Here is a 61,488-nt window from a genome sequence, read left to right on the forward strand (position 1 = left end):
CAATGTTGATAAAAAATCTTTAGGAATAACGTTTTATAGATTAGTACACAAATATGAAAACCTTAGACAAGGAAGGAGAGATGAAAACAAAGTAATGGTCCGTATTTGAGAGAATAAATTAATAGTATTCATAAAAAATCTTGTAAGTAACGTTTCTATATAACGTTTCTTTCTATAAGTTTTTTATAATATTTTTGAGTTTATTATTCATATTCTTTATTTAAAATATAACTTTGTTATTAATGCTTAGTGAGCCGAAAGTTTTATGATCAGAGATTCTTCTGACTCCAGTTTTTAGTGATTTATAATAGTAAATGTTTCCTCTCTGACGATGTAGAATTGATAATATAAGTACGGTGATAAAAAGCCGAAGAACAATTTTATTGTTAATAATATGTACTGTATAAGTATATATGTATTTTTGTCTTATTTATTAGTAACTAGCGGACCCGACAGATTTCGTTCTGTCAAATCGATTTGGAATGTGGCAGTTTATTTCTCTCCTGAACAGAACAGTCTCCATGATGATAGGGCGGTGTATGAGGGTCAGCTCGGGTGACCTAAGTATCTTCGCTTCCACGAACTTTGGCCACCCTTTTGGACCCACTAAAAACCCCGACTGGGATGTCTGCCAGAGGGCTTCAAACTAAGAGGGGAACTTAAGGTTTAAACCTGATTGAAAAATAATCTAAAGGGATAGTGGGAACCTAAAGGTGACAAATATTTATAAAGGCGACAAAACATAGAGATAATTCATTATTTATTATTATTATTAACATAGGGTTAATAACCGATGTAATAAAGAATAATGAAATAAAACGTATATAAGTATTTTCAGTCATCGCTTTATTGTAAATCAAGTGAATTATAATTATTAACAAGAATCTGTTTTATTTTTATTGTAGTGCTTTATGATATACAATGTTTTTTGTTTGATTACCTGGTGAATATACAAACAAATCTGATGGTTTTCCAACACGGGAGGGAACAGGCAACATACAATTGACCATGTGAGAAACATGGGTTTTCTAGATTAATACCACAAACACCTAATGATTGCCCCTGGGACTTATTTATGGTCATAACAAAAGCAAGCCGCACTGGAAACTGTAGTCGTTTAAATTCAGATGGTACATCAGTCGGAATCATTGGGATGTGTGGTATCAAAACGTCTTCTCATTTATACTTTCCTTTCAGTATAGTTGCTTCTATCACGATGTTCAATAATTTTTTATCGCTAACCGTGTGCCGTTGCAAAGACGCGGTTGGTTGATATTTCTCAACATTATAACTACCGATCCAACCTTTCATTGAAGATTGTGAGGTGGCAATCCTGGTAAATCCAGCGAGTTTAAAAATTCATTCGGATAGTTGACGACATCATCTTGGTTAGTAGCCGAATCAACTGATTTATATATCCTCAATTCGCCTCTAATTTGTTCTTGAATTTTGAAATTTAATTCATTTAAATCTGTTTTTTGCAGCCAATATAGGCCGATCGCTAAACCTATCATGGTTTCTATAATTTTGAGCAACATCTGGAAACACCATTTGAATAAGTTCGTCTTTTGATCGAGTTAACTGACAAAAACTGTGAGGAAAGTTAATGCAACCAGTCAAGGTGTCTATAGGAAATTTGCCATTACCAATGTCAATGAGTTGTTTAGATAATATGTCTCCAGATTGGTCATTTTGCAACTCGACACCCATATTCTTGCTTATGTGTAATACCTTGACATGTAATGTCAAGGTATTACACATACCTCCTCAACACAGGAGTCCTCAGACAGAGTTTAAAGTCCTCCACAAATTGGAGGACTTTAAACATGCATTGAGTTCATCAGCTGGCGTTGATCGTGGAATCACTGGCAATATTTAGATCTTCTAAAGATTTTTTATGTGCCATCGTGCATTCATCCCAAACAATCAATTCACATTGCTGCAAAACTTTTGTCATTGCAGAGTTCTTCGAAATGTTGCAGGTTGGAGTTTCGTTGCTTTGCATGTTTAATGGCAATTTTAGTGCTGAATGGGCTGTTCGACCACCGTCAAGCAAAGTTGCTGCGATTCCCGACGAAGCGAGTGCAAGTGCAATTTTATTTTGTGAGCGAATTGTTGCTAATATCAATGAAATCAAAAAAGTTTTTCCTGTACCATCAGGTGCATCTAAGAAGTAAATCTCTCCTGTTTTATCATTTGTTACTTTCATAAGTATATCAAATACATGCTTCTGTTGTTCATTCAATAGTGGAAGATTTGTTTGAATTAATTCTTTCAAAGTGTTGAGATCATACAGTTTTTCTCGGTGCAACTCTTGGATGGACGCCCCAAACGACGTCATTTGAAAGCATTATTTTGTTATATTGTTGGATATTTGACAAAAAGTGTATGGAATCTGGTCCTATTCCTGAAACCAAAGAATACAATGGCTCTGGTGGTGGATCCAATGATATCAATTTCACTTTCTCATCTGCGCAACACAATCCATTGGCTTCATTTTTGTATTTCAATGCCTTACAATGAGAGCAAACCAAGTTCATAGATCCAATAATAACACATTGGTAATTACTGTAGTCAATTGACAAATCGTAATTGAAAGCAGCTCTTGCGATATTATTAGTTGAATCTCTCGATCTCGCTTCTTGCGTTCGTGATATACGAATTCTTTCACGTTCATTATGGTCGTCACGTTCTTGTGCAGTATGATTAGATCGGTAAGTAGTTTGGTTTGTAGCATTTCGGGTTCTTGTACCTAAATTACTTCGTCTTATAGGAGGCATATCGAATATAATTTTAATCACAGGTATTAAAACACTTTGCACAAAACACGATATAAAACAATCAACCAAAAATAAATCGAAGAAAACTGGAGAATTTGTTTCGTTTAGTAAGTTGACAAAAGAAAACTAAGTAGATAAGTTAACAGAAAATTGAAGAAAAATAACACGTGTGTGTACACCAATGTACACCGGCAATGTGACAGGTTGTTGTTGTCTGTGAAATCTCCACTTTGTCCGTGAAAGAGAATATAATCAAAGAGGATATAGCACTACGTTTTAGTTTTTTTTTTTATTTTTTTTTAATTTGATATGACTTGGAGTCAAGTCCTTTAAGCCAAAACAATGTTGTATGTGTATACAGTATATTAAATTAATAATAAATTAATTATTAAAGATAATAAACACTTTTTAACGCGGTTTGTTTGACAGATGCAACGTGACGTGAAAACTGATGCAATTTATGTCGCGTTCCGAAACTAAAACAAAAGAAAGAATAATGCGAGGCCAATCAAATCTATAGCTCTTACATTTTTTGACTTTTCAATTTGGTCGGGTTCACGATATTATCACTTTTGTGTGAACGCATTAGATCCTCCAACGCAAACACGCACACATACATTTGATTGAATTTGAACTTTGTGCAGCAAAAATAAAGCGCAAATTGACTCTTCGACGTTAGGAACACACCTATATTATTATTTAGACAACAGTGAGTGCTTGTAATTTAATATAAACTTTATTGAATAGCAATAAAGTTTAAATTGACTCTACATTTAGTTAGAAAATATTTGTATGGGAAAAAGAAAAGGGCTGTTTTAGGGTTTTCCCAGAAATTATTCGAATTTTTCTCGCCGTAGAAACCATCCTTAGACTCCAAGGAACATTTTAATTTTCGATTGTGATATTCGGCAGATATTCATTGTTGTTTGTTTAATAATAACTTTTTTTAACTTTGTTAATTGAACTAATTTTTGGTCAAGTATGTAATGAACTTTGCACAGCGTTCAGTTAATTTGAAGTTGTCAAATACATAAGTTGTAAAACGAACGTTTTTTTTTATTTCATACCGTACATTTGTGTGTTTTTTATTGGCACTGGTTTTAACAACCAGCTGGCCAGTCGATAAACCGTATATTTAGTTTACCCTTTAAAATATTATTTATATTATTATCTCTTTCAGGTACAATTTGTTATTTGATTATATTAATTATTCTTTATATATTATGTATATATGTCGTATTTTTAGTGTTTACAGCGGGATATAATTACTTTTTCGTATTGTTTTTGTCTTATTTTATTTTCGTCCTCATCACTTTATATCTTTCACGTTATCTCTCTTACCTAATTTTCTATCCATTCTCGTATTTAGTAGGTTTCCCTATATCTTCAAAAATAGGGTGATGCCCAAAAGTTTCTTAGTACCCTTATTTGTGTAACCGTGTTGCCAATGATCGGAGCATTTTCCATCATCCATTAAGTACACTTCTCCACAGCCTAACAGTGGCATTTATTAAGCTACATTTTTAATCAATGTGCATGTTGTATTCCTACGTTTGAGTCAATTTGACTCCTACACTTTTTATACTCGCGCAGTTAGTGAATTTAGTGTACATCAAATGATTTTTTAATAGCTACCCAATGACAACCCCTTTAATTTTGATTGAATAAATCATAGTTTATTAAAAATGTATTGCACTTTTTTAGATTATGTTTAAATCATCCGAATAACTAAGTCATAATTGTATAGTAGTTTTAATATTATTGAGTCCGGCCCTGATCTCACCGCCATATTGGTATGATCGTTAACCACACATTCTGATGCCGTTTTTAATATACACGTTAATATGCTTATAGATTCTCCATAGATTCTAACTCGATGATTTTTTATAAATATCGTTCATCTATAAAAAGGCATGCTTGGAAAAAATTCAATTATAATATTAAATCTTCTCTGGGTAAGCTATAGTATATTTAATATTTAACCAATATCCAGTCTCTTGTTATGATTTCAAATTTGACTTCTTTTATTCATACATAACGTCCATCGCACAAGTTTATTTTAAACTTACAATTCGTCCAATATGCAGTTAGTATATTTAATATAATTGAACTAATTTGTTTAATAATAATTATATTCAGTTTTAAACATTTTAAAGTCTATGAAGTTAATTAATACAAGGTTAATTTGTTCTGGTTTTTTTTGTCCACCTTTTTGGGTGAAGAATTCTGTGCAAATGGTCGACCACAAAGTATTAACTGCAGCTGTTATTTAGAACCTAATAGCCACCTGAAGTTATCTAGAACATGAAAGTATCTAGATTCAACTAAGTACATCTACATCTAACCACTATGTCCTGTCCTGTCCATCTACTTGAAGACATCATCTGAAGCCATACTTTAAGTATCATTTAAAAATCTTTATGTACAACTTATATACAAGATTTGTTTTGTTTAATTTTAATTTAATATGAAAATTTTCAGTTTTATTTATTTATGTACAATAAATATCATTAGTTAATATCTTAGTTTATTTGTCCTAGCCAAACTCATTTTTCATATTTACTTCTAAGACGTTCTCACACCTGACAGACTGAGCTAAACGAGATCTAACAATTGACTTTCAAAGAAAGTTGTGAGTTTTATTGTTCTACATCGGCTCCCAACTTTTGGACGTAGTTATATTGTCACCCACTGTTTCTGATGGGTCGTGCAATGGTTACATAATTTTATTATTCTTTTTATTTACTATTTAAATTTTCGTTTCAAAAATAATATTTAAGAATTACATAAACCCGCTGGTAGTTAATATCCTTGTTATAGATTTTATTAAAATTTAAAAAGTTTATATGTTGTACAACCGATTGCCCTCGTCGCGTAAATGAACTCTTCCAACTGTTTACAGCGCATCTTTCCTATGAAGCTTATTTTGTGTCGCTACTTCCGTGACGTGGCGACTCTTCCCTCAGCATTTTACTATAAAGAAAAAGTAATACAACGCCAATACAGAAGGTTGGTATCTAGCAGTACCATCTATGGGCATTCACTTTAGTCTCTTATTGTTGTATTTTATTAATATTTATGGTATATAACTATGTAGACATTCATAATATTGTGACTAATTCCTACTCGTGAACGTTATGTGTTCGCGAATTAACATTTTTTTACATTAATAATTACTCGTTACGCATAAATATACAGAAAATGCTTTAAGAGTTTTCCACTCTTCTATTGATTGGTCTCTTTTGAAGCTTTAGTATTTTTATATCACATGTATGTGTCCTTCCCTTCGTTGACGACATGTTTTACTTCTTTTGTAAACTAGATTAAAACAGATGACAGCAATAATGCTAAAGAACTTTTGTACATCTTTTAATAATAATTTGAGGTAAAAAAGAAATAAATTAGACTTACAATCAGTTTAATTTTACTACCTAAGACGACCGGTTTCGCTTTCTAAAATTTGCAAAGCATCATCAGGTCAGTGGTACAAAGTAAATTAAATGCTGAAATTATAAAAAGCCCATATTAGGGTCTTATAAGGATATAGATCAAAAAAAGGTTTTAGTAATTATGCCAATATTACATGTCTGTGTTTATTAATATGCATAAATTGCTTTAGCAGACAGAGTAACAACCCACAAATTGGTAAGAGAAAAAAATCTGTTGAATTATAATAAATTAGAAATAAACAAAATACTACTTACATTCCGGTACAAGAGTTTTTATATAGTGATTGGTGATTCATAGTTCAAACTATCCCGTATTACTGATAATGAGTGATCTTCGGTCAATGTTGTAACTGTCTAACAACTTAGGAGGAAGTTTCTTGAGGGGAGGGATGTTAACAGATGATATAGGAGTAAGGTATATGTTATTGTTTGTTGAAAGAAATGTGATGTTTTATATTATTTAAATTATTAAAGTTATTTATATTTATTAAAGAGTAACATTTTGAAATGTGTGTTAAATTATTGAAAATTTTATAAAGAAAGAGGACAGTTATATGACAATGAATGAAAGTACTTGTACTATTTTATGGGTGTGCAATTTCTTTGAGTTGTAATTAGTAAACAGAACACAATTAACAGTACAAAACAAACATAAAACTTTAAAAAAGGGGGCTTATAGGCACTACATTACTTGCTAGGAGAGGAATTGGGTTTTTTTGTTGTCTACTAGTATTTTAAGAGGTAAATTTGACAAGCTAATGTAGGTTAAAGTGTGACAGTTCTTCTTTTATTTCTAAAGTTAACTAGTTTTTGAAGCTAACAGACCTTAGTAGTTAAACAATTAAATGAATGACACATTCATGATTTGAATAATTTATTTATTAAAATAAAACCAAAACAAAATATAAATATCACAGCAATTCCTCTATTGGTTTTATGTTCTTGATTTTAAACTAAATCCTGCTCCACTAAATGCTTTGAACTCGCTGTCCTCTGTATTATCATTAGATTTCTGCTTGATCTAAAAAGAGACAAGATAATGATAGTCGTATGCAATTCGTGGCTACATAAAATAAATAAATTTTCCTTTATTAATATATCTATTAATTACAGAATTTATCAACAAAACGTGTGGAGCTTAGAATATCACTTAAAAAAATTTAATTGTGGGGTGTGGTCAATAATATCATAGCGAGCTTTTTATAAAAAAAAGTTTCAGAGCCCTGAAGGCTTCATCTTTACAAAGAATAGATCCGATAAATATGAAAATTTTCTTTTTTTTAATTAAATATTCCTATACCGGCTGGATTCGAAATTATTTACTTTTTCTTCTTTTTGAATCAAAAAATTATGCGACGGTAGGTTGATTTCAGCTATTATTAACGAATGGTATACTCGGTTCGATGATCCCAGTCCCAACTGTCTAGTAAATTTAGTAATTATTTGTTGCTACGTTCGTTACATTTGACTGACTGGCAGTGGCTGAAAATTAATATACAATCAAGCATGCGTGCTCATAGCAAATATTTAACCACAAAATATTCATATGCAGATTATTAACAAAATAAAACTGCATTAATTAAAACAAAATTTACTTTTCAAATTTTATAGTCGTATAGTACCTATGAAAAATGAGACATAATTGTCCGATTAGAAAAAAAAATTACAATTAAAATACAAAAATTTGATTATTATGTAGATACTCTATTGTAATGTCTTATAGTGAACAATATTTTTAGTTTTTACATATGGAGAGAAAACAAATAGCGCCGATGGTTTGCGAATCTCGAGCACGCTACGTACAACTACCCGTGCGAAAAACACGGTTATTCCTTAAGATTCGCGCACCGGGAACTGGACACACTTAAATAAAAAGCAAAGTCAGTTTGTATTAGTAGGATTATTGGAGCACATCCTCGCCTTTGAACTTTCCTATGATTCTAGTATCTATTATTTATAAATGTTTCTCAGATGTTGTAGAATGATTATCTCAGATCCAACCTTGAGCTGTAAATTGTGTAAATTCAGTTAGATAATTGATTATTTCATTTGGATCAGTGATATGGAATCAATCGATTTAAATGAGTGTATTTGTCCATTAAATTGACTTCCAAAAAGAAAAACTGGAGGATATGTCTTCGGACAGTTGACGTAAAATGACAGGCAAACTTTTATTACAATGTTGCCATACATAAAGGGTAAAATATTAAATTGACTAGTCAGTCATATTAAATATTTCGTTATAAAGGCAAAGAAGAAAAGCAAACTTAAAATTTTTTAAATATTGTAACTATCCTCGAGCACCATTTATAGATTCGGCTCCCGAATTTTCGTCTTCGATAATTTGATTGAAAACTGAAATTAACCCATTCCATTTTGAATTAAGAACGCTTACAATTTTCGACTTTGAAGTCCATCTGTTGCACCGATTAAATCGATTAAGTATCTGAGAGTCTGGTTGTTGGAAGGACTAAGATTGGGAGTACACATCCAAAAGACGGTAGAGAAGGCGAACCAAAATCTGGAGGTGTTGATACGGCTGATGCCAAATATTGGAGGCCCAGGTAGCACCAAAAAAAGGGTGCTAAATGGAGTTTTCCAGTCGGTGGAAACCTACGCTGACCCCGTGTGGTGTAGCGTACTGAACACTGCGAAATACGCTAAGCTGATGGAGACTTCGCAAAGGCGAATGATCCTCAGGGTATCTAGCGCATATAGGACGGTTTCAAATGAGGCTCTATATGTCATTGGAGCGGTGATACCGATCGTTTTGTTGTGCAAAGAGCGAGCGAGGGTGTATGCGAGAAAGATGGATGGAAATGTAGATGAGAATGAGAGAGAACGAACGATAGTAGAGTGACAAAGAGAATGGGCGAATGATAGCGGAAAGGCAAGATGGACGAAGGAGCTTATTCCCGATCTGAGGCCGTGGTGGGAATGTAAGTTCAGGAAACTAGACTACTTCCTGACACAGTTTCTGACCGGACATGGCACTTTTGGCACCTTCACAAATATAGGCAAATCTGCCTCGGCAGACTGTACTGGTTGTGGGGTACCGGACGCTCCCGCCCACATTTTTAACTGCCAGAAACGGGCAGATAAGAGGGGAGATTTCGACAGGCGAATGGGTTTCGGGCTGGTTGAAAGAAACATGGTAAACATAATGTTGAGAGGAAAGAAAGAATGGAGAGAAGTACACTGTCTGATTTCTGAGGTGATCAAGAAATATGAGCAGAAGGACAGAGGAGGAAATTGAACCAGGGATCTGAAATTTATGGTTATTATTTCTGTGGTATAGTCGACACGTAATTTCGTGAGAAAATTTACAGGAACCAGAGGAGTAAAATACTACTAAAATGGCAACACTGTTAGAGTTACCACTACTTTATTGAACAGTAGCGTAGATATCTAATTTTTAATTAAATAAAAGTTTTTATTTTTATTTAAGAAAAAGTTTCATTTTCTATAAAGTTTAAATAAAAAATATTGGTGTTGTTAACTTCTGTGATATATCTAGGAAGTGATAACACTAATCGACTCGGCTAAATAGAACTTATTGTAAAATAACAATACCTATAAAAAATTGTTAATAAAAGTAATTATCACATACAATTAAATAAATTTTTTATGTACAAGTATTTTAGTATACAAACGTTTTAATAACACAACTGCTCATAAGTTTTAAAACTTATGATCACATTTTATCCCTGATAACTTAGTTATTGTAATAAAAAAAAAAAGAATTAATTTTTTAAATTATATACAGCGTATTCTATTAACAACTTTGGTTTGACACCGTGTGAGAGAAGACTTAGTATCTCAATAATTTAAAAATGGGTAATAGGTCTAAAACTTTTATGAACATCTTTTTTATATATCTAGCAGGTATTTTATAATAACCTAACCTGTACTTTGATTATTTTAAATTAAATTATGTTGTATGTTTTTGTTCTATCATGAAGTCTATTTGTACTCTATTTTCAAAGATATATAAGCAAAACGAGGATTTGTACAATTACAATAAAAATAAAGGTTTCAACTAACACCTAGTTGGAAATAAGAACTTAATAATCTACTTATAATCACTGTTATCACTAGTATCAGTTGTATCTTCTATATTTATAGTTCATTTGGTTAATGCTGGTAAATATTTAACATAGTCATTTTCCACTGCGATTACATGTTTGATTACACTTTTCCAGTTGGTTGCTGTGATCTTTGTGACTTCTCTTCTAATTAACTGGAGAGCAGTAGACAAAAATTTAGGAGCCACGTTTCTTCTTCTTCTATTACCTTTAAGTTGTGTCCATATTAACTCTATTGGGTTCAATTTACAATAGTAAGGAGGAAGTAATTGTAATACTGGGCATACCAAGCACGGTATGCCCATTACTGCGAGTACAGTTATCAACAACATATTCCTTCTGGTACTGTCTACTGTCAACAACCTCCAACAATTCCCTTTTACTATATGATGCTTCAAAGTACAAATCTTTCTCAAACAAATTCTTGAATTTGTAATTTGTTTCAAGTAATATTTGGAATTTTCTCATTAATCTTGAATAATATGATACGTTGTCCATGATAATCACACTATATTTAGGTAATCTCGGAAGAAGAGGTTCCTTTAATATTTTTTTGTAGGTATTAATAATACATCATCGATCCATCTATTTTCTCCACCGCAGTGTAAAATTATAATTCTCTGTCCTGTCATGTAGGTAAGATGTTTCTCCTATAGTCTTGTAGCAGATTGCTTTGGACACTCTGATAAACATGTTTCTACAATTGCTTCTGATTTAGACAATTTAGAACACAATTCTTCATAAACATGTTTCAGCATATGTTTGGATGGTATCATCAGAGAGGTATTGAAAATGTCGCTTACATTTTACTACACGGCTTTGTAAAGATATTCCAATTGATTAGAGGGTTCCGCTGGCTCTTCAGCTGCAGAAGTTAGTTTTATAAAAACTAACTTCTGTTTTTTTCTTCAAAAAAAAACATTAAACGTTTACATCTATGGTTCCTGAGTTGAACTTTTTTTATACTTCATTTCCATCATATTGATAGCTGAAAGCATTATAATTGACGCTCGAACTTCTTGTGCGATATATATGTATATATATATATATATATATATATATATATATATATATATATATATATATATATACATATATATATATATATATATATATATATATATATATATATATATATATATACATATATATATATATATATATATATATATATATATATATATATATATATATATATATATATATATATATATATATATCACAAATTGAACCCTCCTATCCTCATGATAATCTAGATTCACGTCTTTATTTTTTTTACAGATATTAATAATAAATCGTCGATGCATCTATTTTCTACACCGCAGTGTAAAATTATAATTCTGTCCTTTATTGGGCGGTAATGAATTAGAACACTTTTTGTTATTATTCGTCCAACTTTTTTCACGGTGTCATGAATACCATACCAGGTTTCATCCAAATAAACAATATTTCGTTTAAAAATAAAGTTTAAAATAATATAAAATATTATACCTGCCTACCCAATTGTAAACCACTGGACGGTAGAAACGAAATTTATTGGGATAAACTACTTTATGGTTTCGGTTGCTCAGGCAAAAATTGTTATCTTACGCAAAGAATGCATTGATGATAACTTTATCTGAGCGACTGTACATATTTTACCAGGCTCATCTAAATGTAAATATCGATGAGAATATTAAAAGTTTGTATTATTATACATCTTAGTCATTGATAATTTTGCAGTTAATAACTACTCCTGGTAGAGTACTTTTATTTTATTTTTTATTGTCGGCTTTTATTACAGATAAATATATTTTTACACAGTCTCACCGAAATACGAGGCGACTATACTAAGGCAGAACCAGATATGTCTAAATAATTAATTATTCAGGAAACCAATTTTAAAGTTTGTAAGGTCATTGTAATTTTGATTTGGTTTATTTTACTATTTTGTTAGGAAGACAATGTGTGTAAGAAATATACTTTTAAGAATTTTGTAATTTTTTATTATTATTTTTACTAGAATTTCAATAATTAGGACATATCGGCCTTTGCCTCCCTAAATTTTGGAGAAAATTTACGACATATCGGTTTATACCTTCGTAGGTTTATTATTACAACCTATCTACTTTGCTTTTATACTGTGAGAAACTGCCTACGATATTGATTGATTGTGTGAAATTAAAAATAAAACATGTTACAATAAATTTTTCAATATTTTATTTATAAAAAAATAATAATAAAGAACAAATTAGTCGTCTTCCTTATGTTACAATACATTTTTCAATATTTTATTTATAAAAAAATAATAATAAAAAAAAACACATTAGTCTTCTTCCTCATTATCAAGAAGCTCTGGCACGTTGATGCTGTCGTTGAGACTCAAATAAAAATTATGACAGTCGGGGTGAATTATCGGCAGAAGACTTAGTATGTCCTTCTTTTTTAGGGGGTTAATGGGTAGTGGGCCGTCGTAACATTTTGTCAAAAAAGGGGTAGGCCGCTTGCCACGTCTTGATCGCCGTAAGTCGAGTGTTCGAAAATTGTCATCATCAAGTAGTGAGGTTTTAAATTGAACAAGGCCGAAAGTTTTCTCGTACCTTAACCATTTAATTTCGAGCCAGTTCACTTTATTTCCATCTGTATCAATATTTCTGCGAATAAAATGCTCCTGAACAATGGTAGAAAAGGACATAAAGTCGTTTTGGGTCATTTCATGAACCTCGAATGGTTTTTTAACTCTCATTGTACGGACAAACTGATACCAGTCCCTAGGCACCATAATCGGGATCTGGGTGGTTTTTTAGCTCTTTCGATACGAGCATGATCCACGTCACATTCAAGATGCGTATGTCCAGGCAACAAGAACTTCTGATCTATGCAGTTGACGTGATTGCTTTTGCTGACAAACATTGAAAACATGCAACACATATTGACGTTTCTATTTTGTCCACCGCATGTATCTGAATAGGTAACAACGTGAGTAACATTATCGGGCAAACTTTCAAGTTTTTTGAGAACACAAGAAGCAATATCCTCGGATCCCCTTTTCCCTACTGCTTCGTGCCACATGTAGCAGTGAGTGGCACCTCCACTTGAGACACAGTCTCTAATGGTTAAATTATATGTTGATAGAAGACGTTTATAAAAGGAGACATTGGCTGTCAATGAAGGCGTGTCCAGGACTTCCTGTAAGTCAAACACTAAAACCCTCATTAATGAATCTTGCTTAGCCTTTTCTTTGTCCATGTCTTTGGATTTGTATGCTACATCAGCCATATCTTTGTGTTTATTATGTTCCATGGTCAATCGATTTTTCTCATCTGGATCCAAGGTACACTTTATTTACATAATATATGCATCGCAGGTTTTGCACGTATCAACATGCGGTTGTTTGAATGCGTACCCTGTTGACTTAACACTTCTCTAAAGAGATCATATGAGGCTGCATTTTGATGTTCTTTTTTAAATTCATTATAGAGTATACGAATATTTAAGTGGCTCTGAAGATACTTCTTCTGGGAATCTCTTCGAGAATAATGACTATCATACTTGGGATATTTTTCTATATGTTCTAGCATACACTTGCGGTCGTCAACTTTTTTGTTTGTTGGCTCATGGCGACCTCTGTGATCGTCAATTGATACAACTGGTACCGTAGAGTGTTTCAATTTTTCAACTAAATAGTCAATTTTAAATTTCGTTACCCCATAAACGGACTGAAACATTTTTTTACAAATTAATTGAGAATGCTCATCTATTTTTAAATTATATGCAGCAGTAACTTGTCGATCGTGTGTGAAACCTGTTTTACTACGACCTATTCTTTCACAACTTTTCTTAGAAACAGTTATGCCTCCAATCAAAATTTGGTTTTGTTCCCTTTTTGAACATTCGTAAAACTTATCATGAAAAGTCTTTTGTTGTTCTTGACTAATTTTGTCAACGCACATTTTATTGCAACATTTGTCAATCATCTTAAATTCTTTCGCTGGAATAACTTTACCTTTTCTAGTCTTTGTCTCTTTACCATGATCGCGTAATTCTTTCTGTTGTTTTCGTGTATTCTATTTTCTCTTCTTTCGTTTCTGAATATTTTCTACTGGACAGTCAATATTTTCTACATCTTCAATTTGCGCATTTTCAATACTCGAAAAAGAAGAATTCTCTTCTGGCAATGGGACATAGTCTTTATCTATCATAGAGTTATCTGATGAGAAATCGCATAGCATGTCTTCAATGCTGTTAACGTATGAAGTCGTTGTTTCTTTGAAGATCGGAATAAAACAACTATCACTGTGTTCAGAAATTATATCATTAAAATTCTCACATCTACGTGATGTGGTCGGATCTTCATCAGATACGTTGTTATTAATAATCTGCTCATATAAGACAGGTATAGTCGGCTCTATTTCGTTCGTATGATCAGTTCTCGCTATTGTATTAGCATCCAGTTCACTTCGATCTAGAATAAAAAGAAATACTATTATTTTAGACAATCGAGAATAGATACATCAAAATAGCTAATTTGATCGCCCCTGTAGGTAAAACTAAACTATCTATCGATAATATTAATACAGTGGATACCTATATAAATAACCAAGATTTCACTTGAATTCATTTTAACGTACAGAAATAAAATAATTATTTGTGAAAAAAGGATTTCGGAAATTCATTTAATTACAAGTACAACTAAACGACAGAAATTGTAAACATGTTAAAAATAACTTACCTGTTAAACACATAGAAAGCATTTTTGATGCTCTACTGTTTGTGTACATTGTTAATTATGATTTTCAAAACGAAATCACCAGTAGTTTCAACAGTAAAGTTGAAACCGAATGGTAATAACTACGCGCGTCACAAACGGTCGCTTGTCTGCTACTGGCGGAGACGGGGAACGCGGCGCCTTGAGAGGCCTATAAAGTAGTTGCCATAACCCAATAAGTCAGACTTATCGGTATTCGCCCTGTGATTGATGCTTACTCAAAAGCTGCCAAAGATCGATACGCTCACATATTGGGTTATGCCATCGACCAATTTCACAGATAAGGACATGTCGGATTATTACTTTTTATGATCCTAAAATTTAGAATATTAATGTACATATAGGGTTTTGCCGCTGTATTATGTGTTAAAAACCCGATATATTGGCATAAAAATCGAAGATTCGACTTTTTTTACATATCTGGTTCTGCCTTAGTACCACAGATTTATTAGTTTATGGCTTAAAGGTTGAAATATTTTCTGATTTACGGTAATAGGTATGGTTATTTATAAGTCTTTAGTTTTTTATTTTAGTTGTTCATCGTGTGGCAAGACCACCTCTCTGGAACGGTGGTTCAGGTTTTAGCCGGAACACGGTTAATTTGGCACTACCCTGGGGTCTTCTAGCTTAGTATCCTACTAGGCCGAAAGATGCCAGGGTGTCTTGGTCCGAGACGTTAGATGTCCAAAAAAGATTTCCCCCACCGTTGCCTGCCAGAATTCAATGGATACCTTCTTAGGCTCTTACTGGAATCTGGCAATACGACAATTAAAAAAAAAAGTTTCACAATTTGTTGGGATACTTCGATTTAGAATTGAATTCAGAATAAATGTTCTTTTCGCCGATTGATTAAAAAAACCAGGAATTGATGTAACCGTTGCAAAAAATATCCTACAATTTCTAATAATAATCTAATTAATAATAATAATAATCTCCTGTTGGAGTTTTTGTCAGTTCTTCTATCAGGGTATCCTTAGCACCGATACCCAGAGGGTAGCAGGGATACTTGCCGTGGAACAAAAAATGACACCTGGCAGTAGTTATAAAATGCAAACCCATGAAAATGGTGAATAATGATTTATGTTTAAGGTCGCTGCCTGGGGATCGCCGGGGCACGTCTGGGGCCGGCGCTGGACGTGACAGCATGCGGGACGTCGGTGGCAGGGTGTTGAGGAGGCGGGCCCCTGTCATACAATCAGCTACAGCCCAACGACAACAAGAACCACAAGCGAGCCAAACAACAGCAGGAGCTCTACTCGCTGAAGGTGCTGCGCTGGAACATCAGCCAACGCTCACTCAAGCGGGACGACCGAGGCAGCGCATGAAATGGACTGTGTCTATAAATGAAAACATTTTGCGATTCTATTACAAGGTGACGAACCTCGGTCAAGAAACGATCGGCTAACGACAACATCTGTATGCCGAATTTTGCAGGGAGTACCCAGAGATTCAAGGATCTGAACAGAAAATAGAAAATCAATACCGGGTAATTATAAGAACTAATCTTATCCTAGAGACTAGAGGCGATACCATCAGAAGCGAAGTCAAACGGGAGATTCATAACCCAGAGCTAGTTGTAGATCAAATCCCTAATGAAATCCGCAATGAGCAGGCTCCTGAACCTCTCATACCAGAAACTCAACCTGTTAATACGCAGCAGGACAATAACGAGTTGCATGATAACCTGGTAAGTGAAATGGCACGTGCCGTACAAGAGTTTAATGGGACGAACCCTCTTAGCAGACCACCGCTACCAAAAATAAACTCTTATAAGAAATTAGGTGCGCTGTTACAAATTGTGAACACTGAAGTCCTACCCAATTACATCGTAGAAGCTCATAAATTGGAATATTTGGATACGCTGATTTACTGTGCAGCAACAACAATTGCTAATGTAATGGGCATTAAGATCAGAGCAAGACGGGGTACAAATATCGAAAGGAATGATAGCAGAATTGCACCTTGGGAAAAACGGCTACCATGAAAAATTGAATCATTGCGTAGGGACATTGGACAAATAACGGAATACATCCGAGGAATAAGAAGTCGAAAAATCATCAAGAGAGCTGAAGAGATATTGCGGAACACTCTAAGACACTCACAACATGATCCAGAAAATAACACACCGCAACAATGCCTGGACACATTAAAACAAAAACTTTCCGTTTATTCAGGCCGCCTAAGGAGATACAAAGTAAGTAACAACCGAAAATGAGACAATATACTTTTTGAGCATGCAGAGAAGGCGTTTTATAGGAAACTTATTGCCACTACAGAAAATGAAAATAAATCATACCCAAGCCAAGAAGAAATTCAGGAGTTCTGGGGACATCAACTTTCAACGCCAGCTACTCATAACACCAATGCTGGATCGATTGAAGACCCAACGAACAACTGTCAACATTACAATAATATTCCTTACGAATCCTTCACTACCGAAGAAGTCTCAAATACTATCAAAGAGCTTCATAACTGGAAATCTCCTGGACCAGACGGAGTTCAGAACTTCTGGTTAAAGAAGTTTTGGAGCGTTCATGAGTGTTTGTCAGTATTGATTAATCATGTTACTCTAATCAGCAGGAAACACCATTATTTCTTACATAGGGAACCACTTACCTAATACCAAAGGATCAAAATAACACCCAAGATCCAGCCAAGTACCGCCCAATTACTTGTCTTCCAACTTTGTACAAATTAGTCACATCCTGTGTAGCCCGGCGTATTTACCAACACTGTGATCTAAACAATATCATAGAGCCTCAACAGAAAGGATGCGCTAAGGGCTCCATGGGCTGTAAAGAACAACTTATTATCGACTCAGTAATTTCTAACCAGGCATACACCAAAAAAAGGAACCTTTTTACTGCCTTCGTTAACTACCAGAAGGCCTTTGATTCAGTGCCGCATGAATGGCTTGTAGATATATTGAAAATATATAAAGTCGATGATAATCTAGTGACCTTTTTAAAGAATATAATGGCAGAGTGGAAGACTAAAATTCACCTTCAAATACTTGGTGAAACCAATATCGAAACTGAAGATATCCCAATTAACCGGGGCCTTTTCCAGGCGGACTCGTTGAGTCCACTTTGGTTCTGTTTAGCGATGAACCCACTATCTCAGCTACTGAACTCCAATGACTCAGGATTTAGCATCAAAAATAACAATACTGTCGTGGCGAAGCTTAATCATCTGTTGTACATGGATGATTTGAAATTAATAGCTTCCACTCGAAACCACCTAGATCAGATGTTAAAAACTGTAGAAACGTTCTCAAATGATATCAGTATGAATTTTGGACTAGACAAGTGCCGTATACTAAATATAGTCAGAGGAAAGGTTCAGCCCGGAGGTTTCGATATGCAAGATGGCCAAAACATCGAGGCAATGGGTGAAAATGATATGTACAAATATCTCGGAGTAAAACAAGCGCGGAAAATTAACCACAAACAAATGAAAACTGAACTAACTTCGGAGTTCGTGCGAAGAGTAAGACAACTAAATTGGTCATATCTTAATAGTAAAAATGTGTTTAAGGCATTAAGTACGTACACCTGTTCCGCGCTTAGCTACTCATTTGGTATTATAAAGTGGTCAAAAACGGATATAGAGGGTATTTAGCGGAAAGTAAGAACACTTCTCACAAGGTCACAAAAACATCATCCACGCAGCGCAGTAGAGAGAACAACATTACCGCGGTATCAAGGGGGAAGAGGACTTATGGATATAGGTGAGCAATTGGATAAACAAATTGCTAATTTAAGAACTTATTTTCAGGTACATGCTGAAACATCTACTTTATATCGGGCAATTTGCGCAGTAGATGATACAACGCCGCTTAAACTGAGGGAACAAGAAATACGCATAAACCACCTAACCCAGCAAGAAAAAATGCGCACCTGGATGAGTAAACCTCTGCATGGGCGACATCTCAATGAGATCAGCCAAGAATATATCGACAATACAGCGTCGAACTACTGGTTGCCATCAGGAAAGATGTTTCCCGAGACTGAGGGATTCCTACTTGCCATTCAGGATCAGGTTATACCAACTAAAAATTACCTGAAATATATTGTTAAAGATCCTCAAGTCCAAAATGACAAATGCCGATATGGATGCCAAGCCCAAGAAACCATCCAACATCTTACCGGTGACTGCCAGGCATTTGTCGGTACTGATTATAAAGAACGCCATGACTCAGTAGGAAAGATTATCCGCCAAGAACTAGCTGACAAACTGGGACTTCTCCAAACCGACCATCTTCCTTATTATCAATACGTCCCTGACAGAATGCTTGAAAATGACAACTACAAACTATACTGGGACCGCACTGTGCTTACAGACCAACCAGTGGAGCATAATAGACCGGATCTCATACTAGTTATTAAAATTACTAGGCAAACAACACTTATTGATATGGCGATACCCAACACCAATAATTTACGTGTTAAATACAACGAAAAGATCGCCAAGTACAGAGATCTAGAAATACAAATCAGGAGACAATGGAGAATGGAAAGTGCCCAGACAGTATCTATTATTTTATCTACTACTGGTGTTATTCCCAAAAACCTCCTAGAGAACATAAAACAGCTGGGTCTAAATGAAAATCTCTATAAGACCATGCAGAAAGCTGTACTCCTCGCGACGTCCAGATGTGTACGAAAATTTTTGGGGGATACTTCAACATACCAAGTCACCTAGGGCTCGATAACACGAAAGGAGTCGCACCAGAGCTCAATCCTTTTGATACCGTAGGTATCTGGGATGAGTGAATTTTTCCCTTAGAGGGAGTGTGAGGGGAAAATCACAAACACTGTGATTTTCTGGTAATATCAGTAGTATCGTCCGCAGGTATAGAAAAAAATTAAGATTCATTAGATTCAATCAAAAAAGATAATCTATTAAATAATTTTGAATTGTTTCTGACAATCCCGTAATCTGACAATCCCGTAAACACCCTTTCTATTTTTTTAATATGATCCTGGATTTCCTGATCGCAATTAACTGTTAAATTAAAAATTTCTTTATATCTTTAAATCTATAATTATGGCTCTCATCCCGACCTCGAAATGCAAGTTCTTGTTTTGCTAAAATAATCGTAACATCGATTAAATATGATAATAAAAATCTTCTTTTTTTTAACTTCTTCATTATATAACTTATTGGATAAAGTAATATGTCCACCTAAAGCACTGTCAATAGTTTGCGTATTTTTTTCTAATCTTTTTAAACCTAAGCAATTATTTAAATGTTCTTTCGAAGATTCATGTTTTTTGACACTAGCTGATAAATTTTTCAAATCTGAATATTCCTGACTCACCCAAACATTTTGCTTCAAATTTGAAAGCAGTAGATAAGGCCAAAAAAAAGTGATTTTCTAAATAAAATTTGTAAATTTGGCAAAGGCCAGCACATTACAATAATTTCTAATCTTTCTTGATTTTGGTGCTCTGAAAAAGGTGTTTTAAACCAACTGCAGATTAGATTGTTTAAAATATTCATTTTTTATTAGATACTTAAATTTACCTGCTTATTTACTTTACTTTTCATAAACAAATTTATATTGTCCTAACTATTTAGAAAATACTTAACCTCCCAGTAAAAAACAAAAAACAATTATTATAATTTAAGTGTTATAGTTATGATTAGAACGAAACTTTCCGAAACTCATCGAAGGCGGCCGATCGAGATTTGACCTAATAACAGGATTAATACTGAAAAATCTTCCGAGAAGAGCATTGGTCATGTTAACTACAATATACAATAGTGCATTCCGACTTATATATTTCCCAATCACATGGAAATTTGCGCAAATAATAATGATTCACAAACCGAGCAAACATCCAAATAAAACATCATCCTATCGACTGATAAGCTTGTTATGTCGGTATGACCAAAATCATTGAAAGACTACTACTTAATTGTGTCTAAAAACCCTTAATTTTGCAGTAATTTATAAATGTTAATAACTTTGTTTTTGCATAATGACATTATGTAATTAATAAATTATGAAAGTGTGCTAAATTTCACATAGATCAACCAAATCGTTTGTATTATTCAATTTGTTTATCTTGAAGAGCGATTACTCGCCCAGACAGTCACTCTAGAGGTATTCTGTAAATCGAACTCGATTATAAAAAGGTTCATTTTTAAGGTATGTATTTAAAAAAAAATGCATCATTTTATTAAATTTGTTACTAAAAATCAGTTTGAAAAAGGGATGACTTTTTAGCTTATAAACATTTATAATTACTTTGATATTTTTCATGTCGCACGCTTGTAAGTAGCCTCAAAGAAAAGCTCGTGAAAAATCACACTTTTCAAAAAACAACAAAACCTTCTATGACAAATAGGAACCAAGACAACGTTTTTTTAATATGTCTGTTTAATAACATTAAGAGCTGAAAATTAAACAGATTCTAAACGAAGATTTAAATAAATTTAATGTAGTGGTAGTAGTAAAATAATAAGTGGTATAAACCGGGAAGGGGTAAAAAGTTTCAAGTCTTTAAAGTGATGGTATTTCGAAAAAACATACAACAATCATAAAAAAAATATTGTTTATACTTCTTAGCCACTTATCTTCATTAAATGAAATTATAATAAAAGGAATTATTTTGTAGCAAAAAAAGCTATAAAATAACAGAATTAAATATATTTTATAAATTTATAATAATTATTATATATTTATATAAATAATACACAATTTTGAAATTTAAAAGGGAAATTCCCAGTGGTTGGCTGCATAGCATAGTTTAAAAAAACTTACAATGAAGTAAAAACTTTTTATAAAATGGAATAAAATTTTATTATTAATTTTTAAAAATGATGCAAAATGGATTTATAAATTTTTTATAACGTTTTCGATCCTATCAGATCATCCTCAGTAAAAAACGTCTAAATAGTATTTAGAAATAGCCACATAGTAAGGACAGATGACCCTTAAATTACATAATTTGAGTACCTAACATTATAATTAATAAGATACTAGGTTGATGATACAGGATTATATTTTTTAAGGGAACATACGATTTCCCAGCTCGAAAAAGGGAACCTTATGCCCTGAGAGGTAACAACCAACTACAGTTGGTTGAATAAACAAATTGAATAAATTATAAACTATTTGGTCGATCTGTTTTAAATTTGGCACAGTTTAATAACTTATTAACTGCCAGAATTTTGAGCAGTTAGTAGTTTGAGAAAATATTTGTGTATTTTTAAATATTTGTATAATATTTTTACGTGAATTCAGTTCAGTTTTTTACTTTTGACTGGTCTACCCCAGTCAAGAAAAAAAAAAGCTGAAACAATCTTATACTGGTATTTACAGATTCTAAAATATATATGAGGGAGACATGTGACAAGATGGATATATGAAACACATGATTGACCCATGATGAATTAAGTGAAGACTTACAGAAAATTTTGATTTGTTTTTTTTTAAATCGTAAAAAGTAAAAAAAATAGTTTTTCACTATAAATATTTATACATTTTATAAAAAAATAGTTCAAGAAAAAGTTGTAGATCATAAAATGTTCTTTTATGCTATTTTGAGAGTTTCCAAATTAAAATCCATAAAGAAATATCTGAGATAATTTTATAAAACCCTGATTTTTGCAGTCATTATAAATGTTAATAACTTTTGTTTTTTTTTTGCATGACATGTAATATAACTGCTCAAACTGTACTTGTACTCATAACTGTACTTGCCCAAACAGTCACTCTAGAGGTATTTGAAAATTCCAATTGATTCGTTGAGGCTTCATTTCTAAGGTTTATTAAAAAAATCTTAATAAAATCGCATAAAAAGATGTTATTAAATTAGTTATTAAAAACATTTTGAAAAAGGCTGGTTTTTTAGCCAATAAATATTTCCATTACTATTTTTAACGGGAATAAGCCACAATTTAAGTTTATTTTTGACGCTTCGATTTTCACTTCGGACATCGTTCTCAAAATGAATTAAACAAATTTTGTTTTTTGTTACTTGGTAAAAAATTCTTATAATTTAAATTTTTTATTGTCATTATCATTTTAAAGTCACCACTTTAAAATGTATAAGGTATGTCTGAATTTTCAATATGAATGAGTCAGATAAAATTTAAATTATTAGACGAATTTTGCGCCAAGAAACAAAAAACAAAATTTGTTTTATTTATTAATATTTTGTATTTTGACAACGATTTCCGAAGTGAACATCGAAACGTCAAAAACAAACTTGTCTGAAACTTAAATTGTGACTTTTTTCCATTAAAAATGGTAATTGAATTAGGATTCTTCTTCTTCTTCAGCCTTAAGTACCAACTTTGGACATAGGCCTCCCCCAAATCAATCCAGTGTCCTCTATTTTGCGCCACTTGCTCCAAGTTGTGTCCTCCGATCTTCTTAATATCATCAGCCCATCTCATTTGTGGTCTTCCTCTGCTTCTTTTTCCTAACCATGGCCTCCACTGTTGTATTTCGTGGTTATCTCTTCAGTCGGGCATTGTGTCCTGCGAAGCTCCATTTTAATTTGGCAGCATGTTCTCCTGCGTCTTTTACTTTCGTTTTGATTCTAATCCATTTTTTTGTTTTTTTTTTGTCTATAAGTCTCGCCCCGAGCATTGATCTTTCCATCGCTCTTTGTTCTTTTACTATTTTATCCATATTGGACTTGGTGAGTGTCCACGTCTGTGAACCATACGTGAGTATAGGGAGGATACACTGATCGTAAATTCTGGTTTTCAAATACTGTTCTATTTTAGGGCTTTTCAAGATCCAACTCAGTTTTCCAAATCCTGCCCACGCTAACCTTATTCTTCTGGTAATTTCGGCAGTTTGGTTTTCTTTGTTTTAGGATGATTTATAATTGAATTAGGATGCCACAAGAAAATAGCTTCAGAACAACAATAAATATTTATAATAAATTTGACATTTTTATGTCACATGCTTAGTAGTAATATTACATGTCATTATGTAAAAAACAAAGTTATTAACGTTTACAAAATACTACAAAAATAGTGTGTTTTATTTGAATCATTTGTCGCTAGAATGTGTAAGAAACGTTTTATAGACAAAAAAAATTTTTTTTTCACTTTTTAAGATTGTTTAAAAAACAACAATGCAAAATCAGCTGTAGGACTTCACGGATTTTTCATCAGCTACCTTTGATATACCATTTAGAACCTCCAAATGTCTCTACAAGATTTTTTCAGCTTTTTTTCTTCCTTGACTGGGGCATATGGCCAACAGACTTAATAAATTAAATACACGATCTAATGTAAAAAATATAATAGGAGGGTTGCAATAGGACAGCTTTTCTCTCACATATTTAACACTCAATCTATTTACTTATAGCTTCGATGATGTAATAAAAAAAATAATTTACGTAACAACGTTATCTGAAATGTTACGAAGTTCCTTAATTATTTCTATTAACATTCCAGCTGTCATTTTTTGGTCAAAATTGATATAGATTTTTTCAAAGAAGCAAAAAGACCTCTAACCATAACTACCTGCATTTGTCTGTGTGGACCCAAAATTCTATCTTTAGTGACATCATATTCTTCAACAGATTTTATTTTCACTTCATCGAATTGCAGCACAACTGTCGTAAAATTTTCTCCACCTAATTTCATCATTAACGTCCTTCAAGAGGCCTTTACGAACACTAATCTTGGAAGCCCATTTTCTTAAAGATGATAAAGCAGGTAGGTGATAATGCAAAGAATTTTTTAAAAAGAGGTAACATTTCTTACTGTAGTACCTCACAGTAAAAGTTCTAGATATTTCTTCTGTAGCCCGACAAACTCTCTTCTGATTTTCAGAGAAAAGTGCAATTTGGTTTGTGGTTAGCACTTTATTTAACAAATTTTCAGCTATTTCAGATTTCTTTGATTTTTTCTGAACATTCATATTTTTTTATTTGCAGTACGTCAACTGACTTGTTAAACCTTTTATTTTCATTTTACTCTTTTTCTTCAAATTGAAATGATCTGCTATTAATTTTTCATACTTGTTTAATAATTCGTTTTATTTTGCTTCAAATCTACTTCAGGCATTGAATCTATATTGTCACCAGCTTTTTCAAAAATTATTTCAGATTAAGTAATAGTATGTTGATTAGATCATCATCATAAGGGGCGCGACAATCTGTTGTGGATCTTGGCCTGCCCACAAAGAAGTCGATTCCTGGCAACTTCCCTCCATCTTCTAACTAGAATCTGTAGGTCTTCTTCCACATCATCCATCCATCTCATTCGTGGTCGTCCTCTGCTTCTTGTGCCCTCTGGTTTTGAAAATGTTAATCTCTTCGTGTATTCGTGATCTGACATCCTAACAATGTGTCCAGCCCATCTAAGTCTCTGCACTTTAACGAATTTCACAATATCTGGATCGGTGTATAACTGATATAGTTCAAAGTTGTATCTTCGATGCCATAGCCCATTTTCATTTAGGGCCCCAAAAATCTTTCTAAGAATTTTTCTCTCAAAAATACCAAGAAGTCTTTCATCATTTTGAAACAAGGTCCACGTTTCAGCCCCATATATTAAAACCGGTCTTATTAATGTCTTGTATATATTAAGCTTTGTTGCACGTTTTATATTTTTATTTTTTAAATGTTTCTGGAGACCGTGAACAGTTCTGTTTGCTATTGCTATGCGTCTTTTTATTTCGTTCCTTGTCGCGTTTACTAGCGATCCAAGATATGTAAATTCTTTGACTTGCTCAAAGGTATGGTTGTTAATTTGAATTCTCTGTTGCATATTTCGAGGGTTTTTAGAAACCAATAATGTTGATTAGATGTAATATTCAAAATATTTGAATCAACCTTTGTAATTTTTGCTACAAATTGCTTTCTGTTTCTAATATCTAATCTACCTTCACTAATAGAGACAAAAGGTATGTCAACAAAGTATTGGAACTGCAGTTTTCTTTAAAAGGCGTTTAGTAGGTAAACCTAAAATAATTATTTACATTAAAAATTATTATAGGCATTTTATTGCTTAATGCATTTTACCTAATAATTCATTTTGAAGATCTTCTCTCTCTTGCCTCTCTTGAGGCTCTTCTGGATCCATTAACCCATTCATATCTTATAGTTTTCGACACTAAATGCTTTCCTTTTGGAAAACTGTGAAAAATAATAGGCATGTCCTTAGTTTTTACACTCTTAAAATTATTGTCACAACCATATATGGCACATCTATTACCACCCATTTTTATAAACAAGAAGATCGAAATAAATAGAAACAATAAACAATAATTAAATAGTCTTATGGCCGTTAAATCGCTAGTACAACAAAAAAAATGGGCAGCACACACAACTATTCTATAGAAAATAATAAGAAATGTCAACCACGAATCTCCAGCCTACGTCACATTCAACCCAAGCATTTTTCTTACATTAGACCATAGAACAGAATCTATCATTTTAGTTAATCGTTCTTGGATCAAGGGTTGTCGTCAAGGCCATAAACCATTGCCGTACGGATGTAGTTGAAACCAATAAGAGATTAATTTGTTTAGTTACATACACCTACTTTAAAATGAAAGACCCCATGAAATTAAAAACTCTTAACACTAATAATAATAAGAAAATAGAAAGCACGAATTTGTAAAAGTTGTATCTTATGCAGATAATTACCTGTATTTTCGTTCCGTTATTTAATCTTTTCACGAAGCAACTGTTCGCTTTTAATAGTCGTACTATTTTTGGATTTATAAAGCATATCTATACAATTACATTCATAGAATACTTTGTCTCATTAGGGAATAATCCTTTATTAATAAAGAATTTGATAAATTTGATAAGTCCGTGTTACCAGTTAGCAGTTCAGGCCATGCATTAAAATGGTATCATCGTTTTAACTTGTTGCTGCTACGCTAAAAAACGGCGCGTATTCTCTGAGAGAAAAAACTATTGTGTTAAATGTTTATGACTTACTTGTTCATCAACAACTTTTAACAAGGGTTATAATGTAGTGACTGTGTGCTCCGGTATAACGGGTGTTAGTAAAGGAACCATTTACAGATTTGTAAGTGAAAAAAGGATACAAGTCCGAAAGGCATGAAGGAAAACAACCAATGGAAATTGATGACTTTTATAGCTTCGTTCTATTTAAAAAAGGAGATTCCTATATTGGATACAATATTGAAGACAATAAGAGATAATTCTACTCACTTTGGCCGAAACAAGTTATGGAAATTACTTAAAGAAATCGGTTTTTGCTGTGAAAATCAAAGAAAAAAACATATATTGAACGATACAGAAGAGATTGTTTGTTGGCGAAAGCAATATTTGAGGACGACGAAAAGATTTAGATTATAATCTCGATCAAACCTTTATTGGAGACGGTCGCATACATTAATTTTTAATACAAAAATATTTAGTAACCAGTTTTTGTTCGAAACTATATTGTTAATTAGTAATATTAACTGTCAGTATTCTATAAAAACGAATTTAATTAAAATAAAATAAAACAAAATTAAATTTAATTGTTGGAGATGGATTTTAATGGATAACCGTTTGCTGACTTTTAGCTCATTTAAAATTGAAATATTTATCCTGTGGTCGGTCCACGGAATTCGTAACATTCTTCTCCTAGCAAATCTAATGTTATGAAAATACAAAGATTTCAATCTAAAACTCTAGCTTCTATGTTTCCCCTGTGATTTTTGACAGATGGCAGATGGCAAAATTAAATAAAACTGAGCTTTTAGAAAATTATAGTAACCAAAAGAGTTAATAAATAACAATATAGTCAACCAAGAATTTTAAACTGTCCTGATATATTTTCGAAAATATACATGTTGTGTTTTTATCCTGTAACGAGTTTTTTCTATATTTTCTATAACCATGAAGCGGAAAAATTTATTTGATTCAACATCATCAATCCATTTTCTGTAAAGTATGTAATATAATATTTTTAATTTCTGGATTGTTTTCTTCACTAATATTGTAATTATAGCCTAGCATCTGATGATTTTCATGACTATGAAACGAAATATAATGCATTGGTTTAAATAAGAACACTCTAATGGTCTTCTTTTTTTCCTTATCCAACTGCAAAGCCAATAATATTAACGATTTAGTGCGTAACTGGTCAGTTGTAATCATACATCCTGTATACAATCACATATAATATATATATATTTATATATATAATATATAATGTGTATGTGTGTGTGTGTATACAGGTACATCGCATTTTTAAATCTTACCCACTCTTCTTCCATTGTTTATGTTGTTTAATGTTCATTGTCCATCTCTTCCTCTAGCTCCTCTATGTATCTTATTTTCGTTGATTCTTCCCTTGGTTTAAAAATTTTAATTATTTCTTTATGTTCTCTTTCCTTTCTATATATTTTCTTTTGCTGTTGAATGTAGTTTCTAGTAGATAGTGGTTCCGAAAGACTTCCGCGTTTAGTATAATTAAAACTAGAGCTAATATTAATACTATTACAAGAATAAATATTACACCCAACATCCTCTTTGATGTCTTCATCGGGGCACCCGAGGTATCAGTCTCCCAAGCCCCCAGATACTACTACACTGATCACTAACCAATGCATTACTGGTACTGGGAACAGAGGAAGGTTCATTTATACCGTTGATGGTGACGTAGTTTGGGTGGAGGTTGGCATGGGTGTTAGCGTGAGGATTGGCGCGGAGGTTGTTGCGAACATTTCTAAACAGAAGAATATTGATAGGCGGGTGGAGCGTACGACATTTTCTTTATGAGAGGTCACCATAACAAAGGTAACTGTATGCCATCATCATATTGGTCTTTTTTTTTAATTTCTATGGCTTTTGGTGCTATTTCAGAGATGCAGGGATGTGAATTGTGACATATACGTATGCTTTATAGATTACCAGAAGGCATTTGACAGAGTAAAACATGACAAATTAATGACTCTAATGCAAGAAATTGGAATTGAGAACAAGGATCTTAGAATTATCAGAAACATTTACTACAATCAAACGGCCAAAATCAAAATAGAAGACCTGTTAACTGATAAAATTGCAATAGAAGGTGGAGTACGATAGGGCTGTATTTTGTCTCCATTGTTGTTCAATATTTATTCTGAATGGGTATTTAAGGAAGCTTTAGACGGTTGTGCGAAAGAAATACTAATAAACGGTGAATGGTTGAATAACATTAGATATGCAGATGACACTATAGTTTTTGCCGATAATCTGAATGACTTACAGATATTAACAAATCGCATAACGGACATTATGGAAAGCTCAAATGTAGTTTATAGAATACCATGCGAAAATTGTGATAAGTCATACATCGGACACATATCTAGAAATCTAATAGGCAGACTAACATCACATAAAAGTGACTTTAGAAATAATAAAAATACGTGTGCATTAATTGATTATGCAATTAATAAGAATCATTCATTTAATTTCAATGAAACTAAGATATTAAGACGTGAAAACCAATTAAGTAAAAGAGAATTCTTGGAAATGGTATGCATAAATAAATATCAATTAGACATTAAATGGTTAGGTTGTATAAACAATTAATTGAATACAACCTAACCATTTAATGTCCAATATTTTAAGCTTCTTTACACATTATAACATTGACTGCTACATGTCTTTTTGAGGTAACACGTGTATATCGACTTTTCTATGGATGTTGGTTTTTCATGATGTTCTTTTTAGATGAACTGATGATGCTTTCTGATTAAAGAGCGAAAAGTCTTTAAATAAATAGATGAAGTAGCCAACTTCTTTGTCTTTTTTCTCCACCTTTTGACCGAAAAAACCCACCACTCTTCGAGTGTTCCTTAATTTATATTGAATTATCGGTCGTACTCCTTTTCTCGATGCTTTCTATATATATATATATATATATATATATATATATATATATATATATATATATATATATATATATATATATATACAGTCCTAGTCAAAAGTCCGTTCCTACCTCGTATCTTTTGAACGGTTATTGTTATAATAGTGAAATTTGGAGGGAGATAATAAACAGACGTAGGCTTCTCAACTAATCATAACAGATGACGTAATAGTGATGGATGACGTTACAGCGCCAATGTGACAGATAATTTTAAATAGGACCTTATGGCAAGTGATACCTCATTTGAAAGGTATTGAAAATACCTATTTAGTCATAATAATTTTGTTCGAGTGTAAGCTCATTTTGATGAATAAATTAAATAAATACTAAACTTGAAGTTTGGCATTCAATTAATAAAAATTCTAACGTCCGTCTTTGATTATTTGACAAAAAAGTTGACGTTTGTCAATTCTCTATAGTTGTTTTTAGTTTACAAAAGCGTTTATAGCTCAATATTTAATTTCTGTTTCTGATTAGTTTAATCAATTCTCTAGTTATTTTTAGTTTGCAAACGCGTTTATATCTGAACATGCTATAACATAAAATAGATACAATACCATTCTCCTGATGAATGTTAAGTTGCCTATTTGGTAATCATAATCTGGAATTCCTCTCACATAAGTTGGTTTAGCCACTGAACTATCAGCTCCGGAAGTATCTTTACGCTTTTTGCCATCAAGTCGATTTCCTGCACCTCTAAATGCTACAAATCCAGAAGGTTCTGGCATTAAATCTGCAGGATCTATGGCCATTTCTTCTTCTTCCTTTTTGACTTGTTCGGGTTCTTTGTATCCAACAGGAGCAGCAAATTCCACCTATAAAAATAACTACGGTTGAAAAGCCCAAAAATGTTTACCAAAATAATGAATAGATCCTGTTTCCCCTATATTATCTAAATAAATAATACTATTTAATAAATAAAACCCAAGTAGGTAATATATGAACAGATAGGCACTGTAAAACAAAGTTTGAAACTGAATACAATTCTTCAAATAACTGTCAAGAAGCCAGACAGTAATATACTTGCAAATTGGAAACCTAATAAATTAGAAATATATTGGAAATTCCTATGTCCGCTCTATGCACAATACCATTACCATTCACAACTTTTAATATTCTTTCAATAGATGTGTGGTCATATATACGTTTATTGGGGATTCCGATGTGAACTTTGTTTAGGCCTAACCTAAATATACGGGGCGGGGGGCAACTTTAAATGGGAACAACCTTTTTTACGCACATTTGGGTTCTTCATGAAAAAATAAGTGACTTTTATTTTACTAGAAACGGTCTATCTCGAGAAATACGCTTCTAACTGGAAAACTAAAAAACACGTTTTTATCATTTTTCAAAAATCTATCAACTATAATCAAACACGACCCCCACCAGCACCCTCTGGAGTGTGGCGGGGGCAACTTTGAAACCTTAAATAGAAAACCTCATTGTAATTGTAGATTCGGATTCAACGTGAAAAAGTAAACAAAGTTTATCTGATTTTTTTTTCATTTGCAATAGATGGCGCTATAATCGCAGAAAAACAATCTATATTAATAAAAATGAATCGCCGAAATGTTTGTACGGGCATCACTTCAAAACGACTACACTTCAGAACGACTGTTTGTGTAAGATAATTTTCAAAAAATTGTACGGAAAGACATTAAAAACAGTTTTTCTGTAATTTTAAATCACAATATAACTAATAGATGGCGCCATACTATGACTAACAAAGGAAGCTATAATTAACAAAATAAATAGAGAAAGGCCTATATTTAATAAAAGTACCTTTATTTTGACATATACGCATACGCAGTTGTGCGTCCTTTATTACCTTACTTTAATAAAATAAATTCCGCCTGTATTTAAATTAAATACAGACCTGAACTTTTATTTAAAGATCTCTTATTTTGACTTAACCTGTCAAATTACGTGTAGAGAGAAAAAAGACGTCTAACTTTACTTATATTTATAAAGATATTTGACCAAATTTGTTGTATGTTTTGATGTATTTAATAAATACTGTTTATCGTATTATTATAATTCTCAATTAGTAAATGTTCTACATTATACAGATAATACACTTCTCCAAGAAATTAACGCACCACTTTGAAATATTAAAATATTTTATTAGCGTTAATAAAAATTTCCATTGTAATGTTATATTTTGCAAGCCCCTTGTGTATGCTATTCGTACACTCTATATTTATTGACTGTGTTTTATCGCTATAGTTTTTTTTTGCAACAAAACAAAAAAAAGCAAAAAATGTACTTATTCTATAAATATACTAATTTCCAAGTGTTCAACGAATTTTATTCGGCTACTGTTTAATTGTTGATTATTGTTAATTGTGTTTATTAGGGAGCGTCAATCACGTAATTTAACCCAAGATGAATGTGCCCAGGCAGTGATACTGTCGGAAGAAGGTTGGAGTTACCGGAGAATTGGTTGTCGGTTTAATGTGTCCCACATATCCGTCTCACGGGTATTAGAAAGATTCCTCGAAACAGGGGATCCTACACGCAGACCAGGGCAAGGACGAAACCGGATAACTACCCCTATTCAAGATCGATTTTTAAGAATTTCTGCTCTTCGACAACGTTTTGTAACACATCGAAGTCTACAAAATCAGCTTCGAGACGTGCATGCTATACAAATTAGTACTGAAACTGTTCGCCAGCCACTTAGGGAATACAACTTAACACCTAGGATTGCCGTCCGGGATCCTCTATTAACTGCAGAGTATCGAAGGTGGAGACTACATTTTGCCAGAGAACACGTTAATTGGTTAGAGGCTGACTGGGAACGAGTGCTATTTACTGATGAATCCCGATTTTGTTTGTACAATAACAACAGACGTGTTCGTGTGTTGCGACCACCCATCGAACGATATGCTCAGTGTAACTTCTCACACACCGGATTTTTGGTGGAGGATCCGTTATGGTGTGGGGTGGTATTTTTTTGACCGCACCTACGGACCTAGTGGTCATAGAAAATGAAACTGTTACAGCTGAAACGTACATATTGGAGATCCTGGAGCAATATTTATTACCATTCGCTCCTTATGTCGGTGAAAATTTCTTACTAATGCAAGATAATGCCAGACCTCACGCTGCACATATCGTCAGAAATTATCTAGAAGAGGTAGAAATTAATACTATGGAATGGCCAGCACATAGTCCGGATTTAAATCCGATTTAAAATCTCTGGGATATCCTTGGTAGGTGATTAAGAGCAACACCGATCCAACCAAACAACTTACAGGAAGTGGGAGAGAGGCTGATCCAGATTTGGAGAGAACTAGACCAAAATGAAATACGGCAATTAATTTTAAGTATGGGCCAACGATGTGAGGCTGTTATACGTACTAGAGGTGGAAACACTGGTTATTAAGATTTTTCCTAATATTTTAGTTTACTTTTGTTATCATTATTTTTTTAGAATTTTCCTTTTTATTTTTTTTTTCTCCTGTACTTCAACATGTTCTGATGATTAGACAAATTGTTATAATTACTAATAAAATGTAGAGTAAATCTGGTGAAGTTTTTTTTTATTCTTTGCCTGTTTACAAATAAAATTGAATTATTGAAGTGGTGCGTTAATTTCTTGGAGAAGTGTATTCATAAGTATAGTAGGTATATAAGTAACAAATATGATCTTATAGGCATTTATGTTATTTTTTATTATAGAAAAATATTTAATGTCATTTTTCAAAAGAAAAGATATTAACTCTCTTTTAGACATGAAGTATTTTGCACTTTATTAAAGGATCCTGTAATAAACGTTTCTGCCATCTTACGGTTTCAATAACTCTGTAAATGTCAGTATTGATATATTGAAATAAAGACATTGCTGTATTTGGAATTGCGACTCCAAATAATAACAATGAAGTTTGAACCTATCAGATGTCAATAGAGTAACATAAAATAAATTAGAATAAAATGGAATAAAGTAGAATAAAATGAAAGAAAATAGAATAAAATAAAACACAATAAAATTAAATTAAATTATAAATTTATATATTTTTTTATGTAGCTTAATATATCTTTCAAAGAAAATTTAAGACGCACCATTAATATTTGACAGTAAATAATGTTATTAATTTCCTTTGTGACTTTATGAAAGGGAACAACAGTTACAAAGAGAACAACGGTTCAACACTGAAGCATTTGTCTAAATACTTCATACAGATTTTCTACAATTGAATCAACAACAAAGGATTGCGTACGATAATTTGATAGAAGTTGTGTACATTGGATAAAAAATTTTACTAATTGTATTGTTATTGGCAAAGATCAGATCGCAGTTTGGCTTCATCTGGAATGTCTGCAACTTTATTGGAAGGCGAACGAATTGCAAATTTTGCCTTGAAAGTACCACTAAACATACACATTAATGAAACACCAGATTGCACCATCACCAAAAAAAGAGCAATGACGAACATTTTACAATCTAAAACATGTTTAGTGGAGCCATGATTCTATTTTCAGACTGTTTCTTATTTAATTATTATCCCCCAATTAACTGCTACGGGCGAACTAAACGCATGCCTAATATCATCCAATTTGTGGCGGCATGTAAAGACGCTCCAATTTACAAATAACATGTGAGTGTTTTTACAACAAGATCAAAGTGCCATTGTGTTTTAGAAGTTGTTAAATATTGGAAATGGTAAAGTCGCTATTGACACCTCGACCGGATTCATGTCATTACCCAGAGAGTTCTACAGATTCGAAAGAGCAGTTTATCGAACTTTGAATACGAAGTTCGGCGGTTACAGTTTTTTACGTAGAATCTGAATCTGCAATAAAAAATGGGGGTTTCTATTTAGGATTTCAAAGTTGCCCCACGCCTGACCACCGAGTGTAGGGGTAAAACCTGTTTTTTGGTTTTTTAACAGTGTGTTTCTCGAGATATTAGACCGACTCCATAATTTCCCGAGGTATCAGGATAAATCGTATTTTTCCAATTATAGCGATTTTTATTCCGATTATTATCAACAATTCGAAAAATGGGCCGACGCCAACCTCCACCCAAACCAAACCACGTCACCATCGACGGTATAAATGAACCGTCTAATAGACTTTTAGACTTAATAGTACCTGTTTGTAGACTAATTGTACCCGTACAAACAATATTGCTGAGGTGCCACAAAAAAAATCAAAAAGAAATCAATTAACAGCAGTAGTTGAAAATTCTACACTAAATTCTGTAACCATTCCAGAGAGACATTCATAATACCACAGCCTTCAACATTAAAAAAAAAATTCTCTTCGTATAAATTTTATTTTAGTGTCAACAAGAATGGGTAGCAGATACTGAGAGGCGAGCGGAATTTGGTTATGAAATTTTAGAAAAGGGCTAATGCAGGCAGACAATTTTGTTTAGCGATGCATGTACATTTAGATGAAATGATGATCAAAATTATACGATTTGGTGGACAAGAAACGTGATGAGTTTATTAAAAAACCCAATATCGTCGAAACATCTGGTTAGGAATATTTAGACAAAATGTTATTGGCCATTAATGGTTACACACAGTTCACATTTCCAGCACCATCTTTTTACATCATCTGTACAGTTCACACAATAGAACCGTTCTAGAACCTTTGGCAGAGTCTTTGTAATATCAAAGTGTCCACCAGATGCACCGTTATGCAACTAACACAATACTTCTGATACTTTATTTTTAGGTACAATCAACTGAAGCACAGATTCCATACCATCATCGTTCTCAAAGACTCTGTATAGAAGATCAGATCATCTTTTAGTACCAGGCAATTCCGTTGGCTTCAGTAGGATTTGACTTCTGGACTACATGCACTAATGTCTTGCCAAGAAGGTCTCTTACCTCGACGCATTTAATCCACTGATCATTAATGACGGTGGTTCATCTTTTTTTTTAATGGCTTTGGATTGCTTGATCTCTTTGGTTCGTCTCACGAGGCAGTCATTCTTCTAATTTAAGACAGTGATTACAATGTGCCCTGCATGGCCGTCTCGAAAGAGCATCAGTATTTGAGTGAACTCTTCCCGCCCTGTGTTCGATCTCATAATCATATTCTTGTAATCTTAGTATCGGTATCCAAAACAATATATCCTGTCTGTATCGGGTAGCTTAAAATGGGTGCACTGGTCAGAACCATTTGTAGTTGTTCGAAAACTTTTTTGACACTCTTCACTCCATCTAAAGTACATTCATTAAGCAAATTCCCATCAGTAAATATGAGCACGTGTTGATATTCGCCGTCTCATTCGTCAAGAGGCTATTGAATATAATTTATTACCTTAAGCCAGCCAGATTCTCATGTTACACATCCCAACTTGCGAGCATTTTAAATTCAAATTGTATCGTGTTGATTTTTAAGTTAATATATTGTGTTATATTTATGTTATTAGTTATTGTTAAGTTATTTACTGGTCGTGTTATTTTTTAGAGTTTAGTTTAATTGTGATATAATGATTAAATTTCAAGAAATTCTTACACTATCAGTTTCAAAAGTAAATATTTTTAAAAATCATATGATACATAGGTTGTATATCAGTACGACCCTGTTTGGCTTACACGTGGTTCTATTGACGATTGGGAAGTTGTAAAATGAATAGGGTTTATATTATTGCCTTCTTTTGTCGATATTGGCAAATCCTTTGACAAATCGTCGATAGTATGTACATAGACTAGGGAAACTATTAATTTCATGTTTATTTTTTGGTACTGGCCAATCCCTAATTGCTGCAATTTTTTTCATGATCACCTGTTAAACCACTACTCGATACAATATGTCCCAAGTACTTAACTTCTCGTCGAAACATGTGATATCTCTTCAGCTTAACTTCCATTCACTGCTCGCAATCGTTGAAAGTCTTCTGTCAGATTCTTGGCACGTTTATCGAAGGATCTTCCAACCACAATTATATCATTCAAATAAACAAGGCATGATTTCCATGTTAGACCTCTTAAAACTGCCCCCATTATTCTTTCAAACGTCGCATGTAGTTAGTAAGCAGATAATACTTTCTATGTCTTCATCAAATGGAAACTCTTCACCAGTGACCTCGAGAACTCCATTTTTAACATTCAATACAGCCCCAAGTTTTCTTAGTAAGCCCATTCCCAATATGAACTCATCAGAGATCTCGGCAATTAATACTCTGTATTTCAATGTGGTCTCTGGCCAATGGATAACGACATATTAGCCTCGCCATAAGTATTAATTAGCTCACCAGTTGTTGTTTTAAGTTTTACTGTTGCAGGCGATAATTAAGGATGGCCTCGTACTACTTCTAGGCATGCAATAGTTCTTGTTGCACCTGTATCTACCAAAAACGATCTACATTTATTATTGATGCGACCCTCGATGTACAAGCTATGAATTCATAAAAACAGTTATTATGGGGGCTTTGTTTCTCGAGGTCGGCAGTTGCCCTCTGGTGTCGATTCGTTCTAGTTTTCCGATTTGAATCGCATATGATGTGTTTTAAAACCATGAACATCAGGAACAGAACATCAAAGGCTTGTAGCTACATTAGATGATAATAATGTGTCGTTTCATCTCTCAGTGATTTTTCTTTCACCTAAAGGATCTAAAACTACTGCATTAATTGGTGGTAGCACTTTTGTATTGGTTATCTAATTGTTTGAACTTCTCCTCTACATTGTCTACATTTTACTATATCCTATCGAATTTTCTAGAAACTTCTTCAAATTTCTCATTGTTCTCTCTATATACTTCTTTAATTATTACAAATAATACTGAGAAGTCTAGTCGAATCTCCTAGAAACATTTTCGAATTTTGTCATTTTGTCTAGATGCTTCTTTACACGACACCACTGTAACGATTTTAAATAAAACTAACGTGTCTAATTTATATAAACTAAAATGCAAAATATTTATTTTGTAAAAGTCCTCTTGACAGTTCTAATATTATTTTAAACTAACAACAGCTGAATTGAGGGGCTGAGAGTAAAAGTGGTACCAGTGACATTTTGTAGAAAAGTCAGATATGTGCATGAGTGGCTACAAGATGTTGATAAAAATGGTACAAGTACAAAACACAATTCAGTACGGATATATGTCTGTGAGAAGTAAAAGCTCTCACCAATTCCTGGTAATAGTTTTCTGTATAAGTGGTGGAAGTGTACATGTCCCACGTTTGTTCTAAACCTTGTGCAGTTGTTTATGACAGCCACGTTTTAAAAGTGTGCAGGGATATTGATACAATTTGTAAAATAGCTTTAAAATAATGCAAGGTAAGTCTTGAATGCGTTTTATATGTCTACAATTGTTATCTTATAGTGTTATTTTATTTATATCTTCAAAAAGTAGTAGTTGAAAGAAACTGATAGCATAGCATAACCTTAAAATGTGTCTTTTTTTTTTCAGAATCTGACAGTTATTTAGAATATGACGATCCAGAAGGGGACAAAAACTATGGTCCAATAGAAGATAGTAGTAGCGATAGTAATCATGATCTTAAAAAAAAACAAATGTTGATTTAAACGTGTCATTAAAGAAAAAGGGCAAAGAAAACGTTTGAGATATAGCAATTTAGATAAGAGGCAAGTGAGAAAACGAATAGGGAATGCAGGTGAAAAATACATAGGCTATAAAAACAAGTTAGTAAAAGAAAGAAGTTTGAAAAGTTATATACATGCTTGCAGATTTCAGTGTCAAAAATTCATTGATGAACAAAGACAGGAAATATTTAACCAAGCCTAGGAAATTGGAATCTGCAGAATGCATTCATTACGTCTTCTACAGAGCTCGCTTTGCCCAAACGACGACGTATAAATTTGCAAATTTACTTTGCAAAATATTGTTCTTGAAAACCTTGGATATCAGCAATGGACGTTATTCGAGAATTTTAAATGGGATATCTGACGTTGGAATCACTGCTGTTGATAACAGAGGAGGAGCTCCATGTCCTAATAAACTATTACAGGATGTAATTGATAAGGTAAAACGACATATTGATATATTATACCAATATATATATATATATATATATATATATATATATATATATATATCATGTTTCCAAAATATACCAGGCATTATACCATACATTACAATCCTCGTAGATGGTACCTTCATTCATTTTGGACCATAAGAAACCTAGAGCATTGTCAAGAAAATAACTAAGATTCTGTCAAGGAATGGTGCTACAGGAGAGTGTTTAACACCGAATTTAATAAAAGTTTTAATAAGTCAGATGAAAAGAAAATAATGTGCGAAAGAGAGCGTCATCACCGAAAAGCCGAATCGGAAATACAAGCCAAAAAAAGAGGCAAAAATAGTGGCTAAACTTTAAGGAATGAAGAAGTGGTATCAGTTTCTTTCGATCTACAAAAAACTTTACCTACACCAGCACTTACAACTAAAAAAGTGTTTTATACGCGAGTATTATGGACATATAATTTTGGGATCCATAATTTGGGAAAGAAATGTGCTTCGATGTATATGTGGAATGAATGAGTTGCATCCAGAGGCTCTTTGGAAGTTTCATCACGTCTTTGAAAATTTATTGCTGGTCTTAATCAAAATACACATCTTATAGTGATTCCTGTTCGGAACAAAATAAGAACAAAAACATTGTGACATATTTATGTATGTGGTTAAAGAAACTAAAAGTCTAAAGAAAGAAAGAAGAAAGGTAGAAATAATAGACCACAAATTCCTTGAACCGGGACATACCTTCATGAAATGTGATAAAGATTTCGAAGTCATTGAAAAGTACAAAAAGCAAGTATCTTATATTTTTGTACCCAGTGAGTGGATACTCCAGTCGTCAGAGACGAAAATGCCACTGAACCTATAAAAATCATACGAACCCCTTAAAACCTCCCTCGTAAGGGGGTAAAAACGCAAAAAAAATTGATTTACCAAGAATCTGTACACCGTAGAAAAAAATTTTTCAAATAAAAAATGTAGCTATAAATGTAGAAATAAAGTATTCAAACAGAAATATGTATTGCATAACCATAAAACAATGATTTATTTTTAACTACTCTAATAATTTGTTTAATATTAATTGAGGAAACGTCTTTCTCCACAACCTAAAAAAGTTTTTTGGTTTCATCTACAGACCTTAAGCCTTGAACAACAAACTCTCCTGGTTCAGGCCCTTTTTGTTGTATTATGCGCAAATACTGGTATACAGTTGCTCCTCTCTTACCCCCTAAAAACTGAACAATTACAAAGTCTCCTTCCCTAATTCTACTCTGGCTGACTAATTCAGGATTTTCGTCTGCACTACTTTCTGAAGTAAATGAAGACATCCCTGACTCTTCATACATGATTGATCCAGAAGAAGAACTAGAGGGGGATGAAGGTACTACAACCTTTTGTTTTAGTCTTCGCTTTTCTTCTGTTTCTTTCTTTTTAGTTTCTCGTACTACTTTTCTCCTTTGCTTCTCATCCTGTGATTTCTGTTTAGCTTCATTCTTTTTTGCAAAATATGCAAGCATCTGAGGGAAGTAACTACCGCTCGCAGCTTTTCTTTTTTTGCTCGTTTTTTGTTAATTTCGGAAGTCTCACTAGGCCAAAACAGAGTTCTTTTGAATGGGGAAGGTACTTTTGAATGGTCTACCAAAGTAGCTGGTGCTGGGCCCGCTAATTGATCATTCTGAGCTGAGGATAAACTAGGATGACTTGATTCTTCCTGTTATTCGGGATTTTGAACTGATACATTCCCTATTTTTCTAGATGTTTTTGCGGTATGCCACAAGTAGTATAAAGAAAAATCTCTTATATCCCCTCGCCCGTCTCCTACATTTTTTTCAAATTCTTGCAGTTTAGGTGGTCCTATTTTTTTCTCATGTGTATTAAGGAACGTATCATGAGGTACACCAACAGACTGCAACTGTTAAACTGGATGCTGGACCTTATGTTGTGACACTTCTGGTATATATCATTTCAATCTTATTGGCTGTGGTAGAATTAAACGGACATTTGTTCAACAAATTATGATGGCGAAATTGTTACCATTTAGAGCGTACTAAGTCTTGTAATTATTTCAAATCCGAAGGACCACCCACTAGCGTGGGAAATAAGAACACAAGCAGTTTAAACAATACATAATTTTTAATAATTGAATGTTACTACAACTAAGTTAATATCTAGCCAAAGTTTTAGCGCAAGTTCTTTATTGAAATAGCCCCGATCACTGTCTATACACTGGTCCACGACACACTACAAACACAAGCCCTGATACAGATTAAATATTACTACTAACTATCACTTCAACTAAGGACGTTTTCTTATATATGAATAAACTTGATAACTAATGAGCGTTCAGCTTTTAACTCTAAGCTATGTAACGATAACTACAATGCGCGAGATAAAAATCTAAAAACAAGAAGCGACCAGCTCAGCTGGGATACAATTTGATACTGATTACGCGATAGTTTAAAAACTCTAAAACCAAAAATGCGTCGAATTATATTGAATTCGAACTAACTAATATGCTAGCGACCAGCTAAGCTGGAGTACAATATTATACTGACATAAAATTCCGATTTTCAATACCTGACTATTGCAAGGGATTTTCGAGCGGCGAGGAACAACTTCGATAGTTCTATACAGAGGTAGGTAAAAATAGACCTTTTGAATTCTTGTCTAACAGAGAAATTTTTGGAATTGGTCGGAGAAAGTTAATCTACGGGTAAACATATCTTTTAAATACATTTTCGACTTTCATGAGAATTTACCTAGATAGAACTTAAGAATTGTAAGTTAATTGCTAGTGGCGTAGCAACACTTGGATACATTTCTTACAGAAATTTATCCATACTGGGGGGCGCGCGGCTAGGTGAAGTATAACTTCAGCTAGAAATATCCTAAATTTACTTCTTAAGTACAACTACAGTGCTACTGAAGGCTATCGGCTTCAGACAATGGAAGAGGAATCAGCTTAGTGATAGGGCGAATATATTCTCCATCAGCAGTACAGACAATTCTATTTCTTTTCCATCTTTGCTGCTAATTGATTCTATCACTCTTGCTAGGGGCCACCGTAACGGAGGTGTATTTTCACTTGTGATTAGAACTAGATCATTTACTTTCATATCTGTGGTGGGAAAGAGCCATTTTGGGCGATGTTGTAAGTGTGGCGTAACGGATAAATTTCTTCCAGAAATTTATCCAGGCTGCACAAAAGGTAGCCAGTGGCATAGAAATATGTGAGCTGTGGCCATCCATGAAAAATAAAACTGATCGTTCGATATTGTTATTCGTCAGCCAAGAATGAAAAATATTTACTATATATTCGTAGAATGTCTCATGCGTCATCCATCCGTTTTCCGATCTACCCGCCATTCGGATCTTCCGGCCATTCGGAGGGCATAGCCGAAACAATAAATTGTGGTAATCTTGTAAACCTATACACAATCATCAGTGGAGCAAGTTTTCCAGCGGCGTTGGCTGTAAGGAGCATAGTTAAATTTAATTTTTCATTGCCTCCCGATGCTGTATATACAGATTTACAGCTCTTTTCCGCCAGAACATTTCCAGGCTTCGGATTGAGAAACAAGGCAGTTTCGTCACAATTAAAAACTCTTTTCGGATCCGCCAATGCTCCTCTTAAATTATTGTCAGTTACATATTGTAACACCTCCTAAAACCACTTTTCTAATTCTTTTTGAGTCACTGCTCGCGTCTAAACTGTTAAGTTTTGGCTGGTACGTTTGGAAACATCAGGGTGACGCTTCATAAAACCTTCATACCACCTCCTTCCAGGGTCACTCTTTCCACCTCCAAAAGTGATTTTCAGTTCTTTTGTGATTTAAGCAACGCTAAACAGCAATGTATCTTTTGTCACTGGGAATCCTTTTTTAGCCATCTCTTTAATTCATTGAACAAAAACTAGCTCCTGATCGGGGAAAAACAGTAGGGGGACCCATGTGTGTTGCCACAAAAGTATCTGTGTTTAATCTTCGTTGAAGTGTAGGACGATCTTTAATAATTAAACAACATTCAAGTGGCTTGTAACAAAATTTGGTAAACGTTTTTCAACTTTGCAATTATATAAACCATAGAATTTTTTTAAAATTTGAACTACAACTGTAAGCAAGTAAATAAACCTCCTTTTAGCTATCAACATTCTAGGTACATACATAATTTTAAAAAAGCTTTAACAAAAAGATACACATAAGTGTTTCACATATTTTTGAAATATTCTTGAATGTTTATAAAGATATAATGTATATGTAACTGCTTTGCTTTGTCAATAAATAACTATTTTTTTTTATTTTTTGTCTTATACAAAAATTAAATCTTGTTTAAGTCTTACATTTTCCAAGTTTAAAACAAATTATAGTTGATAAATAGTAACACGTCCCAAATATGCGAATATGTAAAACTAATAAAAAAAAATAAATGCTGTCCCACCAGGAATTCAATAGATCAATATAGGTATATCTATAGATAGGAAAATAATTTTTAAAAAGTGTTACTTATTCTATTTTTAAAATTACAAATTATAAAACAGATATAAATTATTTCATTCCGATATGGGAATAATTTAAAAGGAATTCTATCTTTCAGTATTTTATGTTTTTTTGCCAATCCTATATTTTCAACGATGATTCTACAATTGACAATGGCCCTTGTTTTTAATAATTCTTCTTCTGTTAACTAAGCCCTTATTTAAATAGAGGTAGATATATTTAAATGCATTTCTTTATCATCTAAAAGATCTGATATATCAAAACCCCTGTCCACTAAAATGAATTCTCCTTCTTTAATAAGTCCTAAAATTCCACATTCTACTGTAGTTTTTCTATCTGAAATACTGCCTCCGTAAAAATCAGATACATATAATTTCACCTTTTCAGAGCATTTAGTATTTTGAAGGTATTGGTTTTATAAATATGTAGAATATGTTGCCTGTTGTATACATAATAGGATCATTACTACGGTCTATTGAAATTTCTGTACACTCCAGAATAATTTTGTACTGGTCTTCTGAATTTCTTCCAATGTTCCAAAAGTAAGTTTTTTTTTAAGCAAGTGTAAAGATGCTTGGTCCACTTAACAAATATTTTTCAGACAGTTCAAATGTCTATTGCAAAAATAGGTTTAATGTAGAATAAAACAAATTAAGTCTATATTTTATAAGAGTTATTAACAGTTAATTCTATTTAAACTCTTCAACAAAAAATGTAAATAATTTTCTTGAAAAACCAGTAAAATGTTTTAACTGTTCTTCTGACAAAAATTCATAATAAATTAATTGACTTCTATTCCATGTTATCACGGTTTGATACATGTCTTTGAATTCTCTGCTTTTCATTAGCAGGTGTCTCGGTTGAACTACATTTTTGTGTATCATTCTTAACTGTAATAATTCTGTTTCTTTTTACTCTTTTTGTTTGTTTGGTGGTCATACTGCTACATAAAATCTTTTACTAAAGTACATTCATTTAGCAAATTCCCATCAGTAAATATGAGCACATGTTGATATTCGCCGTCTCATTCGTCAAGAGGCTATTAAATATAATTTATTGCCTTAAGGCAGACAGATTCTCATGTTACAGATCCACACTTGCCAGCATGTATAAATTCAAATTGTATCGTGTTGATTTTTAAGTTAATATATTGTGTTATATTTATGTTATTAGTTATTGTTAAGTTATTTACTGGTCGTGTTATTTTTTAGAGTTTAGTTTAATTGTGATATAATGATTAAATTTCAAGAAATTCTTACATTAACAGTTTCAAAAGTAAATAGGTTACATAGGTCGTACATGAGTACGACCCTGTTTTTCTTACATGTGGTTCTATTGATGATTGGGAATTTGTAAAATAAATAGGGTTTATATCTATCACTTCTCCCAGAGTCCTTCACTGGAGTCTCCAACTATCTTTTTGGTAAATTTAAGAAGGTACCTACTGCATATTTTATAAGGATCCTCTATTGTCCTAGAAAAACAAGTCAATGACAATGCAAGAAATTTGGATAAGTATTTTTTAACTAACCCAAATTTGTAAAGGTATAACTTTCATCTGAAAAGGGCCCGAAACAGATTTTTGTGTGCTTGCTGATACTTTTTTCAGAACTGATAGCGATTAACCATCATTTTTTAAAGCTTTATTCAAGGGGAATTTATGAAATTTAACATTGTCAGTTTTATTGGAAACTGAATTGCATTGTGGCATAAAAGAATTATTGTAAGGCATACTGTAAAGTTTTAGTAAAAGTATCCAAACAATTAACTTATTAAAACTTAAATCACTCACAAAATTGCAAAACAACTAGGAAACAAGTACCAAACAATGTAAATAAATGGCAGAATAAAATAAGATTACATTTTAATACACTCGCGATCATAAAATCCGGGTCATCTTGAAAATTTCAAGTTTCTTCAATATTTTTGCCTCTGGTGCAGTAATAACCTTTTTTTTGGCTAATGTATTTTTTATTTATCATCAATGTTTGTTTTAAAAGAAAAAAAATGGTTTTTTATTGTTTTTATTGAAAAAAAAAACAGAAAACAAATCAAATTGTTGATAAAACAGACATACGAAAAAATATGGAAAATACAGAACGTGGTAAAAAATCAGTGAAATTTCAATGACCAATATCGTGTATTGCCTCCCCTTGCTCTAATAACCTCTTGCAGACGACGGGGCATACTCTCAATTTTTCTCCGGATTACATGTTGTGGTATGTTATTCCACTCACCCACTAACAGATCCTTAAGCTCCTGTGCGTTGTTAGGAAGAGGTGTATGGGTTTGAATACGTTTTTTCAAATCGTCCCAGAGATGTTCGATGGGATTCAGGTCCGGAGACCTAGCTGGCCAGGCTACCCTTGTAATTCCAACTTCGTCCAAGCATTACATACTGATCCTGGCAACGTGCGATCGCACGTTATCCTGCATAAAAACGGCGTTTTCTCCAAGCCCTGCCATGTTGTGCATAACATGTTCTTCTGGAATCTCCGTAATCTACCTTCGTGCAGTTAGGGACCCATTTTCGATGAAGGGTAATTCTGTGTGGAAGTCAGAAGATATACCTCCCCAAGCCATGACCGAGCCTCCACCAAATGGCATTCTTGGAGCAATGCAAGCTTGTGAAAATCGTTCACCGGTTCTCCTCCAAACTCTTACACGTCCATCGGATCCAGTTAGGCAGAAACGGGATTCATCTGAGAATAACACTTTGCTACAATCGTTAATTCCCCAACGCGCGTATTGTCGAGCAAAAGCTAGTCGTGCAACTCGAGGCACCCGGCGAAGTGGCGGTCCTCTAGCCATTACCCGAGAAGATAGTCAAGAAGAACAAAGTCTTTTTCTAACTGTTGCAACACTAAAATTGCGATTTCGTACTTCCTGTAGACGATTTTGATGCATAACCGCTGTTGAGGTCTGGTTTAGTAAAGACTGAAACACAAGGAACCGGTCATCTAGTGCCGTGGTCGTTGTTCTTCGTCCAGAGCCAGGTCGCCTGGTTAGCAAACTTGCCTCCTGAAAGCGTTGAAGCACTCGTTGAACCGTAGAAAGGCTTACGCCAATAGTTCTTGCGACTTGCCGTTGAGTGTGACCGTCTTCCACAAGTGCAACAATTTGTGCCGTTTCAACAGTCAAAGGCATTTTTGTCAAAAAATAAACACTAATAATGGCACTAATAAACACTAATGGTGGCAACAATAAACGTTTGTCCGTTGCATTTGAACAGAAAGTCGAAGCACAAACGAGACATTTAAAACAAGCGGAGTTACAGGTAGCGTTCATTTTGGGAAGTGTGCACTTTACTCCGAAATTGGCACTATTGGAATTCTTTGTTACAAAGGAAACCGCAACAATTCTCAGAAACATGCATTAGTTTGTATTTGTGTTATTATTATTTACGGTAAAGCTTGTTAAAAATGATTTTATGATCGCGAGTGTACCAAACCCTGATTCTAGCGCCACCTACATGCATGTGATCTGTTCACAGTCAAACTGAGGGGGGAATTTAGATGATGGGCAAGCCAAGAATCAAGGCCATCTAAACCACTACTTTTTTTGTGACTAAAGCCATAGTAACATTATTTTATTATTTCCGAGGTGCCCAAGTTAGGTAAATTTACCTTATATAGTTTTACAATTTTGAAAAAATTCATACAGTCTGGCCAGGTACTAAGCACCAATGGAAAATTTAAATGTTTCATATCTATGTAAAGAAACAAACAGAGCTTTAAAGGAATAAAACAATAATTATTTTCCATTTTAAAGTTCATTGTGCTACAGCACAATAACCATGAGTGCTGCCAAGATTATTTTCCTGCATCTGCAGCTATACATACTATTAACTAATATAAAATATAAAACTATACATGTATAGTTATGTACTTTCTTTCCAGATAAGGGGGTGCAATTGCACCCCTTGTACCTATAACAAAATCTTCAGAATATACAATATATGACACTAAATGATTATTTTGCAAGTTTCTAATAAGGGTTGATCCAAATATAATGAAGAAAAAACTTACATTCATATCACATTCAATGATGCTAATTGCATCTCCAGGTTTGGTTTCTAGAACGCACAACTCATAAGCCTTTTGATTGTACTTTACTGCAATGACATCTCCTGTTGTAAGGCAAGCAAAAGATCTTAAACCATTTTCTAAGACTGCCTTAGGATTAGTAATGTCCAAGAAGTCTGGATTGAGAGGTTGGAATTTTGAAAATGTGCCAACTGGAAGGGAAACACTTTCCATCTGAACCAAATCTCCTTCAGTGAGTACTAAGTTGTTCATCATCTGAAAATACATGGCATTTATTTATACATGGACTATTAGGAAGGTTAGAACTTTTTTTTTGAAGTTATACTTCTATATGCGCGCTCCACGTTGGAAATGTGTATGGGAGTGAATCTGTGAAATCATTACATATGTAAGATAATGAGTAAGAGAGAGACAGAAGATATATTTTCTCTCTCTTCCTCTCTTGAAAATAAAAATGTTCCTTTTGTATAAATAATTTAATATTATATATATATATATATATATATATATATATATATATATATATATATATATATATATATATATATTGTATAAAGATATATATACATATAATATTATATATATATATATATATATATATATATATATATATATATAATAAAATATTTATTATTATTATTATTTATGTGATATGTTTTGTATTATTTATTAAATGTTCATAATTATATTAGTCTTTTGTATTTCAAAATAATAATCTCAATAAATCACTGTATGATTTAGAACTGTCAATTTTGAAATAAGTTTGTGTTATGTCCTCGGTAGTATAGTAGTCAGTATCTCTGCCTGCCACGTGGGAGACCGGGGTTCGATTCCCAGTAGGGGAGGACTTTTTTATTAATATTATTACATGGTAAATGTATAATGGTAAAACATATATGCGTCAGTAGAAAAGTTATGTATATTATTGTCATTTTTAAATACTTATGAATATTGAATTTTAATTTGTATTGTATTATTATATTAATAACAAAATAAACAATGAATTTTACTGCAGAGTATGTGTAAAAAATTTTTTTTCTTCATTTACTTATTACAGGTCAAAAGTTGTTTGTGTTATGTCCTCGGTAGTATAGTAGTCAGTATCCCTGCCTGCCACGTGGGAGACCGGGGTTCGATTCCCAGTAGGGGAGGACTTTTTTATTAATATTATTAAATGGTAAATGTATAATGGTAAAACATATATGCGTCAGTAGAAAAGTTATGTATATTATTGTCATTTTTAAATACTTATGAATATTGAATTTTAATTTGTATTGTATTATTATATTAATAACAAAATAAACAATGAATTTTACTGCAGAGTATGTGTAAAAAATTTTTTTCCTTCATTTACTTATTACAGGTCAAAAGTTGTTTATTAATTGTTAGTAAGTTGTTATATAAATTTGTAAGGGTGAATGAGTGTATAGAAGTGTAACTTCCACCGGCAGTCCCACTGGACTGCCACACCCGTTTTTTTTATTTCAAATTACATGTCTCAGCTGCTGTGGCCATTGACACGAAGGTTAGAACTTACCCAAAGTGGCAAATAAACTTTTCCTTCATCAGCAACAAATTCTAAAACTCCACAATGTGTTGTGCGATGAGTCTTTTTATTCACAAGCTTAAACAACATAGGATAGTTGATATTTAACCTAGTCAATTGTTCCAAAGCTGATGGGGGCATGATAACTACAACAGATAAACATTAAGACATGAAATAGTTTATCAATGGAACAGATTTATGAAGTTCAAGATATATTAGATCTTACTTTTTCCACCCCTTTCAACGTCTTCTCGTTCATTGCCAGGAAACATAGCCACTGAGTAGCACTTATAAGTCATGTTAAAAGGCCTGGGAATCTCAGGAAACATGTTGAATCCAAATTGGAACTAAAAAGGAATACTTAAGAAAATTAGTTTTTATTATAGTATTTAGAAGATCCTTACCATGTTGTCGGTCCGTTATAATAAATATTCTTATTTAAATGAAAATTTTCTTTTTTATCTTTGTTACAAATACTTGCAAATACTTTCAGAGAAAAAAAAAACACAATGACATGACAACCATAACAACCAGTGACAACTATGATGACAACCCATGGTACGATGAATACAAGGTACGATATTTCGCATGACATTTGACAGCTGGCCCAGGAGTGTGACGTAGTCAAGACCGCTCGAATTAATTTTGAAATTATGTTCAAAAATGATCGAATTTTTTTTAAATGTTCTGTTTTGGTTATAATTGAATAAAAAATATATTTTCAGTAGCGTTAAACCTTTACTTTTCGTGGGGGTTCAGGCGAAATATTTATTTTTATTTTGATACATATACTAATAATAAACGCACTCTTTTTGTATAGGTAAATAGTAGTAGATTTGCGTATTTTGATTCACTGTCACTCATTTCCAAGCAGTTTTACTGAAATAAAAACAAAATAGATTAAAATAAAGAAAAATCTGATTTATAATTCAATACGGTATTTTAGATTTATTTATTTTTAAATTTAGTAAAATAAAAAATATACACATTACTATACCCCACCGATTACTATATGCAAAATTTACTTACCAAACAATATATAATATGAAAATAAGGCACAAATTAGTTCAAACGCAAAACACAATAAATATCGATTTCAGACGACTTTACACCGGCAAGACAGAAAGCTTGTATAAAAACAATAGTTCGACAATAATATCGGTTATCAATGGTCACGACTGCAAATTTCAAGTTATGAGATTATAAATATATTTTAAAGTATTTCAATACTGACTGAGTCATCTATTTTATAATAGAAAAATAATTTAGATATAAGCTGGGTTTTAATCTCTAGATTACTTGTATAGCTCGATTATCTGGCATTCTTTTTAAGTGGCTAAGCCAGTTTAGTCTTTGTGACTTTACAAATCTAACGATATCTGCTCTCTGCAGTTATTCATCCTGCTCTGCATGAATTCACTTTTATTCTTCATGAACTATCGCTATTTTTGAATGTTTGTTATGTGTTAAAAATAGGTGCTTTTAAAAACATTTGGATAAACTGAGTGATGTGCATAGTTATGCAACTAGAAAAAACTCCATTATAATATCCTTTCATTTTGTAGATTAACCAAGACCCAGAATTCATATGAATATATCAGATATCAGTTTAAATCTTTTTAACATGTTACTGTAAAATTGTTGTTATTTTTTTAGACAGCAACCTTAAATGGTTCTTTCATATCGATTTGTTAAGTAAGAAACTAGCCTCAGCCTGCTATGCAATTTGCAATAAGATCTGTTTCGGAGGAAATCAATTTAGCATCTTCCAAAATAACATATGTTTCTTTGTTAAATCATGTTATAATTATTAAAATATATAATGTTATCATTATTAAACACTGCCAAGATAATTTTATGTGTGAAAAGTACAAAAGATGTCATTTAAAATATTGTGCTATTGTACTAACTCGTCCGATCCAAATAAAGTTGACTTTATCATTATTTATTTTGATTTTGTGTTTAGTTAGTATACATATAAATTTTGTGTACCTTCATTACTACTTTTTTGTATCGTTTTAAATGTCTGAAATATCAAACTCTGGAGTATAAGTTGATTAACCTGTACCTACGTGTAATAAAAGATAATTAAAATTAGTTTTATAAAGGATATCTATGTTAACAAAATAACTTTACCAAAAAATCAATAAATTTAAATTAACTTCAAAATTTTATTTATGATTAAATATAATAATAGCATAATTTTATAATATCTTTATAATTACTATAATTAACTTAGCCAAATTATATAAAAACACTTAAAATTAAAAGTCTTTCCTATACAAATACATTCAAATGTTGCGTGAAGAAGCGGTCTTGACTACGTCATGCGCGAATTATGAATGTTCTTGGGAAAAACACTTTTTTAAAAACTGAACTTCACAATTAAAACTTTTATTTCGACTTACAAAGATTTTAGTAACAACAATAATAATTTAAATCAGACTTTTAATTAATCAGACTGAAAAATATTGATTTTAACATGGTGTTTTTATAATTTATTAATTGCTGATCTTGCTGTTCAATACGTCGCAATTTAGTCCAGAATGTTCAAGCGGTAGCCCCGTGTTGGAATCCACGTGGTGGAACTTACTGGATGGTAGCGGTCATTGTACTGTAACTACTCCATCCCCTGAAGAAGTTTTGTGAGGGACGAACAGAACTGTTGAGTTGGCCTCTTCTGGAGTTTCGTCGCTAGAGTTGGGTTTTTTGTTGTTTGCTTTATACCTGTAACATATATAGAGGCAGATTATTGTAATAAAGATATATAAAGGAGTCATCCAAAAATGGTTATGGCTATGGTTCCATAATTTCGGGTTAATTGTCTCTAGATGTTCCTCTTCCTTAGAGAGTTCATGCAGTTTGTCTAAGGGGATGTGATCTATCCTTAATGGTTTGAATTTAATCGCTGTTTGAATATCTATGGTCCTTATTTTGAGAAGCATTAGCGGTTGCTCTGGGATGGTTGTCCTTGAATTTATGTAACTCTGGATTGGGGTTTTGAATTCGCATCTGGGCGGAAGATTGATGAGATAAGTTCCTTTTAGGCCCAAAATTTTTGTTGTAGAACATCGAGTTGTAATTTTGGTTGATTCGGGGAATATTCCTATATAGTGGGCGTCTGATAATCTTTGAATGATGACATCTCGAGTTTGGACGGGGGTGTATTGGCAAGAAGCTTCTTGGGTGCTCAACTGCAGGATTTGTTTGATACAGTCATCAGTTTTCGTTGCTTCTAGTATTGTTTCCTCTTGGCAAAGATATCTTGTGTCGATTCGGGCACATGGTTCTTCCAAATATTGAAAGGATTTTTCGTTTATGAGGAGATATGGTTCCGGAGGAATGATTGTAGTAGAATTTGCGGTAGGTATAGGAAATAAATGATAATAAGTAAAGGAATCAGGGTGTAGGACAGGAAAATGAAGGATAAATATAATAGTACGGTTTGAATAATAGGCATCTACTTTGATGATGTCGTAGTACTTTAGGATGTCCTCTTCTTCGATGTACACAAGTTGGTCTGCCTTGTGGTGTTCTAGCATTTTATTGATGATCCATTTTATTTCGTCTTTCTTGATCACACTGTTATGGAGAGTGTTTACACGAGAAAAGGTAATGGCTTCTTCTAAGTCATTAAGTAACTGAAGTATAATTTGAAGGGTCAAATTTAATTGGTCCAGAACATTCCTTGCTTGCAAATAATGATTGAAGTCAAAAATGTATGTATTGAGATTCGTGCTGATATTATTTACTTCTTCTGCTATTATTTCTTGGTTATGTGTTAGTAATGTGATAGTTTCGTTGAACTCTTTTATAATCTTCTTGTTCAAGCTAATGTGACGATTAAGATGATTTATAAGATTTTCCTGATTCGTCTGTAAGGTTTCTATAGCATTGTTGTATTTTTCTGCGTCATCTTGATCTAGATTTCCAGAAATTGCTTTGATAATGCTTCCTATTCCATTAATTAACCCTCTTTCTGTTCTGCTATAGGGGTAAATTGTTGAGAATTTTTCTTGAGCTGATTTTAATTGATATCTAAGAGCTTGGTCGAAATTTTGTAAACTGCTAAAATACGGATGGCTAAGTCCATTTTGAATTGCTGTGGTCACTGCAACGTACTGGGTTTCAATTCTGTCTAATTCTTCCTTTATTGGTAGTAGTTTGAAAAGGTGTATAAAATCGTGTGTACTAGTATGAATCTTTGCTTGTCCCAGGTTGAGGGGAATTATTCCTGGGTTGTCTTTCAGGTCCTTGATCTTCACTTCCTCTCCCGTCGTCAGGGTGATCCTGTGGGGAAGGTTCAGAATTAGTTTTTGATTTAGGTTGGTGTTTTATGTTTTTCTTGTGAACTGTAGTTTTTGATGTTTTTACAGTCACTTCGTTATTTCTTTTTATATGTTTTGCGGAATATCGCGGAAGTAATTTATTTCTGGTAACTGTTTTCCGTGTGTAGATTTTTGTACTTGGTTTATACGTAATAGGGTCTTGTCTCGATTTATTTCTATTTTCAATGACTTTATTTTTATTCTCTTGTATTTGCTGGTTTACTTCCTTATATAATTCCTTTGTTATCTCTCTATGATTTTGGATATAATTGTTCAGTATTACTTTCTGTATGTCAACGTCAAAGGGATCTTTTGCGTTGATATGTCCGTTTAATATGTCGATGGGTCTTAACTTCGTTGCTGAATGTATGGAATTATTGTACCCAATTATAGCGTATAGCATTTGTTCTTTAATCGAGAGCTTTGCTTTGGTGTTCCTTAGGATTCGAAGATGTTCGATTAACGTAGAATGAAATCTCTCAATCATCCCGTTGGATTGCGGATTCTCTGGTGTTGTATAGTGGATTGAGATTTTATGAGAGTCTACAAATTCTTGTATTACTCCATTTTTAAATTCCGTACCATTATCGGCTACTATCATTGTTGGGAGTCCATGATGTGTTATAAAAATCAATAGGGCGTTGAGTACATTGATTGCATTTCGTCCATTTATTGGGTAGGCTTGCCCATACTTCGAAAATGCGTCTATTATGGTTAGAAACTTCTGTCCATCAGCCTGGAATAAATCAATGTGAACTATTTCCAATGGTTTAGTGGGAGTTGGTGTAACCATAAATTTTGGTTTGGGAGGAAGTCTGTCGTATTTATTTTCTTGACATATATCGCAAAAGTTTATGATATCTTCTATGTCCTTCTTCATATTAGGCCAGTAATATCGTTTCCTTATTTGACTTTCTGTTTCAGCTATTCCTCTATGGTTAGTTTTTCCTTCATGATATTTTTTATAATCTCTTTTTGTTGTTCTTCTAGGTTAACATCTTCCAATAAAAGATTGCACTTTACTAAGTCATATGCGTTGTTTTTAAAAGTTTTCCTGATAATTTCGCAAATTTCTGCAAAAATTTCTTTTTCTGCTTCCAATAAAATTGCATATTTCTTTTTCGGGTTGAGGTGTTCCTTAAAAATTTTTATGGTATCAGCTTTTAACTGATCTTTCGACAGCTGGATATGATAACGTCTTTTATTCGGAAAGGTTTGTATAATTGCTGGAGGTCGTGGATTTTAGTTGACGATTTTGACTATAATTTGGTTATTGTAGAAGTTAAGTGGTTTTTCCGAAATAGGTATACCAAGAATTGGGTTTTCTACTGCTGTATGTATTGTTTCATTTCCGTCTTCGTCCATGTTTTGATCTTCGTTTTCAACAGTATCTTCAGGGATGTTTTCTGGAATTAATTCTGTTGCTTTTTCTTCTACAATCTCGTCGATTATTCGATCTGCATCTGGATTATTATTCATTGACCATCCATCGTCTTCCATGTCTACTAAATCATCAAAGACTTCCTTAATTTGTGAATCGATGTCCTTAGTTTCCTTTGTGTGTATTTCGATTCGAGACAGTGCGTCCGCGTTTGTATTAGCTTTGCCTTTTTTGTAAATTACTTCGTAGTCAAATTCTTCTAATTTTAATCTCCAACGTACTAGCTTGGAGTTGGGTTCCTTTAGGGAGAATAGATATTGCAAAGGACGGTGGTCTGAAAGTATTTTAAATTTTCTTCCAAATAGGTAAGGTCGAAAATACTTAGTTGCCCACACCATTGCTAACATTTCCTTTTCTATTGTGGAGTACTTGGTTTCGGTTTCATTTAGTGTCCTGGAAGCAAAGGCAATTGGTTTATCACTGCCAACTGGTCCTTGGGAAAGTACTGCACCGATAGCGAAGTTGCTGGCATCTGTTGTGAGGTTAAACGGTTTGGAAAAATCTGGATATTGCAATAACGGCTCATTCATTAATAATTTCCTGCACGTTTCAAAGCATTCTACGAATTCGGGTGTATGTTCGATCTTTGCATCTTTTTTCAGGCATCTTGTTAGAGGTTTCGTGATTTTTGCGAAGTCTCGAATAAACTTTCTGTAATATCCCAGTAGTCCAAGAAATCCTCTTATTTCTTTTGCTGTTTTCGGTATTGGGTATTTTTCTATTGCTTCAATTTTCGCTGGATTCGGTTTTATGCCTTCTTGTGTGACTACGTGTCCTAGAAAATTAACTTGCTTCTTTAAGAATTCGCATTTGTCAACTTGGATTTTTAGTCGGGCTTCTCTTAATCGTTGAAATACTTTTGTGAGATTTACTATGTGTTCCTGTAGTGATGTTGAATATACTATTACGTCGTCCATATAGACGAGGCATATTTCTCCTTGAAGTCCCTTCAATACGTTGTCCATCATACGTTGGAACGTGGACGGAGCGTTCTTAAGTCCAAATGGCATTCTTAAATATTCATAGTGTCCATTTTCCACATTAAATGCTGTTTTGGAAATATCTTCTTCAGCCATCTCGATTTGGTGAAATCCGCTTGCTAAGTCGAGGGTCGTAAAATATTGACATCTTCCCAATTTGTCCAAAATATCGCTAATGTGAGGAATTCTGTATCTGTCGTCAATTGTCTTGACGACCTTTCTATAATCTACCACTATTCTCCACTTTATTTTACCGGTTGAATCTGGTTTCTTTGCCACGACCCAAATAGGCGAGGACCATGGCGATTGACTTGGTCGAATGATCCCTTGCTCTAACATTGAAGAGATTTGTTTCTTTACTTCTTCCTTGTGCACATACGGATACCGGTATGATTTCGTATATACAGGCTCTTCATCCTTGGTTCTGATGTGGTGTTTAACTTCGTTAGTAAAGCTGAGAGGAGTGTCTGGTTGGTGAAATATATCGGAGAATTTTCGGCATAGGTGGCGAACTTGTTCCTCTTCTTCTTCGTTAAGATGTTCGGTTTTAATTAAGTCGTCGATATCTTGTCTGTAGTCTGGTCCGGGGGTTGTTTCCATGGAATATATATGGAAATCTTGAATGTCTATTTTATTGCTTTCGAGTGGTTCCATAAGAGAAAGATGAATGGGTTCTGATTTGAAGTTGGCAATTTCGGTCCAGGCGAGGTGGTTCTCGGCGTTAGTAAGGGCTTCTCGTACTACGACGCCTTGTACTTTTTGGGTAGGAATAATGATGGTTCCCTTTTCTTCTTTGACAGGAATTTTCACTTGGCTAATAGAATTTGCTTCCAAATGAATGGAATAAAATTGTGTTTTATTTGTTTCGTAATATTTAATGGGGATTGTAGAATCTTTTGTAACTAGAAGCGATTTAGGGAAGTTTAATTGGGCTTCGAAGAGTTTTAGATTGTCGAGGCCAATAAGACCATCGAAAGTTTTGTGAAACTTAAAGAGATAAAATTTCATTTTGCTGTCAGAATTAAATTCTGAAAATGAAGGAATTTCGGCACAATATTTTTGGGAATAGTTTTGAAAAATTGATGTGACGACAAAGGGTTCATGTTTTATGCAACTTGGAAAATATGAAGAAGCTATTTCTGGATTAAGAAATGACTTTGTAGATCCTGTATCGATTAAAAGTCGTAAAGAAGGCTTAGACATTTCGATGTAGGGTAGCTCCTTCTTGTCGGGAAATGAATGAAGTTCAATTACGTTCCGATTGCTTCTGGTGGGTCCTCTCGAAAATTTACGTTTTCTTCGTACTCGGTTGGTTGATTTTCATATGTATCTTGTAGAAAATTGTCGTAATCAGGTTCGTAGTAATCATTGTAGTTGGCATTCTCTTCTTGCTCATCTCCGTGGCATTGTATATTGTAAAGTTCTTCTTCTACGGTGAATTTTGGCTGCGCCCGGTAATTTGGTGTAAAATTTTGACGGCCTCTGGTTGTGGTTTCTGATATTCCACTCATAGGTGTTGGTCTAGACTGCTTTGACTGTCCGGGTTTGGGTGCCCATACATTTGACTGGTTCTGGGTCCTGAATGCTGGAGGGTTTGAATTTTGTCTAAATTGATAAGTTTTGTTGCCGATGTGGTTGCTGAAATTGATTCTGCGGATAGAATTGTCTCATTGGTTGCTACCATCGTAGAGGTGCAAAATTTGTCTGCTGGTACAATGGTTTCTGGATTTGTGCAGGCATCTGCTGTCTCTGAGGTCGGCGTTCTTGATAATTTTCGCTTCTTCCTGATGTTGAAGGTTGACTTATTTGATTTTTTTGAAGATATCGAACATTATTTTCTTCCTGTACGTATTGTATTGCCGTGGCTAAACTTCCTAGTCTCATTGCTCTGATAACATAGCCCATTGGTTCTCGTAGGCCTGCTAAGAATGTTGTAAGAGCTTGTTGACGGAAAAATTCTTGTTTGCTCCTTTTAATATCGGCATTTATGGTATGTAATTCTAGGTAATTATTAATACAGCTTAAAAGTCCCATGATTTTTTCGTAAAAATGCATAATAGATTCTGTTGAGCCTTGTCTTAAATTTACTAGATCCCTTGTAAGCGAATTTTCGTCTCTCTGGTCTCCAAAATTTTGAATTAATGCGTTTTTTATTTCATCCCAAGTTTCGCATCCATATACAGATATAACTTCTTTGGCTCTACCTGTTAATTTACTGATAATACCGTGAAGCAAAAATTTGTTTTGTATACTAGCTGCATTAAGTCTGTCATAATAATGGTTTAGAAGTATTGTAGAAACTTTAATAAATTCATGTAATTCATTTGGATTTCCGTCAAAATTTGGAAGAATGCATAAATTTTTAACGTCAAATTGTGGAACTGCCATATTTTAAAATTTTTCAATATAATATAGTCAATAGTCAATATATAAATATATCAATCTTAATCTACTTATTTTCTATCTATTAATCTCTATGTTTATTAATATATAGTATTTATTAAGCTATTCAAATTTGTCTTTAAATAAGTTTCTAAATCTGACTCTAAAGTCAATCTAAGGACTTAGAGGAGATATTTTTAATTATTTAAATCTTTGTATTAATCTATTCAAATCTTTGTTTAATTTATCTTCTAATCTATCTCTGATTCAATCTAAGGACTCAGAGGAGTCTGATTTATTAAAAATTCTTTCAAAATCTAATCTTCTTAATTCTAAGTAATAATAAAATCGCTTACAGGATAAAGAGGATGCTGATGTGCATTCTTTTGCTCCTGAAGGCTTCTTCTAACTTCTAATTCTCTAATTCCCTCGGGTGAACTCTGCAGACGGTTTCCCTGGGGCTGGTTCTTGGAACAGTGGACAAACACTTAAAAGTGACGAGGATCTATAAAGACTCTTCCACTTCCGTACTGACTCTGCGCCAATTATGAATGTTCTTGGGAAAAACACTTTTTTAAAAACTGAACTTCACAATTAAAACTTTTATTTCGACTTACAAAGATTTTAGTAACAACAATAATAATTTAAATCAGACTATATTTTAAATCAGACTTTTAATTAATCAGACTGAAAAATATTGATTTTAACATGGTGTTTTTATAATTTATTAATTGCTACTATAATGATAAGACCAGCTGACCGACCAAGTGAAGATCATGCGAGGAGTAAGACAAGGATGTGTGCTATCGCCGACTCTTTTCAATATATACTCTGAGGAGATTTTTAATGAAGCCCTCACAAACCTAGACATGGGAATCCGAGTGAACGGTGAATACATCAATAATATCCGCTACGCCGATGACACTGTGTTACTAGCAACCAGCCTAAACGATCTGCAGGCCTTACTAGACCGAGTGCGAACTGTGAGCGTAACATACGGACTGAACCTTAATATTAAGAAAACTAAATTCATGGTTGTCAGCCGTACAAATTTAGATCCCGGGGCACTAATGGCAGGTAGCGAAGAGATCCAGAGAGTCGACAGATTCACTTACCTCGGAACTACCCTCAACGTACAATGGGACTACGCTCAAGAGATTAGATCCAGAATTGAAATGGCACGGTCTACATTTATTAAGTTGAGATCCTTGCTGTGCTGCAGTGATCTCAGTTTGGGAACCAAGATGCGAATAGTGAGGTGCTACGTTCTTCCAGTGTTACTGTATGGAGTTGAAGCCTGGACACTGACGCAAGCCACTGAAAAACGAATCGAAGCCTTCGAGATGTGGATATACAGAAGGATACTAAAAATATCTTATGTGGACCATGTCACCAACGTTGAGGTCCTACAGCGCATGACAAAAGAAAAAGAAGTGCTTAATTTAATTAAACAACGCAAGCTTGAGTACCTCGGCCACGTGATGCGGAACGAAGAAAAATATCGAATTCTTCAACTTGTTATGCAGGGTAAAGTATTTGGCAGAAGAGGACCGGGACGCCGTCGTATCTCGTGGTTGAAAAATCTCCGACAATGGTTTGGGATCACCTCAGCGGAGCTGTTTCGCAGAGCAGTCAACAAAACCATGATAGCCTTGATGATCGCCAACATCCGGACCGGATAAGGCACTGAAGAAGAAGAAGATTAATTGCTGATCTTGCTGTTCAATACGTCGCAATGTAGTCCAGAATGTTCAAGCGGTAGCCCCGTGTTGGAATCCACGTGGTGGAACTTACTGGATGGTAGCGGTCATTGTACTGTAACTCGCGTCGCGAACCGATTTGGGAACATTATGTATCATACCTTGTGTTCATTATACCATAATGACCACAAACCATACATACTTTGTATGGTTTGTGGTCTGTAGAGTGGTTTGTGGTCTGAGTATGTATGGTCTTGATGACAACCCATGATAATACAATATAAGGTTTTTATTTGTAAAATGTATTCCTAAATGTATTTAAAATGTATTTCTATCATGATGACAACCTGACAATCTTATGACAATTTAACTGATTAAACCCACGGTTCGTAGACTTACTGCGGTGGCCTCTTTCGACTAACCAATGAACATTAAGCCCAAAATTACGTCACGAGAGTACAGTAACATAGTAATTTGAATCATAACATTGTTAATCGTCGTTTTTATGTCTTTGATGTGTGGAAAATAGTAAAGATAGTTATGAAATAAAGATGTCTAGTGGATTGTAATACCTAATTATGGAAAACTGTTGATATGTAGGCAGTTTGGTACTTAAAATTAATCAGTACCGGTTGTTAACTTTTATCTAATGTTAATGCAGGATTTACGTAAATCTGGGACTTCAATCTCCATTTTACACTGAAAATTTGTCGCCTATACTGAATTTCCATCAATACTAAATTAACTATTGAATGAATTACCGAATTACATAGGGTAAGAGCACCAGTTATTGGCCTCTTAAGGAGAGCATGTCGATATATCTATGAAATGTTTTGTCACTGTGGCCTATTGTAACTATTTTTAACACCATGGATTTTTATTATTATTTCTACATATTGCAAAATTTTATTACGTTAATATTTCATGTGTGAAAATATTTTATATGTGTTCTTTTGTAAACGTGCAAATGAACCAGTTATTGGCCACCCTGTTCCAGTTATTGACACCATATGTGTTAGTGATTGGCCATCATTTTTTAAAGAGATATTTTACCAAATAATTCGTAAGTTAAAATAGATAGATAGGTAGGTGTTTGGGTAAGCAAGGATTTTGTGATGAGTGTGGACACAAAAAAAAACACGTGTCAAAGTAAACTTTTATTTTTTATTTTGGCAAGATTCGCAAACATATACTTGATCTGTGTCGCCATAGAATCTTGTTATGGGAGTTACATGATATGTTCTAAGATACATTTGACATCTAATGCCTTCTTTACCCTCTGTAATATTTAGTACACATAGATAACATAGGTAAATGCTGAAAAGATTTGTTTCAATATTTGGTAATCATCAGATTGAGTTTTACAATTATTTGGACATAGCTCTTTAATTTTGTTATTGCCAACTATTTCACAAAATTGTTTATAAGAAATTGTTGTATTTGGATCAATAAGTGTTGGTAAATCATTGTGCTCATCCAGATTATCTTCAGTTTCAAATTCTTTTCCAAGACATTTTGAATAGTCAAGAGCAGAAGAATTCCAAGGAAATATACCGCATGCCCTAAACCCACTTCTGATAACATCTGGATTTAATCTATCTATAGCAGATTTTAAAACAGGGGCAAACTGTACTTTCGTTAACACTTTTTGGGGGTTGTCTCTCCTAAACTAAAGCACAGCTTTGTTCCAAAAAGTTTTT

At 33.3% G+C, this 61,488-nt stretch overlaps 1 protein-coding gene across 1 annotated transcript; it reads right to left on the minus strand.

The window, feature by feature from the left end:
* Window positions 1-7,086: 7,086 nt before the first annotated feature.
* Ufd1 (ubiquitin fusion-degradation 1-like) lies at window positions 7,087-49,495 on the minus strand. The gene is made up of 6 exons (XM_072526048.1): window positions 49,362-49,495; window positions 49,184-49,304; window positions 48,949-49,103; window positions 47,394-47,666; window positions 30,481-30,738; window positions 7,087-7,250 (listed from the first exon to the last, which is right to left on the minus strand). Exons 1-6 carry the CDS (start codon window positions 49,362-49,364, stop codon window positions 7,164-7,166), a joined length of 897 nt encoding a protein of 298 aa, XP_072382149.1. The 5' UTR covers window positions 49,365-49,495; the 3' UTR covers window positions 7,087-7,163.
* Window positions 49,496-61,488: the final 11,993 nt, after the last annotated feature.

This window comes from Diabrotica undecimpunctata, chromosome 3 (assembly GCF_040954645.1).
Source record: "Diabrotica undecimpunctata isolate CICGRU chromosome 3, icDiaUnde3, whole genome shotgun sequence".
In the NCBI taxonomy this organism is placed as follows: Eukaryota; Metazoa; Arthropoda; class Insecta; order Coleoptera; family Chrysomelidae; genus Diabrotica; species Diabrotica undecimpunctata.

Bases quoted from the DNA above. Each gene is read 5' to 3' on its own strand.
- Ufd1 (XM_072526048.1), bottom strand. The intron at 30,739-47,393 runs GTAAGTTTTTTC...TTATTTTTATAG, and splicing joins TCATTGAATGTGATATGAAT to GTGGAATTTGCTGCTCCTGT. The intron at 7,251-30,480 runs GTATTGTATCTA...GTCTCTTTTTAG, and splicing joins TAACATTCATCAGGAGAATG to ATCAAGCAGAAATCTAATGA.